The sequence below is a fragment of the Ochotona princeps genome, chromosome 2 (genome assembly GCF_030435755.1).
Source record: "Ochotona princeps isolate mOchPri1 chromosome 2, mOchPri1.hap1, whole genome shotgun sequence".
NCBI classification, from domain to species: Eukaryota; Metazoa; Chordata; class Mammalia; order Lagomorpha; family Ochotonidae; genus Ochotona; species Ochotona princeps.
Window position 1 is genome coordinate 73,769,159 of NC_080833.1, and position 72,089 is coordinate 73,841,247.

The following is a 72,089-nucleotide window of genomic DNA, read 5'->3' on the forward strand; positions in this document are numbered from 1 at the left end:
TTTTTTTCTATGTGCTGGAGCATCAGGGACTGTGTGTCTTCATGTGGGAAAGCTGAAACTTCCAGAGATATCTGTTAACTTGGTGGAATCCATTAACAGAAAGGCAACATAGTGGAGTGGTTCAGAATATAGATCCCAAGGCAGAAAGCCCTGGAGGGAAGTCTTGTTGTGCTTTTTGAAAACTGTGTATTCTTGGTTAAATGTTAAAACTTTTTAAGCTTCATTGTAATCATCTGTAAAATGGAGGATAATCATGGATAATGTGACAATTAAATGAGATAAAGTATGTCAAAGATTTAGAGTGCCTGAACGTTATACTTATTGCAGTTCAGCTTTCTGAATGAGCTCACCAATTTCATTTGCTCATTAATTTAATGTATTCAATCAACAAATAGGTGTGCCAGGTGCTATAGATGTAAGAAGCAAAAGGCAATGCCTGTTGTCTTTATTGGACAAATCTCACAATACCATGATAAACCATACTGCTGGATCTTCAGTGGAATCAAGATGCAAGCTTACATCTCACCTGCGTGATGGCGAGGTGATGTATGGTGGAGAGACAATGACTGGTTCTCTCAGTTCTTCCTGCCCCCTTTCTCTGTGACACAGAATCATACTTTACCTAAACCTATCGAGTGCGTTCCATCTTGCTGTGCTCCAATCTCATCCGTTAACATAATGTCCTGTCCAGTTGTCCACATGCCCTCTGTCTACTCCTAACTGCCGGCAGTGGACCATATTGATTCTTTCTTGCAGAGACTTGTTCATCTTTGTTGTCTCTTTGATTTCTTATCCTAATGAAAGGAGATGACACAATTTCTTTCACACCCCTTGAAATTCATGCATATATTTAAAAAGATCTTTACCCATAGGTTTTTAGGTGCTGAGAAGTCCACTAGGTGTTGGGACACTGAAATATGCAAGACATGCCCCCACCTTTTAGGGACTTCACGGTGCTGTGGTGAATGCTGTGATAGAGATTCTTTTTTTTTTTTAATTATTTTTTAATAATCTTACTTAGTTGATTAGGGAACAAAGTGTCAAGGGCTACAGGGTGTAAGTGGGTAATACCATTGTTTCCACATCAATATCATTTTTCCCTGTATCTGGGGTCAGGGAAAAAAAACAAAGGGAAAAGCCCCACCCAACCTCCCACCCATCCCAGATCCCCAACGGGAGGCTCGCTCCAAGGGTCCTGCTCATACAGTTTTGATAGCTCATCAGTTCTGGATTGCTGCCAGTCTCTCAGTTCCAACCACAATGAATCCTATGCAGAATCCACTGGCTGACAGTCTCTTCATGGTTGGGGTTCTAAGCTCAGCAGTTCAGTTGGAGGGATCTCCAAAGAAACTTCATCTGAGATGATCCCAGGCCTGATTCTTGTGTGAGTTTGCTAGTACAGAGTCCGACACCGTCCGTCACACCAATCAGCTTATGCTCATGCTAGTCGTTGGGATTGCTGGGTTCGTTCTGTTTCCAGCCCTGTCTTCCTTGTGAACCAACGGGTGTTGTAGTCCAGTTCGATCCTGCCCACTTCATACTCGGTCCTCACGCAAACCGGTTGGACCTGCAGCCTGGTTGGGGTGACTCCCCATAACCCCCACCAGTTCTGCCCCCTACCCTGGTTCCCATGCTTGCCAGTACGCACTGCAGGCTTGTCCAGTCATGACAGATTCTTGACACCTAGTGCCATGGTAACAGGATGGGAAGTGAGCAAGAGAGGGTATTTAACTCAGAAAAAAGACAGGCTTCTGGACTTCAACTCTAAAAACTACTTAGGAGTGAATTGAATAGGGATGTAAGGGAAGGAAGGAGCAGGTATTTGGTGTAGTGGTTAAGAAGTCGGCCGAGGCACCTGCATCCCGTGTCTGAGGATTTGAGTTCAAGTCCTGGGTTCACTCCCAATTCTAGCTGCTTGCTAATGAACACTCTGGGAGGCAGCAGATGATGGCTCAAGTACATGGATCCCTACCTCCCATGTGGGAGATGTGGCTTGGGTTCCTGGCTCCTGTCTTTGGCCTGACACAGCCATAGTTCTTGCAGGCACTTGAGGAATGAACCAGCAGATGGGATACTTCTGTGTTGTATATTTCTGTCAACCTTTCAAGTAAAGAAGCAAAGAAAAGAAATTTCAAGTGGAGGAATTGTCATGAGTAGATGGGAAAAGGTAGTTCACTAGAAGGAGGGCCTCTGTGGTAGAGTGGTGGGTGAAGGAGAGAGATGAAGGATCAGGAAGACCTTGTGCCAATAGCAGAATGATGGACTTATGACTGCTTATGAAGGACTATACTGTTGTAATAATATGGGGGAAATCAGTTGAGGGGGGAGTTTAGGGAGGGGATGAGGAAAATCAAAGAGCCTGTGGAATTGTAGCATATCATAAAATTAAAAATAAAATAGAAGTGGGGGTGGAGGGAGGAAAGAAAGATCTTGTGCAAATTAGACTTCATCCTGAAAACCTCAGGACTCATTGTATCAATGTTAGGCAGCCTGTTAATAACCATTGTTTTGTGGCTTGGACGTGGGAAGTGTTCAGTGTCCTCCTCACTGGCTTGTGACCTCTTATTGCATCACCTCCCCTACCTTTCTGGAGAATGCCTTTCCACCAGGACTCCCGTCATCACTGAAGACACACAGCAATGTAAGTGTCCTTTGCTCAAACAACTTTCACTCACTTCCACATGGACAACCTTATTTCCCCAGCTGCGCCTAGAATTGTCCCCCTTTGGAGGAAACCTGCTACAATGACATTCCTGCCTCTCATCCCACCTCCTCCATCCCTCCCACTAAAAAGACAAGCGTCACTTGACCCTGTCTACCTTCCTAGTCCTCATGCTTTTGCTGGACTTTACTTCCCATCCTACATAGGCAGAATCTCACTCTATTTTCACTTCCGAACCTTCTTAATGCTTTTCCAGCCTCTATATTCAACTATTCACTGTCTGAGGAAACTGGAGCAACCTTGGCAATTAATTCCAATTTGTCAATTGTGATGTCCAGTTTAGACTGAGTTCTCAGTATCACCCTTTTCCTAAACTAACAGACCTGCTTTCACACGGCGTAGCGACATACAGTTCTGAGCTGTTACTGTTTGAGGGAAGTTTGGAGGGCCTGTGTCATGCACTCTGGGTAACAACATTCTTCAGTGTGTAACCCATCTGCTGCCCCAACCTTGACACAGCCGTTTGAATAAAGGATGAATACCTGATGCCAGAATCCCAGCGAGATAACCGACTGACTTACCATTGGTCAATCAGTTTCTCTTGACATTTTGTTCTTGTATCATGTAAATAGAGTGTCCTTTATTTCAATGAGTGTCTATTTCTTTTGACCCAAAAACTTTGCCAACATCACACCAGCTCTCAATTATCAAACCTATCCTTGCTCCTCTTACTCCCTGTATTGAATTTTTATAATAAAATACATCTGTCTTGCTAACCAACAGAACCTCAGCTTTTCTGTTTTTTTTTCTCAACTGTATTTCTTAATAGTTCAGCTTAACTTAGAGACTCCTACCTGATTTCTTTCTTAAAATATGTTTATGGAATTTATTTATATTAATTATGATTTATTTATGATACTTTATTTTGTGTTTCCTACCTACTATACTTTTCTTTTCTGTCTAATTTCTGTCTTGCTCTGCATAGGACTGATTGGGCTTCCTTTATTCCTCCCTCTTCTTTATTTGCAAGTTATACTTATTGTTTTGCATCCTTGATTGGCTTTCATTAGTCTTTTAACATGCATATTAAAATTTAAAATTTTCCATATAGCTTAAAGTTAATCGTATCTCTGTCATTTTTAGTGTGAAGCTTTACCTTTAATTGAAGGAACTTACATCAATTTTAAAGATTTATTTTTATTGGGAAGTCAGATATACGGAAAAGAGGAGAGACAGAGAGGAAGATCTTTCCTCTGATGATTCACTCCCCAAGCGGCCACAATAGCCCAAGCTGTGCTGATTCAAAGCCAGGAGCTAGGAGCCTCTTCGATGTCTCCCACATGGGTGCAGGGTCCCAAGGCTTTGGACCGTACTCAACTGCCTCCCAGGTCATAGGCAGAGAGCAGATTGGGAAGTAGGGCCTCCAGGATTAGAACTGGCACTCATATGGGATCCCAGGCGAGGACTTTAGCTGCTAGGCTATGGCGCTGGGGCCACTTACATCAATTTTAAACTGGAATTACCTAGCAGTTGGGTTTTTACTTTACTTCTAATATGAATTATTGTACTATGATTTTTAAATTTACTAACATGTTTATAATTTTCCCCCATGTATTTGCTCCTTTCAAGGTTAACTTTTTCACTTACTAAATACCTACTGTTTTTTGTTTGTTGTGTTTTATTTTGAAAGGAATAAATTTTAATCAATACCTTTTTGATTCTAACCTGTTGACTGGCAAGTTGGGTAGAATTCCAGACTCATAGGTCTTTTTAAAACCATTTTATTTATTTATTTTTTAAACAATTTATTTTTCTTTATTTGAAAGGCAGATTTACAGAGAGTAGGAGAGATAGGGAGATTGTCTATCTGCTGGTTCACTCCCCCACATGACCACAATGGTCAGAGCCGATCTGATCTGAAGCTGGAGACCAGGAGCTTCTTCTGGTCTCTCACATGGATGTGAAGGACCATTCTCCACTATTTCCTAGGTCAGAAGAAGGAAGATGGATTGGAATTAGAGCAGCTTGAACACAAACTGTTGCCCATATGGAATTCCAGCACTGCAGGTAGAGGATTTAACCTGTTCAGCCACCATGCTGTTTCTTCATTTTATCACTTCAAAAACATTATTCCATGGGGATTGCCACGGTAGCTCAGTTTGATAATCCTCTACCTGTGAGTGCTGGCATCACATATGGGTGACAGTTTGTGTCTTTAACTGTTCCACTTCTGACCCATTGCCATTTTATGGCCTGGGAAAGCAGTGCAAGATGACAAAGTTCTTCGGGCCCCGGGGCTCATGTAGGAGACCTGGAAGAAGCTTTTGGCTCCTGGCTTCAGATCAGCTAAGCTCTGGCTGTCACGGAAATTTGGGAAGTGACCCAGTGGATGGAAAATCTTTGTGTTTCTTCTTCTCTCTATAAATCTGCCTTTCCAATAAAAAATTTTTAAAAAATGATTCCACAGACTTCTTATAGTCATTGTTGCTAATGAGAAGTCTGCTGTCAATTTGTCATTCCCTTAAAGATTGTTTTCTTTTCTGTGATTATCTTAAGTTTTAATTTTAATATTGTACAATCCCACTGTGCTGTATCTAGGTGTATATATTTAACATTTTATTCATTTTTGACATCAAATGGACTCTATCTTAGAACTCAATGAGTCTCTTCAGTTCCATAGATTTCTAGTTACTATCTTGCTACACTGGTCCCTCCCACTATTGTACATTGTCTCTAGACTATACTTATGAAATTAACATCAGATAATGTTAGAAGTTCTCTTTCTCTCTCTTTCTCTCATTGGCTCCTTCTTTTCCTTTCCAGATATTTATTTGTTAGTTTATTTTTGGTAGCTTTTGGGATTTCTTGATTCTATCAGTCAACCTGTGTGTGTAGTTTATTTTTAGCAAAGCTATTAGGTTTATTCATTTGATAATACAAAAATTGTTATTGTTAATCTTTTAAAATTGCTCAGAATCCTTATTTTCTTGTATTTAACTTCAGCTACTGCTTTAATGATGCTTTCCCTTGATGCAGAATTTTAAATTGTATTCTGTAATTTTGCTTATGTACTCCTTATTATTATTATTATTTTATTTTTCATGATACAGCTCCATAGACTCAGGGATTCTCCCTTCTACCTTTCCCTTTCCTCCACTGATTTCCCCTACATTATTACAGTAGTATAGTCCTTCAACCATAGTCATAAGTCCATCATTCTTTTATTTAAGTGTATCATGACATTGTATGTGTAGACAATTGTAGAAATTTCAGCATCCTATTGTCAAGATATATTCACAGTTTCATTGGAAATCCATCTTTTATTAGGGAGAAGAGAGGTACGCTGCAATGTATCTTCATGTCTCAGCATGCTAGTCTCCATTATATGGTTCCTCTAGATGAGTATATGCACATACGTGTTTGCCTTTTTATCTACTGATCTTGCATTTTGCATGAAGGTCACCTTATAGCAGAGAGAACATATAATGTTTGTTCTTTTGGGATTGGCTTATTTCACTGAGCTTATGATCTCTAGTTGCGACCATTTTTTTTTAAAAAGATTTATTTATTTTTTATTACAAAGTCAGATATATAGAGAGGAAGAGAGACAGAGAGGAAGATCTTCCATCCGATGATTCACTCCCCAAGTGAGCCACAACGGGCCGATGCGCGCCGGTCCGATTCCAGGAACCAGGAACCTCTTCCGGGTCTCCCACACGGGTGCAGGGTCCCAAGGCATTGGGCCATCCTCGACTGCTTTCCCAGGCCACAAGCAGGGAGCTGGATGGGAAGTGGAGCTGCCGGGATCAGAACCGGCGCCCATATGGGATCCTGGCGCGTTCAAGGCGAGGACTTTAGCTGCTAGGCCACGCTGCTGGGCCCTAGTTGCGACCATTTTGTTTCAAATGGTGGAATTTTATTCTTTTTAATGGTTGAGTAGTATTCCACACAGTAGATATTACCACGATTTCTTTATCCATTTCTCTTATGGTTGGATATTAGACAGTTTCTGTGTCTTCAATATTGTAGATTGTGCTGTTGAAAGTATAGGATTATAGGTCACTTTCTCAAGCAGATTTTGTTTCCTTTGGATATATTTCCAGAAGTGGGATAGCAGGGTCATATGGTAGATCAATTTTCAGTTGTCTTGGTACTCTCAATATTTTCATAATGCCTGTGCTAGCCTGCACTCCTACCAACAGTAGAGTAGGCTACCTTTTCCTCCATATCCACACCAACAGGTGTTGTTAGTAGAGTCCTTATGTTATTTTCATTTTCCTGGGTCTTGATTTTTTTCTTTATGGGAATGGTTTCATGATTTTCAAGTCCCACAGCCTTTTCTGACCAATGACTATAGAAGTGCTGTGGAGGGGCCTGCTACCCTATAAAAATGGTGTAACTCTATGATCTGCCTCCTGAATGAAGTATAGACTGCGATCCTGGTTCAGCATGGAAGCTAAGTGGTCATTGCTCTTTATAGGCATCTGATGTCTTTTTGGCTATAGTCTGATGATGATGGATGGATATGTTTTGGCAAGCATTAATAGCTGTAAAGTACTGTCCTGACTTCCAACTTCATATGGGTTGTTGCATCCATATTGTGCTTTGGATAATGAGCTTTAGTTTTTACTTAATACTCTGGTTTCCCTCCTATTTCTCTTTTTCCAATATCTCTTTAAAGGAGACCTTCATGGTGTTTTGTTTGTTTATGAAGTATGTTTTTGTTTTTGAGTGTAGGTATAATTTGTAAAGATTCTTTCATTACTTGCTCCACTAATAGTGTCTGAGGATTCTTAATATGTCTTTTTTATATGTACTTTGTCCCTTAAAATACACATTCCCCATATTTATAAATTACTCTTTGTTTCCTTCTTTACAATGCCTTAACATTTTTGTGTTTCTATTTTATTCTATAATATAGATGTTTTACTATTATTTTTTACAAAACAGTACATGTGCATTATTTTAAAAGTCAAGTTGTACTAAAAAACATACAATGAACCAGGCTAGTTTTCTTCTGCATTGTTGACTCTTCTGTCCTGGAAAAAGCAATTCATAATTCTTCCAATCTTTCCTCAGATGTTTAACTTCATATTTCTAATAATAGCTGGAATTTCTTACTATGTAGCCATCACTGTTCTCAGTGTGATTCATTTGATTTAAATAATTTGCTTGGGTTCTGGTTGAAATATTTTAGAAATGTTTTATTGTATTTTTTCTGTAATAGATAAAATTTATCTCTTCCATATCTTCTTCTTTTTCCTTCTACATATTTACCTAAACAGACATTTTTAGTTTTTTTTCTGTATACACAGAAATAGTACAAAATAATGAACCAAATAGTACAAATAGTACATTTTCTACATAGATGATTGCTTTTTTAAATATTCCAGTGTATAAACTATACTCCAGTGAAAAATTTTGTCCACGTATTCAAACAGAACAGTTCCAATTTTCCTAGAGAACTTCTCCCAGGAAGTTTCCTTTGCTGCCCCAGTGTAGGGTTTTTTTTCTTTCTTGGATACTGCACAGATATCTTTACATATTGTTTTAATTTTTTTTTCTAAATTCAGTACCTCTTTTTTTCTTGGTATACTTCTTGTTTGGTTGAAGCATACTAATCTTTTAAAACAGTCTCATGGTTTAATTCTTATGTATCTAAAATATCTTTTCAACCTCCATAGAACTGAAGGCTGGAAGTCAAATTCTAGATTAGAAGGGATTTTCACAGTTTTCACAATTACCCACCCCTTTCAGCTACTGGTGTTGCTATTGATGAGTCTGATATCAATTGAATTTTTTTCTTTGGTTGGTTGGTTTTTCCTTCGAAGAATTTTGTTTCTATTTAAAAGTCAGAGTCACAGAGAGAAGCAGAATGAGAGAGAGATTTTTCCATCCATTGGCTCACTCTCCAAATATCCAGGAACCTCGTCTGGGCTTCCCATGCAGGTGCAGGATCCCAAATACTTGGGGCATCATCTACTGCTTTCCCAGGCCATGAGCATAGAGCTGAATCGGGAGTGGAGCAGCCAGGACACAACCAGCATCCTTGTGAGATGTTGGGGCCACAGGAGGGAGGTTTAACCTGTTGCTTTCTTTCCTTCCCAATGTCATAGCTTTAAATTTTCTGAATTCTGGGGACTTTTCATGATTTAGGATATGTATTATCTTTGTGAATATACTATTTGTATTTGAAAACAAGTTGTTAGGGCCAGCATCATAAACCAGTGGATTAAGCGGCCTCTTGTGATACCAGTATTCCATTGAATGTCCATTTGAATACCAGTTGCTCCACTTTCCATCCAGCTCACTGCTAATGTGCCTGGGAAAGCAGTGAAAGACAGTCCAAATAATTGGACCTCTGTATCCATATGGGAGACTCCAGTGGAGTTCATGGTTCCTGGCTTTGCCCTGGTCTAGCCCTGGCTGTTATAGCCATTTGGAGAATAAACCACTAAGTGGAAGATCTCTCTGTTTTACTCTGATTATCTGCCTTTCAAAAGAAATAAAATAAATCCTAAAAAACAAAACAAAAATACCCAAGCTATAAGCATAGCAACAACAAAAAAGGATTTTTTATATGTGAGAGTCTATAAATGTTTATATGTATCAATTAGGTTAGGTTAGTAATTTGTAATCATTTAGAAAAATGTGGTTCTTCTATGAATTGTTGAGAGAGGGGGTGTTTACATTTTTCTACTCCAAGTGTGGAATTGCAGATTTTTCTCTTTAATTCTGTCATTTTTTACTTCATGTATTTTGAGAGTCTGCTATTAGGCACATAAAAATTTATCATTGTAGGCCTTCTTGATAAATTTAATCTTTAATCACTGTGAAATATCAGTGTTCATCTTTCATAATACTCTTTGCTTTGAAGTTGGTTTTATCTGCTATTGATGTAGCCACTCCAGACTTTGTGTACTTATGGTTTGCATTAAACATATTTTTCATCCATTTGCTTTTAACCATGAGTGTCACCTAGTTAAAATATTTCTCTGTAGACAAAATATTATATAATCTTGCATTTAAAACTCATTTCTCCTGAATTTTGTATTTTTATTGGGCCATTTTTGTCTATTAAAATTTGATATGGTTAGTAATATGGTTGGATTTATTTTGTTCTCTCTGAATTTTCTTTTCCTTCCTTCTCTCTCTCTTTCTTTCTTTCTCTGTCTCTCTCATATTGTTTGAGCACTTAACTCATCTATTGGTTGATAGTACTTTGCATTGTTTTAATCTATGTTCCTAAACTGATTATTTCTCTATCAGTCAGGGTCCAGCCAGGAGATAGACGCTGTACCAGGAATTGAACAGAGAGAGAATAATATAAAACTGTGTTACCTAGGTAACTGGAAGAGTAAAACAAGGACTCTAAGGTATCATGAAAGTAGGAAAGATCTATTACCCTTAAGGTTGAAAGAACAAAGGGAAGAGACTAATTATTAAAATTGACAAGTGTAAAGTTGGAGTGCCCGAAAGTGAAAGGCTCTGAAGAGAGGGTTGGCTGGGTCTCAAACTTCTTGTCTCATTAGAAGGAGGCTGGGGACCCTACTCCGAGGAGGTGGCAATGCTGGAATGGGTGTGAGGGGTGGATTTACAAGTGGGAAGCTGCACACTGGATTCAGCAGCTGCTACCAGTGGGCCGGCATCTGGGAGGTAGAGACCCTGCTGAGGGGACTCTTCTGGGAAGCACGTGCCAAGCCCACAGGAGGCAAACAGGCAGCCAGCTCCTTCCTCCGCCAGCCTGCCAGGCCTCTTTGGTGCTGCTCTCCACTAATAGAGCCCGCCAGGGAGCCTGAGGGACGGCTGCAGGACGGGCCCACCCCCGTTCATTGCCATGAAGTGGAGAACAAGAGACCAGCTTGGAGCCCAGGGAGCCCAGTCACGCCCAAGTCCAGGTTTCCCCAGGGACTCGCCTACTGTGGTGGGGGACATCTACGGCTCCATCCTCTCTAACGCCTTCCTTCGCATGGACCTACTTGCTAATCAGTCTTCTCTAAACTTCTTGTCTCTAATCTTTTTATGACTTGTCAGCGGAGAGATAGTGAATGTTCAAAATGTCTGCTGAAGAGGGACGTGGAGGGATGGGCGTTTCTTTTGGTGCTTGACAAACTGGGATGCCCGCTGGCCATGTGAGAGTACCTGCAGTGCAGGTCCAGCTCTGGTCCTGATACCAGCTTCCAGAAAGCAGCTTGGGGCCCTGCCACCCATGTGGGAGACCAGCACTGAATCCCCAGCTCTTGGCTTCAGCCATGGCTTTGTGGTTATTTGGGGAGTGAATTAGCAGATGGAAGATTTCTCTCCTTCCCTGTTTCCCTGCCCTTCAACCACATTTTTTTTTCTGGTTAAAAATTTTTTTTTTTAATTTAAGAAAAGGAAAAATTTCTACTGGACTAATGGCACTATGAGAGACTAAATGACATGTAACAAATGACTGGTACCGACTCTAATGGCCATGGAGTCTCAGGGAAGCAAGAGAGTATGAGGAACTTGGGGTGGCCTCAGAGGCTTCAGAGTTAAGATGGGTTGGAGCTTTAGAAGAGTAAATGGGAAGGATTTAAATCGATGGAGAGAAGGATGAGGCATTTTAGGTGTAGGGCACAGAACAAACAAAGACTTAGACCTAAACACAGACGTGGCTGGAATGGAGACTAGCTTACAGATGGAGGGTCTTTAGCTTCAAGCTAAAGTGTGGGCTCAGAAACAAGCCATTGGGCCATTGTGCTGTAAGGAATGAAGAGCAGGCACCATGGCTTTTTCAGTAGGAGGGGGCCATGATGCAAACAGTGGTAGCAAGAACACTGTGCAGGTGGGGTGGGGTGATGTTTACAGCTTAGGTCTTAAGCATATGTATGTAGCAGACTGCTAAAAGGAAATCAGGAAGTGAAACACATTTTTAAGACATTTTCTAATGATTCTCAAATTTTTACCCTGAATTCAATTTCAGAGTCCATATTTAGAAGGGAACTGTAAGAAGAGACCAACTGAGCCAAATGAGATCCAAGAAGCCAGGAGAACACACAAGGGTTGTAAGAAGTGGAAAGGAGTAATTTCAGGCCAGCAGCACACATTGGTTTGCTTTAGGTAAAACCATATTTGAAATGAGGGCTGGACCAACTGTGTCAGCTGATCGTGCCCAGCAGGCCTCGGCACTACCACTTCCTCTTGGATGAGACCATCACGGTTTTCTTTACTCTTTGAAACAGAACCTTCGCTCTTGCCTTAAATTGTGGCAGAATTAAATTGTATCTATTCACCAGGCTTTTGATGGTTACTTATTTTTAAAAATTCAGTTTGTTCTTGAATTGTGTTAATTCCTCCTGATGTAAATTTTACCAGGAAAAGAGTGCTGTGGACAAGTCCAGGGGGCACTTGTAATGTTCTATTGGAACAAATGAGACCCACTTGGTAACAGAAGAATGGTCCTATTCAAACTGAAGTGTTCCAGTACCCTTTTCCACTGGAGCCTTCACTGCACGTGCATGTGAAAGAGGCTCTGTGTCTGACCTTGATTTGTGAACTTGGCTAAAGCCCTTCTGTTGTGTAGCACTGCCCTCTTGTCTGGAGCCTGGGAAAGCTAGGCTTGTTCTCCTGATGGTAACTTTAGCAAACCGCTTGGGCTGCCAGGCACGTTGGAGATCCTGTGGGTGCTAATCTGTGCAGACCAAGGGCGAGATAATCAGCCTCAGGAGACAATTAATTTTAGTACCAAAGAGGTTAGATGTACTCTATCTCCAATGCCAGTGAGCCAAAAGAGCTAACTATTGTGAAAACAACATGCAGAACCATCAAATACTCTCTGTCCACAGTGACTGTTCTCAGCTGCGACCCATCCCATCATGAGCAAGGGCCCAGGAGTGCTGTGGAGGACATTTTCTGGTTGTCTTTGTGAGAAAGGAGGCTTGAATCCTTCAAGAGTTAGAGAAATGGGTCTGGAGACAGGAAAGAGAATTGCAGAAGAAAAGCAGTCGAGAAAGTGCAGGAGCGTTTTTATAAGAGTATCACACTCATTTGTCATTTCCTTCATCGCCATTATCTTCAGCAAGCATAATGCTAGGACAGGATCCATGTGACTGTGCTGCCTCTTAATCATCCGTCTTCAGCTGCCGCAGGGAGTTCCTCTCCATGGCTCCACTTGCTTAGGAGCAAAGTTCAAGGCACCCTGCGCCAAGCCCAGCTCTTCTTCTCAATGGCACCTTCACTCTCAGAATGGGCTCCGTGGCAGGTGCATTGTTTTCTGCTGCACACTTGAGCAGAGCACGAGGCCTTGTCAAAGGCTATTGCTGTTAGTCTCATGGTTGATTTATTCAGTTGACCCATTTTCTGATTCCTGAGACTCCTACTGCCTCTAATCCCAGGGCTTGGAGGAAGGCCTACGGACAGCAGGATGAGGGCTCAGCTATGGAGGCACAAAGGCCTGGATCCTTGTTTTAACAAAAGACAAGCCTTGGGCCTTTCTGCTCTTTCAAAGGTTGTTATTGGCCAGAATACTTTGGGTCCTGAGTCCTGTCCCCTTTATTCATTCACCCAATCTTCTTTGCAATCTCTACATTGTGTGTATTTTTGTATTAGCATCTTCGCATGTAACACATTTAATTCCTTCATTTTTCCATGTTAGAACAATGGCTTAATTATCTCTGCATTGCCTGTACCTGTACCAGTGACTGGTATGTATACATTGAATAAGTCAATGAAACTGTACTATTCATATTAAGTGCATAGTAATGAAAATGAGAATGAAAGCTGTCTACATCTATCTGTGGCAAATAGAAAGGGAAGCGTTATCAGTTGTGAGAGGAATGTGAGAGGAAATACTTTTAAAAAGCAACATTTTTTTATTGCAGTTAAAGGTGGGAGGGCTCCCCTGTGTTGCTCATGGTTCCTGGCTGGGATTTGTGATGGGAGTGGCAGTTAAATCTGAGCAGTCATATGTCTGTCTAGTGCACGACTTACTTCACAGCTCATTTCCTCTCTGCCTCCAGTGACCCCTCTGCTAGTTCTAGCCTTTCTTAATTGCTCGCATGGGCAGAGATCATAAGGTACTCCACATATCCTCAGTTCAGAATCTGTCCTGCTGTTACACTGAGGACCTAATAGCAGGGTTTGTAACATGCTTGTCTACCTTATTTTTTTGTTTTAAGCAAGTTTGGATTGAGTGACCCATCAACTGGAAGGGGACAGTCATATTTATTTGTTGTAACACATCAGGATGTATTGTCAGATGGAACATCAAATAGCCACAATGGTTGGGAGGAACTTGGTCTTCCCCATATGTCACATATGTCATGATGATCCTTTTCTAGAATGCCCTTGAATTCGGTGGTTACCAGAGCATTGTAACACAGAGCCTTGCTAGGAGTGCTCGCCAAGTGGCGTGTTCATTTGGAGCCTCTTTCAGGCACCCTTGCACTCCCTCTGCCCTGCTCCTTTATGGTTTCAGAGTGGGCAGGCAAGCTAGCATCATGGGGGTAGTTTCCATGTGCAAAGGTCCGCATCCCTCATTCATGTCCTTCAAGGGTTTCGTTCACATTTTCTGATTGTGTTTTTGAGTACACGGTGTCAACAGCTCTCAGGACTGTGAAGTTTTCTATTTATCCTCAGGCCAGGAAAAGGCACAGATCACTGCAGTGTAAAATTACCAGTGGTTTTGACAGTGACCTGAAAGAACTATAGAATGAAGAAATTTAGCCTTGAGAGCTGAGGTTCAGCCCCAGGCCCATCTTAACCAAGAAGTTCTGCTCAATTATACAGGTCATGAGATGTTCTGCTGGTCTTGAAAATATTGAACTCATCAAACTAAAGTTCGGTGTTGTTGACATACCTTGATGAATGGCCAGTTTCAGACACCAAGTACCGTATTTACTTGTTTATTTTTTTCTCTGTTTTGTTCTGACTCAGCTTTAATTTTGTAAGAAAATTTAAGATCTGCTTTTTTATTTCTTTTGCTGGGGTTCCCCAAATCAGAACAAATTCTTCCAAAGTCATGAACAACAAGTTGGAATGATATAAATGACCATATTTGATGGCAATTAATGAAAGGGGTTTTGTTTCTGCCTTTGCCAGTCCATTAGAGAGTATAACACAATGGTTAAGAGCTCAGGCCTTTGAGCTGGAGCATCTGGGCTCAACTCTAGCTGCAGCACTTCCTAGCCATGACTCCTGTGTAAGTTACCCTCCATGTGGATCAGTTTCAGCTTCTGTAAGTGGGGATGCCAGTAATACTTATTTTCCAGGGCTTTGTCAGCAATTAGTTATACAGCAGTTAGAAAAGTGTCAGCCACATGGAAAATTCTAGATCAGTTTTAGCTATTGTCTTAGTTTGAGCTGTCAACAACAAGATACGCTAGATTGGGTGGCTCCACTAGTGAAACATTTTCTCCCAGTTATGGCGCCTCAACCTTGGAGGTCAAGTGCCAGAGAATTGGTGTCACTGAGAGCTCTCTGCCTGGCCTGCAGCTGGCCCCCTTCTCCCATCTTCACATGCAGAGGGAATGAACTCTGTTTCTCTTCTCCTCTGCTTATAAGGCCGTGGAGATTAGGGCCTTGCTTTTATGACATCATTTAACCTCAATTATCTCCTTAAAGTCTTATCTCCAAATAACATCATTGGACACTAGAACTTCTACATACAAATTTTGAGAGGAACATGATTCAGTTCAGTACTATTTTCATGGCAGTTTAGAACAGTTTCAGATGTACTATGAATGTAGACCCACTAAGTTCACTCTAGGAAGTATAGGAATACATACTGAAGAAGGAAATGATGTGAGTACATGAGACACAGTTAGAGATAGCTAGTTTTAATTAAGAGACCATGCTCATGTTAGTCTATCACACCACCTGCTTTGATCTCTTCTAAAAAGATTTTGTACCTTATTCATCAGATTCTTAACTGTATATTTATTTTAAGGTCTCAAGAGCTCTACTGACCTTCATCAGGCATATGGTAGTCACAGAATCCCAGAGGCTCCTTTATAAACTCCTTCTCATACAGTGTATTCTAGTTTCTTCTTCCTGGATTTTTTATATCTTTAATGTGAGTGATGGATTTCAAGGATTATGCAACTTGGCTTCCCTCCCTCCCTCCCTCCTTCCCTTCCTTCCTTCCTTTTCTTCCTTCCTTTCCTTTCTTCCTTCTTTCTTTTCTACATATGGTCTAGCACTTCCTGTAGAATGCAATATCAATTGTATCTTCATGCATCAGTAAAAATTTTGAAATTAATATCCTATTATGTACAAAAATGCATCCATTGTTCTGTGTCATGTTAACCCAGATACAGAATATTGATACACAATAGAATTGGAGGTAGATGAGGAAGGATATTGTCCCTTGTTGAGTTTAGGCAATTTGTCCAAGCCTCACAGTTAGGAAATAGCAGAATCAGAATTGTCCTCCCATTGTGCATGCTCTATAATACAGTCCCATTTTATAAATGACAAAGTACCTACACAAATCTCAAGAAAATACTTCTTGAAACTGCATTTCTTAAAATTTTTGATATATTCATCAGTTTTCTAAAGTGCAGTTAAGTATTTTTAGTTTTTGTTAAATCAAGGAAAATATAAGAAATTTGGTATTCTCTTTCCTTGTCATCTAGCTTTTTTCTATGTGATGAGTGAGGTATGGATAACTTTCACACTCAGCCTTTGAAGATCTTTTCATCTTAAACTCTAAAGTTAGTGGCTTTTCCAATGTCCTAGGAGAATCTGTTTATTCATTTGGTTATAACCATCTGAATGCTACACTCGGAAGTCAGTTTTCAATGGCTCAGTCAGGTATAGTAGATTAGCCTATTGCTTGCAATGCTGACATCCCATATCAGAATGCTGGCTCAAGTCCAAGCTGCTCTTCTTCAGATTTGACTCCCTTCTAGTGTACACATTGTTGAGCCCATGCTACCCACAGGGGGATTTGGATGGACTTCTGGACTCCTAGCTTGAACCTCGGTCAGGTGCAGCCATTATGATAATTTGAGAAGTAAACCAGAAGATGGGAGTTATCTTTCTCTTTCTATCTTTCCCATTTTCTCTGTCATTTTACCTTTTAAATAAATAAAATAAATGTTTTTAAAAGTTGATTTACCAGATAAGAGAAAATCATGTTTGTGTGTCTCTATGATTTATTACTTTTCTAGTATCACAATGAGTGTCAGAACCAAAACATGGGTCCTACTTGCTAACTATTGATAGAGAAGAGACAGAGAAGCAGATGTGCTATTAAAATTCATTAAAAGCAGATTCTGTGCATTCCTAGACATATATTTAGGGCATTTTAGAGTATCAGGGAAATAGCAAGAATTTTGTTTAAAAAACCAGGTTATCGTCTGGATTAAAATATCTTTTGACTTCTCATCAGCAGCATTGGATGCTAGAAGACAATGGAACACTGCTTTCCACATTTTGAAGGAAAATCATTTTGACACTGAAATTGTACACCCAAGCAAACAGCTAGTCAAGTGGAGGGAATAAGCATGTAAAATGTGAAATAAATTATGCTTTATGTTTTTGAGAAGATAGTTGAGGATGAACTTTGGTAAAATGGGAAATATTATTTAAAAGGAAGGCATTGGCTACAAAAAAGAATAGCTGTAACCAGGCTCAGTGTAGTAGCCTAGTGGCTAAACTCCTTGCCTTGAATGCATTGGGATTTCATATGGGCACCAGTTCTTATCCCAACGGCCCTGCTTCCCATCCAGCTCCCTGCTTGTGGCCTGGGAAAGTAGTCGAGGGTGGCCCAAAGCCTTGGGACCCTGCACCCATATGGAAGACCCGAAAGAGGATCCTGGCTCCTGACTTCGGATTTGCTCAGATCTGGCCATTGCAGCCACTTGGGCAGTGAATCATCAGCTGGAAGATCTTCCTCCCTGTGTCTCCTCCTCTCTGTGTATCTGACTTTCCAATAAAAATAAATCTTTTAAAAAAACAATAGCTGTAACCTAGAAGATTAAAGAAGAAACTCTTTGGATGGTAGCTGGGAAGCAGGTATGAAGCAAGTTATGTGCTAGATAGCAGAGGCTGGGACCCACCTGAGAGCGTGTTGCTGGAGGGAAAGAGATTGGAACACAAGTGAAGGTGTGAGTCATCATTATATGAACTCTGATTTTAGGTTTGCAGGTTACTCATTGCTAGAGTCAATCTTCAGAGAAACCCATGGAAAACTTAATTGTCATTATAGAAAGGAATATAAATGTTACCAATTAAAGCAATGTAAATGTATAAACAGAGTTGACAGATACCAGGATATGAATGGAGATGAGGAGGAAGATTGAAAGATAAGGAGAATAATATCCTTATCCCACATGTAAGTATGTAAATTTGCTGAAATAAGAGATGGAATTGGATATGTTGCTTAACATTATAAATGTTAAAAAGAAACCCATAAGTAAAACATAGTAGTAACTGGGAAGAGGAAAGTGGATGAAGAGGAAGGAGGAAGTGTAGGGAATTAAATATCATTTATGGCAGGGAGTATGTAGTCATTGTTTACAGTTGATAGAAATAGAGATACAATTCTATAATTTTAAAGTCAACAAGAATATAAGAAAATAGATAAAATTATTATTATTTCAAAAGTCTTATTTATTTATTTGAAAGGCTGAGTTACAGAGAGAGGACACAAGGAGATAGTCCACCAGCTGATTCACTGCCCAAATGGCCTCAATGGCCAAGGGCAGGCCAGGCATAAGCTAGAAGCCAGCAGTTTTTATAAATCTCTGATGTGAATGCAGGGTTCTACCTACTCTGGCCATCTTCTGCCATTTTCCCGAAGTACATTGGCAGAGAGCTTGGTCAGAAGTAGAGCAGCCGGGACTTGAACCAGTGCCAATATGAATGCCAGCATCACAGGTGGCATCTTTACTCAGCAGCCTTAAACTGGCCCCATAAATAAAATTTATTACCAGTGCATAGAAAGACTTGGATGGAGAAGAAAGAGGTAGGAGACTCTGACATTTTATTATAGGCCCTCATTACATTGTGTTTTTGTAATATACATATAGTTATTTGTCATATATGAGGAGGATACTTAAAAAGTGTACATAGATGGAATTAAAAGATAAGTTTATTTTGATGCAAGAAATATGGAAATTCATGCATGTTTTGTCTTAGTACTTATTTTCATGATCTTTCTGAAGATCCCTCAAAAGGGTGTGTGTGTATATTTGAAAGGCGGGGCGTTGCACACACAAAAACATACAAAAAGTTGGGGTGGGGAGGCAGGGGAGGGTGTTGTGTATGGAGGGAGAGAGCTTCTATTAGCTGGTTCACTCCTCAAAGGCCCACAGTAGTCAGCACTGGATTGTGCTGAAATTAGATGCTAGGAATTCAGTTCAGATTTTACATTTGATCGCTTCTCGGCCTTTTGGCTAAGATCAAGTGTAGATTTTACATTTGAGTGGTGGGGATGCAACTGCTTGAGTCTCCCGTGATGTGCATTAGCAGGAAGCTGAAGAGTCATGGCTAGGTATTAAACTCAGGTACTCTAACCTGTGGTGTAGGTATCCTAACCAGCATCTGGACTTCTAGGCAGGCTGTCTGCCTCTTTGTATTTTTATTTTATTTTTTTAAAAATTATTATTTTATGATACAGTTCCATGGACTCTGGGATTCTCCCTCCCCAAATCCCTTTCCCCAACCCCCCACCCAATAATTTCCCCTATATTATTTCAATGGCATAGTCCTTTAAAAACAGTCCTAAATGCATCATTCTGCTATTTAAGTATATCCTGACATTGTAGGTAGGGATAGTGGCAGTAAGTCCAGCATCTTATTGTTAAGATAAATTTAACAGTTTAATTGAGAGTCCATCTCTGATTTGGAAGTAGAGATGCCTACTGCATTGTGTCTTCACATCTGGATATGATAATCTCTATTACACAATTACTACACATCCCCTTAAAAGAAAAGTCATAAAACAAAGTAAAAAACAGGAAGGAAAATGGAGAATATACAACATGAAATTAAATAACATGCTACTGAATTACCAATGTGTCACTGAGGAAATGATAAAGAAAATCAAGAACCTTCTTGAAGAAAATGATGCTGTTTGATCTATGTGTCACTGAAGAAATTAATAAAACTTTTGGAGAAATGAAAATAAAAACAAAAATATCAAAACCCATGGGATACAGCTATAGCAGTATTGACAGGGACATTTATAACATCAGATGCTTATGCAATATCGAAGTATCTCAAATAAATATAATAATGTATGTCAAGGACTTATCAAAAAAGAAAAAATGAACAGAAAGGAAGAATTGATAAAAATTGTAGCAAAAATAAATGGAATTGAAAGTGAAAAAACTATAAATTGCAAGAAGAAAGAGCCATTTTTTAAGAAGATGAGCAAAACAAACTTTGGCCAGATTAGCAAAGAAAAGCAAGAGAAAAAAACAAGTGAAATTAGAGATGAAAGAGAAAGCATTATTAGAAACCAGTAGGGTGATCTCTTCTTGCGGAATGGACCCTTTGTTCATTATGTGGCGTCCTTCATCTCTTCAAGAGTTATTCACGTCAAAGTCCGTATTATCTGATATGAGAATGGTTGCATCAACCCATTTTTCCTTTCCATTAGCCTGGAATATCTTTTCCATCCTTTCACTTTCAGTTTCCTCATATCTTTGCTAGTGAGATGTCTCCTGTAGGCAACGGATAGATGGGTTTTGTTTTTTGATCCAGCCCCCTTTGCATTTTTTAAACAATCCTTGTGAAACCATCTTGGCCTGTTAGTTAGTCAGTGGTTTCGGTCTATGCTGGTCGTGGTGGGGATGTGAATTATAATCAAAGCAAACTGGGTTGTCCCTCCGGCAGCTGTGGATGGACAGCAATGTGGTGGGAAGGGTGCGGTCATCAGATAGGCCTTCTCAGCTGGGAATCAGAAAAGAGTGCATTTTCTAGGGCCATATTCTATGTATTAAGGACATGCAAAATAGCTTTTCTGCCAATTAAAAGTACCACGAAAGTTCAAAGAGGCAAAATCCTGAGCAGCAGTTGTACAAGAAGGGGAGCAGCTTGGAGCAAACCAGGGGCTAATTAAAAGATTGCCTGTTGTTATCACAGAGATGAGAAGCCTTAAATGCCACCAAATGTGGGCCAGGCTAGACGGGAAATAACTGGGTTAATCTTCTCAATTAGAATCCAGGCAATGGGGCAATAGATACTTTCATGTCTCTAACTCTGAACTTTGAATTTTCCTGTGTCATTTCCATTTTGTTTTCTCACACTGTATGCTGTTTTTATCAGTTACTTTTGCAACTGACTTTGCTGCTAGAAGAAACTTCTGGAATGTTAGAGACTGAAACAACTTAGGGCAGACAGTTGCCTCATGTTGGGTGACACCATTGCAGTCAGGTAGTGGGAGAGGCAAGCGGGGTGACTGCATCAGAGTTCAGAGAAGACCCTGGCCCCTGGCTGGGAAGCATCCCCTCTTCATTCTTTTCCATTCATTTCTGGTAACAAATTAAAAAAAAAGATTTATTTACTGATTTGAGCCTGGCACAATGAATCAGTTGACTAATCCTCCCCTTGCAAGTGTTGACATCCCATAGGAGCGCTGGGTCATGTCCCAGTGGCTCTACTTCCTATCTGGTTCCTTGCTTATGGCCTGGGAAAGCAGTGGAGGGTGGCCCAGAGCTTTGGGACCCTGCACACAAATGAGAGATCCAGAAGAGGCTCCTGGCTCCTGGCTTCAGATTTCTCAACTCCGGCTGTTGTGGCCATTTGGAGAGTGAATGAGTGGACTGAGCTCTTTTCCTTCTGTTTTTCCTTCTCTCAGTAAATCAGTCTTTCCAATAACAATAAATAAATCTTTAGAAAAAGAGAGATTCATTTACTGATTTGAAAGGTAGAGTTACAAAGATAGGGGAGGGAGAGAAAGAGAGAAAATTCATCCTCAGGTTTATTGCTCAAATTGCCATGATGACCACGTTGAGCTGGACTGAAGTCGGAGCTTCATCCAGGCCTCTCATGTCAGTGCAGGAGACCAAGAATTTGGCTCACTGCTGCTTTCTCAGATGCATTAGCAGAGAGCTGGATCAGCAGTGGAACAACTCAGACCTGAGCTAGTGTCTCCCTGGGATCTGGCTTAACTTGCTGCCTCCACAGGACCAACTCCTGGTGAGAGATTTCTAAGTATGCTAGCAGAACGTTTTGGCCTGATGACTGTTACATGCATTTGTGTTTGTGTGTGTGAAAAGTGAAAGCAATACCAAGAACTACAGGAATTTACAGTATTTAGTGGTTGTTTAAACCTTTTTTTTTTTTTTAAAAAAAGGATTTATTTATTTTTATTGGAAAGTCAGATACACAGAGAGGAGGAGAGACGGAGAGGAAGACCTTCCGTCTGCTGATTCATTCCCCAAGTGTCCACAAAAGCCGGAGCTATGCTGATCCGAAGCCAGAAGCCAGGAGCTTCATCCAGGGTTCTCACATGCGGGTGCAGGGCCCAAGGCTTTGGGCCGTCCTCGACTGCTTTCCCAGGCTACAAGCAGGATGCTGGATGGGAAGCAGGGCTGCTGGGATTAGAACCGGCGCCCATATGGGATCCCAGTGATGCAGGGCGAGGACTTTAGCTGCTAGGCTACTGTGCTTGGCCATGGTTATTTAAATCTTTTTAAAGAAAGATTCAAGTGTGTAATGTTTGGGGTTGGCTAGGACACAGAGCGTGAAGCGTTTTGAGGGACAGCAGAGTGGGAGTTTCCAAGTTAACCTGGAGTTTTTGAATTCCTTCAGGCCATCAGAGACTTTCCTTGTGAGAACATGTGGTTCCTGTAAACATGCATGTGTTTTGTTGCTTGCAGGCATGGTTGCAATTCTACATTGAGAATGGAATTTGGGTTTCTAGAAAGGATACAGAGGACATCAGTGGATTCATTCATCCAAGGCTAATCAATGAGAAATTTGTCCTATGGTCTGTTTGGTTTGGTAGTAAAAGGAACTGTATGCCTCCAATCTGTCAAGTTCCTGGGTCACAGCAAACTCTGAGGTCCTCAAAGGACATACTCAAGGCTACCTGGTGGAGAGGGCTGCCAACACAGCATCTTCTTGTCAGCAACCTGGGGCACTCTTCGGAGTCTTCATTTAAGGGCTTTGGAAACCATTTCAGTACATGTCACCATTTCTCCTAAACACTGAAGAATTTTCTTTGATTCTGAGGGGTTGGGGGAGTGACAGTTGAAGACAGGCCAAGAACCACTACTGCTCTTCATTGTAACACGTGCTTTTCTGAGGGCTCTGCCTTCATTTCCTCTCGCTTTCCTTTTTATTACATTGTGGGTAGCTCATCTAGAGATCCTTCTGTGTCCTTCTGTAGACTTGGCATCCAGAAAGACGGAAGGTTTTGAGTTTTCCAGCGGCAAGGACCTGGAGCTGTCCCTGGGGAAGTTGCACCTGGCCTGGACCCACTTGTATGGATGCCACTGGGTCCCGCACTATTGGTGCAGCCCTAAAAATAGCTCTCAATTAACATTGCATTTCAAGAATTGGAAAATTTCCCAGAAGTCCATTCTTTTTTCCTTTCTGATTTCATTACATTTTGCAGTAATAATACACAAGCCTGCAGAAAACATGACGGGTAATGAAAAAATGTAATTAATATAAGCAGTGTAAAGCATGTTTTTTTCTTTGTTGTCCTTGCAGAAAATTGCTGCTTTAACCCAAGCAGGATATGAAAATGCACCCCCCAGTCTGCTTGGTTTGTAAATATGTTATGCAAAACAGTTAAGTCAACTGTTAGATGTTTTAAAATCATTAAGTCACATACTCTTACAAAAAATCTTTTTCTTCCGCAGGACAAAGTGATCAAGATATGAGTTTGTTGAGATGGGGAGGAATGGCAGTGTTGGTGAGGGTTTCAACAATAAGCCCCAAAGCAAGCAGGTCCTGCTGTTTGGAGCAGTTCTCTCCATTGGCTCCATCCAAATGGCATTAAATGTGTGACCTTGCAGTGCCCGCTCTTTGAATAAGGGAGTGTCCTTGCTATTATTGCTCACCTTCACAGCCCACCCCCACTCATTGAAATGCAGTCTTTACAAAGCCAGGAGGCTGTGGTATATATGCCAGCACCTTGGAGACCAGCTCTGTTAAAAAACTCTGCACCACTAGTCATTATTGGGACATATTTGACTAGAAAGTCAAAGTTGAAGCTTAAAATATGATGAATTCCCCAAACATCTCCTGGGTTCAATGATTATGATTTGTTTTTATTTGTTCCTTGCCCTGTTTATATAGCACATATTTTAAATTTAGCACATATTTTTAAATTAACATGTATTGAGTATTGCTTATTTCTACCTTTTTGTGGGCACTAAAGATTTCTCCATGGCATGTGCATGCATGTGTGTGTGTGTGTGTACTTCCAGCTTTTGCTCTGTAGCACGTGACCTCATCCCTTCTGTCTGACAGGGCTCCCTGGTGAAGGTGGGCACCCTAACTGAAAGGCAGTGCCACTTGCCTGTAGCATTCTGGGCAGTCCTGTGGAATCCAGGATGTAGGGCATGAAGTAATGCATGCTCACACAGTGAGCACAGTGCCCAACTGGCACCCAGGAACCCTAGGAGGTAGTAGCATCCAGGGTTAAGCTCCCGTGGTTGCAACATTTCACAAGTTTGGTGACAATCTGCTGGAGGGGAAGGATTTTGGGCAATAGTTTTTCACTCTCTTCCCTTTCTGCCTGATTTTCTCTCTCTCTCTCTCTCTCCCCCCCCCTCTCCCCCCCCTCTCTCTCTCTCACACACACACACACACACACACACACACACACAGCCTTAGCCCTTTTTAAACATAGAGGCCATGAGGAAAACAAAAGCAAAGCCAAAAATGATCCATCCTTGAAAGGTAGCATTTTTTCCTCCTGAAGGATGAAAGAGAAATTTCCACTAACAGCCAAATCCCTCCCCACCACCCCTCCAACCCCGACCCTGCACTCTAGGGCCCACAGGTGATGGCATGAAATGGGTGTGCACTGCCCTTGGCCAGCTCTGCTTGTCTAAGGCCCATGGCCCTGGATGTCAGCAAAGGAGTGGCTAGAGGGACTCTTCATAAGTCATTCAATACTGTACTACTTCCTGGTCCTAGAGGCAGGTGCACAGGAGAGGCTAATAAATGGCCTTAACACATTATTCTAATATCCTTTTAAGTGGCTTGCACCAAAGTTGGATTAGTAGGAGCCCAGGTGTTGATCAGAGTGCAAAAGGGTGGCTGTTCCTCAAAATGCTGGCTGCTGGAGTGATTCAACCCCAAGTTATAACCAAAGAGCTAGGACAGATATGGGGTAAGGGGTGACTGTTAACACCAGCGCTCCATGCAATCCATGGTTTTGGCATCATTTAAGGACACACATTTCTACAAGTGTGGTACCCAAGGACATGAGTGACACTCCTAAAGTTTCAGATCATTCTGGAAATTGTGAAGAAGTCCAATGACTACGACGGACTAAAATGGAAGACTGGTTAAGTTGTGAAATGATTCGGATTATACTCACATTAAAGTGAGAAAAAAAGTATCATCTTAGACATTTCGCTTGATGTTGTTCCAAACTATAATAAAAAGCATCAGGCTCAGTTACCCTTCCCCAGGATCCCATGCAGCATTCCCACAGATCCAGCCTCCCAGGGACGCATTTTCAAGGCAGCAAGGGTTTTTGGCTTCAAAGTGGGCAGCAGTCATTTTAACACAGGCTGGGTCCATCTGTAGCCCCTGCCCACCAGAGGACACCCTGGGAATTGAGGTGTCTGGGAGATGTCCATGTGGAGGTGTCGAGGTTCCTGGACTTGCAATTGTTCCTTCGAGAGCCACACACACCTATCAGGCATTACTCCTGCCCTTCCAGCCACTGGTGGCTGCTTGTTTGCAAAGCCACAGTACCAAGTGTGCAGCACAATGTGATGTTTGTAAATATGATCAACCACTACAATATTACAGCTTTTCATTTGGAAAGCCGTTTAGGCAAGAAATGATTACTGACCCATGTTATGTAAATGATGGAAATGCAGAAATTAGTATTTGGGTCAACTCATGTATTTTTCAACCATGAAATGAAAATCTCAGTGCTCATATTCCAATTCATACATGAAAACATCACGGTGCTATGAGTTAACTATTGTGTTAATTTATTATTGTCTTAGTTAATGTTTTCAGAGCTGCCACCAAGTTCCATTTCTACTTTCAACACACAGCTGTTGCCAGTGAAGGCAGCGAGGTGGTGCATGCAGGGGGGTGTTTTTCCTCTGGGTCTGTGGGTTTCCTGGGGCTTAGAATTCTGCTGTAGCTGAGCGGAAAGGAAATAAGTCTGAAGGGGTAGCTAGGGAATCCCCTCCCAGAGCAGTTCAAATATAGAGTCAGTCTATCACCTGCCTTTCTTGTGACTTCATAAAAACCACAAAAATGTGTTGGGCGATTATACTCTTAGAAGTTCCCAAGTGCCAAAGGAATAAAGAAGAAAAGACTCGTTTTTAAGATTAAAGCCATAGACATGGGGAGAATGATGCAAGAACTCAAGGGGCGGGAGCCTTGAGGAAGCCTCCCTGGAGGAGGAGAGATATTGAAGCTGGTTCTGAAGGGCTGTTAAGATGTTCAAGGGTGGAAGGCAGGAGAACTGTCTTTGCAGATTGCAGCAGGAGGACAGGTGTAGAGGACCTGGTTGGCTCCAGGGAGCCCTTGGGTCCTTTGCACCATGCTACTGGGTACTACTGGAACTTGTAACCTCATTACAGCTTCAAGACTGAGTAATGCCAAGATCTTTGACTTTGTTAGAGCTTGACCCATGGACTTTGGATGTGTCAAAACCTTGAAGACCCCCCACTCAGTCATTCTGCTTATTTAGGGTCTCATGGTCAGAGGAGAGGAGAGGGGTTCTACAGGCAGGGCAACTGTGAAAGGGTAAGACCAATAGCTCTCAACAGAGGTTACACTGCCTCCTAGGGAGGGCTGTGAGAATTCCTGGAAGCATTTTTAAAGCATCACAAAATTGGGTGGGAGCCAGGGTGCTAGACATCTCTCGTTCGCAGGGCAGTCCCACAAAAGCAGATTCTGATGCATCCCATGTGACTTTGGCATAGCCTGCCAGCACTCATGGAGATAAACGTGTTTATAATTATCTAAGCTTACAGCCTAACTCCAATTTATGTATTTTTTAACACACACTCAATTTTCTGTAAGTTTACAACTACCATGTAAATTAAGGGAAGATGATATTTTGTTATTGTCAGAACTGTGCCAAGAATTGGACACTGGGAAAATCACATCATCATCAAAGCAGCACTCCTGCTCTGATATTTGAGTGGTGTTTGTGGCTGTGTGCAGGCAGATGTAAGCATTTGACTACCTCCCCGTGCCTTCCCAAGGTACACATGTAGTTATTACCTGTTTACATTACAAGACAGAAACAGATCTTCCATGCACTGCTTTAGTCCCCAAATTCCTGCAAAAGCTCAGGCTGGGCCATGCCAAAGCTGAAAGGTAAGGACTCATTCTGGGTCTCCCCTGTGGTAGTATTTAGTTATCACCTACTGTTTCCCAAGGTGTGCATTTGTGGGGATCAAAAGCAAAGCAGGAACTCAAACCTGGGTCCTTTGTTATGGAATGTGAGTGTTCCAACAGGCAATGTAGCGGCTATAAAATGACCCCAAATGTACATCCCCCAGCTATCAACTCAATTTCTTATTTCTTCTCCATGTTATATTTAAAACAACATGTTAATGTTTTTACAGTACCTTATGCTGTGTGTAAGATCTATTCTTATTGTACTAGTCAGGTCTGGCCTGCAGGTCGCAGCTTGCTGACCCCTGGTGTATGTCTACGTTGTACTACTGTTCAGAGATCAGTAAAGCATTCAAGTGCACTGGCGGATGATAATAAGTACTGTTTATTGTATGTAACATTGGCAGAATACTAAACATTGTCCAATGTTTTAAATATCTGCATTATCTCACTTGCTCCTCCAAATGTTGAATTGGAGTAGGCAAGCTATATCCTATAGTTGCTCCTCATTTCATAGATAAATAGATTGAAGCTCAGAAAATTTCAGTCACAGAAATCAGAGGGATATTGGATCCCAGAACAGTGATTCCAGAGCTCAGCCTCGACTGAAAGCTACTTTGAACAAGCCGTGCCATCAAATTATTCACAACTTTCACGGAAGGTTATAGTTTTCTGCACGATTTGTTTGTTTATTTGAAAGGCAGACTGACAGGGGTAGAAGAGGAGGCAGAATTGAAGAGAGAGAGAGAGAGAGAGAGAGAGAGAGAGAGAGAGAGAGAGAGAGAGAGAGAGAGTATTTCCATCCACTTGTTCACTCCCCAAATAGCTGCAATGGCCAGGGCTGGGTCAGTGCAAAGCTAGACACTGGGAGCTCAATCCAAGTTTCCCACATGGTTGGCAGGGCTTATATACCCGGAAACTGAATCTAGAAGTAAATTAGCTGGAACTCGAACCAGTACTATGATATGGAATGTAGGCATACCAACGCAAAACTGAATCCTGGGGGGAATCCCAGAGCCTATGAAACTGCGTCATAAAAACAAACAAACAAACAAACAAACAAAAAAACTGAACCCTGGGCTTCACAATATGCATCACAGAATGCTTTAGTATTGAGAGGGAATTTGTTTTGAAAATAAAAGCTTACAAGAAAGGAACATACACTGGCTATGGTATGCTTGTCAGTGTTAGAAGGAGGGGAGACCTGGGTAGACTATCCCATATCTAGGCTCTACTCTAAGTGATAGGAACCCTTCACAAAATGAATTCCTGCTCTCATCAATAGCTTCTAAGCCAGTGAAAGCCACAGCAAGAATATTGACATGGTAATAAGAGGAGTAGAAGTTACCCAAATTCCGTGTATTGTTGGGAATTATACATGTTTGATCACTAGTCCTCAAATTAGAGCTGTTGAGTGGGTTTTACTTCCCCCTTTCTATGAATACATTACTACCAACAGCCAACATATGGAACATGCTGTCTGTTAGGGAAGAATCACTCAGTGGATATGGAACAGATAAGTAGCCAAGTAGGATTTGGATTCAGTTCATACTTGCTTTTGGTCAAAGGAAAATCCAGGGCCATGCTGAAATAGTTGTCATATGGGTTAGTATTTCATGCACAGTCCCTCAGCCACAGATGCATATTGAGGGCAAATATTGTTGATAGGCAGTTGGACAGTTCTGAGGGGTGGGCATCTCCTTATGGCCTCAGAGGACACAGAGATTAATTTACAAAAGAAAAGGAGGATGAGGGTGCTATTCTGGTGGCTTCCTTTGGCATACTCATTACTTTCTTCTTTACTTGTTGTATTCACACTAAGGCCATCAAAACTATTTGCAGAGTACTATTGACATTATTATTATTATTATTTAATGTGCATGAACCCAGCAAAATTGGAGGTTCAGGACCCAGGAGCTTCGCTGAACCCCTCAGTTTATGCCATGGGTGCACAAGGATTTTTTTTTTTTTTAAGATTTATTCATTTTATTACAGCCAGATATACAGAGAGGAGGAGAGACAGAGAGGAAGATCTTCCATCCGATGATTCACTCCCCAAGTGAGCTGCAACGGGCCAGTGCGTACCGATCCGAAGCCGGGAACCAGGAACCTCTTCCGGGTCTCCCACGCGGGTCCAGGGTCCCAAAGCTTTGGGCCGTCCTCGACTGCTTTCCCAGGCCACAAGCAGGGAGCTGGATGGGAAGTGGAGCTGCCGGGATTAGAACCGGTGCCCATATGGGATCCCGGGGCGTTGAAGGCGAGGACTTTAGCCGCTAGGCCACGCTGCCGGGCCCACAAGGATGGTTTTGAAGGACGCCTTTTTGTTCTCTTGGTCACTGGGAAATGATGGGAGCTGAAGTACGGAAGGGACCTTAGCAGCCTGAATTTTAATTTTCCATACTTTCTGTGATTGAGACTTGGGCAGAAAGTGGATTTTTTTTTGCAATAAAAAGGAATACTGAATAATGGGTAAGTGGTTTTCCCTATAAATACATTTATCTAAATATCTTCATTATTGCATAAATTACCTCTTCAAAGTTAATTTCTTTTTTTTTAAGGAGATGAAGCTCATGTTATCAGTGTGCCATTAGGAAAGCTCAGTGATCACATATAATAACAATGGATTAAAAGCTGTACAGAAAAGAACCATTTTTAAAGGCCCATAACTCAACAGACTCAAAAAATGACAGACTAGCCATTCATGCAAATTAGCTAACTCACATTTATCAGAGAAAATATTTCATAGCATTAACAACACTGTCATTTAAGAAAAATTAAATGGGGCTCAGAAACACACATTTATTTTTACTGCATTCATTATTCACTTGCCTGTTTCTTTCCTCTTTTTCTTTTAGAAAAGCATGCAAGTTTTGAATTCTAAGTTCAGTAGAGGAAGCAGCAGATGATTTTCCCATTTTAGTGACCCTGTGGTTAGCAGCAATAAAGCAACAGGAACAAATCTGGCTTGAAATGTGTCCAAACCCACATCTCCCAGTGTGCACAAAAGGGAAAAAAGTAAGATGTGCAGCGGATATTAACATGAGTAATCTTGGAAATCTAAATATTAAACATATGTCAAAGATTATCAAATACACATCCACATGTCTTATAGAGATGTCTTTCATCTGATGAGCTCCAACCCATTTCAATGTGCATCGACCGGTTTTCTGCCCTGAAGGTCTCATCAAAGCTTGGCGTATCTAGCGCCTGCAGCAGTGCTTTTCAAATGGGGGCCTGTGAACTAATAACTCCTCGGCCCCCACAGCCTCCTGAAACGCAGCCTTGTTACTCTCACTCTACCTGGGGGTGCCATTGAAATCCAACTTGATCCAGTCATTTGCACAGCCCCTTGCACACTTGTGGACATTCCTGGGATCTGTGATGTGGGTTGCGGTGCTGTGGTTGCTACAACCATCTTCAACTCCGTCTGTAGGTTTCGACCTTGGTTATTGTGGGAAGAATGTCCCACAAAAGACAGAGAAATAGTACTGTCTTGTGGGCATTGTGTGAAAGTAGGGACCTAGATTTCTCTTGTCCATCAGTAATGGATACTCATATTTGGCTTTTGCTTCTCCCTAACCTTTTTGGGGGTCAACTGAAATTCTCTTTTGGAGATACTCTTTTTTTTTTTTTTTAAAGATTTTATTATTATTGGAAAGCCGGATATACAGAGAGGAGGAGAGACAGAGAGGAAGATCTTCCATCCGAAGTTTCACTCCCTAAGTGAGCTGCAACAGCTGGTGCGCACTGATCCGATGTTGGGAACCAGGAACCTCTTCCGGGTCTCCCACGCAGGTCCAGAGTCCCAAAGCTTTGGGCCGTCCTCTCCTGCTTTCCCAGGCCACAAGCAGGGAGCTGGATGGGAAGTGGAGCTGCCGGGATTAGAACCGGCACCCACATGGGATCCCAGGGCGTTCAAGGTGAGGACTTTAGCCGCTAGGCCACGCCGCCGGGCCCTGGAGATACTCTTGAAAGTGGGCAGTATTATTATGATAGGCAACCAGTCATGTATGAAAAAAAATACATGTTGGACATTGAACAACATTATTGAATAAAATCTAGTAGAGTGTGACCTTTCTTTTTCTTAGCCTCAGTTTTCTCATCTGTAAATTTTAACTGAACAGTTGACTCTCCATGTTACAAAATGAAAGCTTGTATATGGGGAGATGCTATAAACACCACAGCTTACACAATGGTTGTGAAGATACATTTTCCAGAATAAGCCCCTCATGTGATCATTGGTCTAAGGAATTCCTATTGTATTTCCACATCCATTCATCTTTGGAGAATGCCACAACTTGGTGCAATTGGCAGTTTCTGTTGAGTGCTGTGTGGCTGTGTACAGGCAAGCTATATGAAGCCAAGGCCAGATTCTGGCCTTGGTGCTGTTGGCCTCTCAGGCAATCTGGCATGTAATAAGAGTTTAACAAGCACACACTGGTTGAAGGGAACAGCATGGAAAATGGAAGGACTCAAGTGAAGGGGGCATGAGAAAAGGAGTGAGTGAACGCTAGAGACTGTGCTCTCTGGTTCTCCTTTGTTTTTAAGACTGATTTTTTTTCAAGATTTTACTTGAAAGTCAAAGTTCGAGAGAAAGATAGTGATTTTCCATTCACTGGTGTACTACCTGAATGGTCACAATGTCCACAATGTCACCATGGTCAGAGTTGGATCATTCTGAAGCTGGGAGCCAGGCAGAAGCTTCCTTTGGGCTTCCCACTCAGATGCAGGGGCCCAAGGCGTTTGGCCATCCTCCCCTGCTTTGCCAGGCCATTAGCAGGGGAAATGAATAGGAAGTGGAGCAGCTGTAACTTGAACAGGTGCCCATATGAGATGCTGGTGCTGGAGGTAGAAGATTAGCTTGCTATGCCACTGCACCATCCCCTCTCTGGCTGTCCCTGACACAGGTCACTTGAGGACCAGAGGGAGGGGCCAGCTATTGCCCACAGTGAGGGCATTGTGGAGAGCCACTGTAGTGGACTGGGGATTGCCATCTGGCCCCTCTCCCTCCTGAAGCCCAAGAGAGCCAGACTGAGTTGATCTGTGCATACTCTGGCCTTCTCTTCCCTTCTCTTACCTTCCTTTCCATTTTGTACTATCTGGAAGGAGGTCACATGCTGAACCTTTTATTATCTGTTGCTTAAAGTGTTTTCTCCTGTGTGGCAGAGAAGTTTAGCTTCTCTTGGGAAAGCATAAATCCTCCAACTCCGTTCTGTAGGGAATTTGCAGGTTCTATAAACGACAGCCTATAGACTTTGTTGCACAGTAAGGATTGGGAGGAGGGAAGAGCTAGCATTTTAGAAAAAAATTCCCCTGAAATATGTTCTCACATACTTTGCAGAGTCAGATTTGGTTACTGATTTTTGTTCTATCTGCTTTGGCCATTAAAATAAAACATCTTGGATGATAAAAAAATAATTGCTCTGTTAGTTTGCTTCTTCTGACCTAGTATATCCTCTGAGATCTAATTTTGAGAAATAATCAGGAAAAATGTATCTCCAATCATTTCACTGACTCCGTCCAGTCCATGTGTTCCTAAATAATGTGACTTGATTCTCCCAAACACATGTGATTACCCATCCCTCTACTTCCACCCCCTGGAGTAAAAACTCCTCTTATTTCTTAAAGAATTTCAAAACCGAACAAGGTGTGGTTTCCTTGCTGGCTTTCTTCTGAGTCAGGATGCTTATAGTTGTTCCTGCAACTTATCTTCTTCCCTCCATCTTTATCTGTAACCTATATCTCCTAAGCTGAGCATGCAGGACTATCAGTCTGTCAAGACCTTCTACCCTGGATACAGCCACAAACAGATCTGGGACTGCAGTTATTGCCAGAACCTTCTCCCTCTGGATTATAAAGGAAATGCATTCTGCAAGGAAAGCCTAAATGGAAAAATTGCATTGGAGCTGCTCTGTAATAGCTTTCTTTCATCCTTCCCCCACCCCCTACCACTTTTCACAATGGCCTAGTAAGGTTTGGTTTGGGTTCTAAGGCACAAGGAACTGAAGAAAAACGAAAAGCCCTGCAGAGGATTTGGGGTCACTGAGGCAGAGAATCGTAGTTCAGCAGATTTGGGTGAGACTATCCAAAACATGATGGAAGTTGCTGAATGGGAAGGCATGAGTACACTCAACCCTTGTGTGCTTTCTCACCTCTACTTCAAAAGAAAAGCAAGAATGTCTGAAACGAAGCTTTAGTGATTTCATGTGAAAATGTTCACATTTCAGAGAATACGGTTTGTTTAAATGGAAGTATTTGTAAAATATTGATTTGAATGCATCACATTCAACTCTTAGCTCATGGAAGCCTCAAAGTCTGTTTATGCTTGAGTAGCTCTTTACTGAGAACGATTCACTTTTCATCGCATGTATGTGTACATATATTTACTGGAGTCAGCCAAAATAGTAAACTGCAGCCAAATGGAAAGTCAACATGTTCATTGCTATTTAGTTTATATAAAAAATGTGTTTAAATCTTTAGAGATACCATATGAAGACTAGCATGGAAAGCTACAGGTGTCCATATTTTTGTTTGGGAGCTTGATTGCTGTAATTGAAGCACTTTAAAACCGCAATTCACACAATGAGCAGTTATGGTTGGATTAGATCTTCAGAATCTTACATGTTGGACAGCAAATTAGACATACTAATGATAGTAATTCCTGATTTTTTTTTATTCCTATTGACTCAGAATTTCTAGGGCTGGTTACTCGAAACAAATTGCATTGGTTTAAGCTGTGTGGTGCTTTTGTCATCAAGGAAACTCCAAACACACCTAGTTTACTGATTCCCAAGCCTGTCTACACAGTGCATCAGAGGTGCTTGTAAAGGGGATTCAGCATGTGGATGACTGAGTAGTGGACACAGGGCCCTTACACTTTGATTCCATCATAGGTATCTATGTTTTAATAAGCTGCACAGGCAATGCCCGAGCAGGTTTGGGAACTAGGCATCTAGTCTGATTTCCTGCAAGTTGGAAATCTCTTCCAGAATATACCATGTGAACATTGACTCAAAGGTCAGCCTATTTTCTGGTTGGGGCCTCTTGAACTTAGAGATTACTTCCAGCCATTGGGCTAAATGATGACTGCTTGTCCCCTCTATTCTTGGATCCTAATACACCCCCAGTGCAACAGAATAGTGCTTTCCAACGTGCAGTTTGCAGGTGGTGCTCAGTAAATGCCAGCTACGATTCCCATTCCCACATATCATTTCTCCAACTCAACAGACCCCTTAATTGACCTATTCCTTCACGTGTAATGGCCCTATTAATAGTCTCTTTCCTACAAAATGCTTTCACTTTTAACCAAATAACTGGTCTCAGTGTGATGGCTCAACTGGCTAATCCCATGGCTTGCAAACATTGGGATCCAATGTGGGCACTAGTTTGTGTCCTGGCTGCTCCACATTCCATCCAGCTCCCTGCTTATGGACTGAGTAAACAGCAGAGGATGGCCCAAAGTCTTGGGACTCTTCATCTGTGTGGAATACCCAGATGTTCCTGACTCCTGGCTTCTGATCGGCTCAGCTCCGGCTATTGTGGCCACTTCGGGAGTGAACCAGCAGAGAGAAGATCTTTCTGTCTCTCTTTCCTCTCTATACAACTGTTTTTAATAAAAATAATAAATAAATAAAACCAGTTACCTGTGGTTTCTATATTCTTAGAACCCGTAATTTTTTTTTAAAGATTTATTTATTACAAAGTCAGATATACAGAGAGGAGGAGAGACAGAGAGGAAGATCTTCCATCCGATGATTCACTCCCCAAGTGAGCCGCAACGGGCCAGTGCGTACCGATCGGAAGCCGGGAACCAGGAACCTCTTCCAGGTCTCCCACGCGGGTCCAGGGTCCCAAAGCCTTGGGCCGTCCTCGACTGCCTTCCCAGGCCACAAGCAGGGAGCTGGATGGGAAGTGGAGCTGCCGGGATTAGAACCGGTGCCCATATGGGATCCCGGGGCATTCAAGGCAAGCACTTTAGCCGCTAGGCCACGCTGCCGGGCCCGAACCCATATTTTTTAATATCAGACATATATTATATTAAAATTAACAAAATTATTACCCAGCATCCACTATACATCAAAGTCTGCTTTAGATAAGAGGCCACCACAATGGCTAGAAGTGGATCCAGGACAGATTCTCAGTGAATCTGTTGGGAATTAAGTTCTCATGTTATTGTTCTCATGTGACAGCCAATGCTGTGTTGGTTATTTTCAAAACCATGTCATGCTATTAGTTTATTTTGGGTTAGAATTTAACTAAAACAGGATTTGACGTATGTTACTGTTGCAAGTGTTGTAGACTCTTGGATTCTGACATATGATTTACAAAGTCCTTTGTACTTCTCCAATTCTCACAGTATCTCTATAAACTCGTGTCATTATTTTAAATTTATGGATGATGTCTTATTCAGTTTGGGATGCGACCACAACTGGATGGCTTATAAATACTAGCTTTTTATTTTTCACAGTTTTTGAGGCTGAAAATCCAGGATCAGGGTGTCAGCATCATGGGATTCTGGTAAAGGCACCTTTTCAGCTTGTCAACTTCTGGTGTCCTCCCATGGAAGAAAGAGAGTAAGCAAGCTCCCTGCCTCTTTTTTCTGGGGCACTAATACCATTCATTGGCGCTCCAGCCTCATGATCTATTCACCTCCCCAAAGCTCTATCTCCTAATAGTATACTCACATTGCTGAGTACAATTGGGGAGACACAAATGTTCAATCCACTAAGTTGGGATACTGAGGGTTATTGAAGTTCAAGGTAATGCTTAAAATCATATGTATTCAGCTATATTATATTGCTGAGAGAAAAAATAGTCAATAGTTGGTGAACATTCTGGGCCTGGTTAATGTCAAATCTGTATTAACTATACCAGTATGCCAGCATAGTTGCCTATTTTTTCTATTTTAAAAATGTGCAGGGAAGGTGGTAGCCATGGGACCATGATATACTACCCATTCCTCAGGCATGCTACATGCCACTGGACAGTGGGAGTTCTGCAATTTGCCTGGGGAAGAGCATCCAGGGATAAGTTGAAGTGGGGGTTATTGAAGGCATGTTTGAAGGGGAGGAGTGATTCCCAGAGGCTTCCATGGAGTGGGCGACTAAACTCGCAGGAACTAAGGCTGGGAAGTTTAGAGGGGGGACATTGGCACCCAGCCACGTGGGAGATCTAAGTTGGGCTAAGTAGCATCACCTGCTCCCTGCTGGCCACATGCAAAAGCTGGGGCTGGGAGGGTATGTCTTTCAGGACTAAGCCATGGTACCCATCTGTAAATGTTGGGGCAGGAGGTGGGCCAAGTCAGGCTAGGCTGCAATACCCACCAGAATGTAAGAGAACTGGATTAGGGTAGGGGGCCAATTCTGCAGGAGAATTGTGGACTCGCCTCTGTGGGACTGGAGCACCTGCAGAATTGTGCAAAAATCAGGGGTGAGGACAGATTGAGCCAGGATGGGCTGTGAAACTCAAAGACACTTGTAGCAGCTGGGGTTGGAAGAAAGCCAGGCTCGGCCAGACTGTAGTACCTGCCAGCACATAGAGGCCAAAACTGAGGGTGGACTTATACAAGCATAGCTGTAGCACTCAGCAGCACACGTGAGACCCGATTTGGAAACAGGCCTGGTAGGGAACTCGGGAAACTCCCCTGCTAGTTTATAGCTTTCACGGGGGAGCACGAGAGCCAGGACTGGGGGCTGGCCAGGCCAGGCAAAACTGCAGCACTCAGCATGTGTCTGGGCTGGTTCTATGGGAAGGCCAGTCTGGGCCAGGCTGCAGCTCCGACTGGCGCGTGTGAGAGCTAGTTTGGGATGTGAGCTGTACTGTGCTGGGTTGAGCTGCAACACCTGATGGCAAGAGCTGAGACTGGGAGCATGCCATGTCAAGCTGGTTCAAATCACTCACTAGCACATGTAAGATCTGGGGCCAGACATGAGCCTTGTACAGGAAATGAGAGGACACCCCTGCTATGCTGTAGCTCCCACTGGTGAGCATGAGAGCTGGAGCTGGGGTAGGACCAGGCTGGGCAAGCATGCAGCACCAGTTGGCATGTATGTGGACTGAGTCTGGTATAGGAAAAACTGGGATAAGCCCCAGAAGCTGCTGACACTTGTGAGAGAATGGGTGTGGGATAGGCTAGGCTAGGCTGAAGTACCTGCTGGATCACACATGAGCTGGGTCTGGGAGCAGACAAGGCTGGTGTAGGTTGCCATACCCACTGGCACTCATGAGAGCCAGAATTGGCTGGGCTAGGTTGCAACACCTGCTGGCAAGTGCCAGAACTGGGTTGTGGCATTTCAGGTTGGATCGCAGTACCCCTGCCAGGTGCCATATCTGGAACTGGGAGCAGGCCTGGTAGGGTAACTATGGGCATGCTTTTGCTAAGCCACAGCTTCCACTGGTGAGCATGGGAGCCAGGACCCGGTGTGGACCATGATGGACAAGGCAGTAGCATCCATTGACATATGTATGGGCCAGGTCTCAGGGGCAGGAGGGCTGAGGTAAGCCATAGCACCCATGGGTGGGGTGTGGGCCAGGCCAGACTGGATCATAGCGTATGCTGGCACATGTAAAAACCAGTGATGAGAGATGGGACAGGGTGTGGAACTGATCAGGCAGTTGCAGCTACCAGTATGCATGTTTGCTGGTACAGGTGACAGATCGCACCTGACTCTGCACTTGCTGGCACACACAATAGTTAAGTCTGAATCAGGTCCTTAACTAGATCGTTGGACTTAAACCTCAGTAACAAGGAAAAGCACAAAATACGAGGTCCAACCTTGGAGTGCATGTATTGGGACTGGGCCTCCTCAGTTGCTGAGGCCTACACAGTGGACATCTTGCCCAGATGCACATAGAGGATGTGAGACCCTGTTCATTTAGACCAGTAGAGTATGTGGAAGTGCATCATCAGATGATGGATAGCAAAAAAGGATGTTCAAATCTCCTGGCTAAGGATTGAAGCAAGTGTATGGGACAGGGAATGCCTAAGGTGGACTTGGGTCAGTCAATAGACCTTGGAAATATTTCTCAAGCCAACGTCTTGGAGCTATCAAAACCACTCAAGTAACAGCTTAAGAACATTCTCCCCCACCTTGTGGTCTCTAAGGCATGATCAGATGATTGCCCCCATCTCTGGATGTTGATGTAGTTTGACAGGAAGGAGTGGCTCCCCCCCATCCATCCCTGCAGATACAGGGGGGGAAAAAAAAGAAGAAAAAAAGGAACTGAAACATTTGTCCCACCCACCTTCTTCCAAACTTCTACCTTCCTTACCCTAATCAGAGGCCCAATGGGCATGCATCCCTCTCAACTATGTAAACAATATTAAAAAGAAAAAAATATATATTTAAATTAAAAATATTAATAAAAATCATACATATTCAGCTTTTCATTCTAAATCCAAAGCATTTTCAATTGTCCCAGAATGCATGTACTTTTACAAGTGGGACAAATTTGGACAGGATGTTGTTTTTTACTAATTACTTATATGTGACCTTTTATTCCAGCCTCTTGTGATCTTCACAAATCCTTGATTGTTTGGTCAGTGTGTTGGCTTGCTTTCTCCTCAATTTGTGTAATTTACAAATTGAGGAAGTTTCTATATCCTTATCCAAGTGTTAAAAATTCTGAACAGGACACAGCCAATGAGAGAACTCAATGGTGTGTCAGTAGGAGATTTTCTGAGTTAACATGAGCACAGTACTGAATACATTGGAGACCAATTTTCAAGTGGCTGGAACAGTACGTACCTGTGCCATTGTTCTTTTCATATGCCCCAGTCTTGACATTCAAAGGGATCATGGAAACCTCATTTAAATGTCTTGCTATAGTCCTGAAATGTATCTACAGAATTTCGTCTGATCCATCTTAAGAGAAAATGATTACCTTTTAATTGAGTGGATTATTTTAACAATGCCACCAATCACATCACTCATTTAAAGAAAAACATTCAAGGTGCTCTTTTGAATCTTGGAAAGTCCCTGTGAGAGTCCATTCTTCAATATTTGAACATCCTGAGGGCAAAAACTGCATACTGTTCACCTTGAAATCTCCCATAATATACTAGAGAAGGATTAGTATATATAGAAGATTCACAATAAGTATTTGCTGAACAAATGAATGATGAATGCATGTGAGATTGAATCCACATTTGAGTGAGATAGAAAACTCTCAAGATAAGGTTTTCATTAGATGAAGAACAATAGAAAGAACCCTGTAATTTCAATAGAACTTTGACATGTCCTATCGAGGATACACAGGAACAATGGACAAAATGAGGAAAGAGGTCCAACATTTGTTCACTCTCTGATAGAGAATCAATCCTTTGTCCCTCTAGAGCAGTTGTAGTTTTAAGATTAATCTTAACTCTGTCTGTAGCCTATAAAACAAAACTAATTGCAGAATTCAAAGCTTTAGAGCATTTTTAGGTGGCTTGATGGGAAAGCATTGAAATAAATACAAACATTTAGATAAAACAACCATTTTAATAGTATTAACTCTGCCAATTAATGATAATGGAAGAGCCGTCCAATTAGCTAAATAGCTAATAGTTTTATCAAGCAGAGGTTGGTAATTTAAAGCAAACAAATTCTAATTTTATCCACTTGCACACCAAGATATTTAAAGGATAACTGGGGATTCAATAAAGAGTATTGCTCAAAAAGAGCTATATTTAAATCTGTTAATGGCTATAACATGGAGTTACCCCAATTAGTCAGAAAATCCAGCCAGTCAGTAAATTCTTTCAAGTCTCCATAATTTGAGGTAAAAATAAATGAGATACAACAAAGGTTCTGTTTGCAGTCATTAGTGTTATTGTTGAGTTATATTTGGAAGATGGAGAGTGCTCTGAGACAGTCAGGGGTATAAACTTCACTCATCTAGTCCAGCAACAGTGAGCATCCTCTACAGTCTGCTTTACTTTGGAACAGCTCTGAAGCAGTATTCATGGAGGTCAGGCTCAGCAACCCCTCTTGATGTGGAAGGGCAGGGGAAAGTTGGTGTGTGCCAAAACTCATACTTTCTGGTGCAGACCTTCACTGAAGATGCAGGCACATGACTGGAGAATTCAGAAAATCCTCTTAGGACCTGAAAGTTTTATCTTTCTTAAGAAAATAGCCTTTCCAAAACATCTGGTTTATATGGGTACATAACTTCATCAACAGAGATCTGGTCAGATGAAGATAAACAGCAGATGATAAACTAACACGGGTGTTGTAGTATACCTTTCACTTGGCACTAGATCACCTTGTAGCAATGCTGTTTATTCCACATTGGGCATTGTGACCAAACCCTGTAATGAGCAGGCAAGGCTTTAAAGGAAAAGCAGGGAGCACCCCAAAGTGTATTCCCTGCCCATGTGACCCAGCAGGTGTATTTTTGGCTACAATAATGGCCATCATTTACTATGAGGCAAGCACTGTTGTTCATATATTTATATTCATTATTTCATTAAGCTTCTGATTATAAAGTAGGCTTTTACCCTGCTGAATAGCATAGTTTGCTGAGGCTTATGGGGTAAGTAGCTTGCCTGTAGCTATTAGTTTTGGAAGCAATAGTCAGGTGTCGAGTTCTTTACCTGCAAGGACCTTTGTATCCTTCCATCCTGGTTGCACAGGTTAATGTGTTGTCAGTGCTCAGGGTATGTCACAGAGGATGATGTTCTCCATGTGTTCCAGGGTACTGAAAAAAAATATCCTGTGGATAGCCCTGTGGGGTAAATACAGAAAGAAGGGGCCCAGCTGGGCATTTGCATCATAGTGCCTAAACAAAACTCCCAGCTGCTCTGGCAGAATGCCCAGGCACTGCCCTGGAGCCCAAATGAAATGCTCGTTGAGATGCCTCTGGTTTTCATTTTCTAAACCTTGCTACGCACAACAAGTGTGTCTGGGGCTGGCCCCAAAGTCCCAATCCTGCCACAGTTCTTGTTGGGGGGGTGGGGGAGAGGGTTGGGATGGGGGATACAGAAAAGGAAAGGAATTAGTGGTACTAATATCTTGGTGTCAGGAACTCATTTTTCTCCAAGCTGTTCAAGAACTTGTTGGATAAGTTGGTAGAACCAAATCTCAGCTAGGATCTCCAGGTATAAGTTGTTAGTGATATAAGCCACATGGAACTTGTGTTCACCAAGAAATAAGAGTAAAGGTGAGCTGGAAGTCTTTCATGAAATTCAGCTTCAGGGCTGAAAAGAACTCTTGGTAACCAAATGCCTGAGGACCCAGGGCAGCTTGAACAAGCCCTGATCTATTTAGGGAGCAGGCACAATTTCTCTACCTTGATGTTCTCTATTGTTTGGGTTAGACACTTTTAAACATGGCTGCTTCAAAATTTTCACTGAAAATACAATTAAAACATATTTATATTTGTACAGTGTTTCATAATAGCTAACATTTCGCACCAAAAATGTCTCTATTTTTACAATGAGCTTCTTGATTTGTTTCACTCTTATAGAGGCAATGGTGCTGGTACAGTAATATGTAACCTTGGATTCGAACAATAATTCTGCCACTTAGTAGCTATAAGGGTGAGCTCTATGAGGTCATTTCACCACCTTCAAGCGTAGATCTTAAAAAAAAAAAAAAAACCCCAAAAAACATAAACAAACAAGCAAAAAGCTCCACAACCTATTTGGCAGGTCAGAAATATTCAATGAGCAGATTTTTCTTTCTAATTCTATGTCTCTTCATTACTTGCAGTGATGGGGGAGATCCATCTTCACTAGAATTGGTTCTTTGGTTTGAAAAAGAATTGGAAAGACAACAAAACAGAAAAAGAATTAACAAGTACCAGAAGCCATCTGTTTGGATTTTCGGCTTCAGAGAGTTTCACTGCAAGCTCTGTGCATCTTTAGCATGGTGTTGTGGGGAACTCTGGACCAGGAGTCAGTGTCTGTGGGCTTGTATCCACCTTGGTCATTGTGATAAGTCGGTTTTCTGAGAGTCAGACTCTAACAGGGAGATGTTGTGCAGAAGCTGTGATGGAGAGTACTCACAGAGACACACATTGAGGGACTGACTGACAGAAATACAGTAGAACAGAATAAGATGGACTGTGATGTTGCGGTAACAAAGGCCTCAGCTGACTCAGAGATTTGAGCTGCAGTTGCCCTTCATGCCAGTCTTGGTTGGAGTAACTGGGGCTGGGTCCTTGAAATGTTGCATAGGCTCAGTCAATACACATGGGCTGCCCCTGGGGAAGTGACATAAACCTAGGCATGGCTGATTCTCTTTCTGAGGGATTGCCAGAGGGCTCAGCCGTGAACCAGCAGCAGGCAGCACTTGTCATTGCTGGGGACACGAGTGCTTTTCTTCTGCAGGGAGAAGGGCTGTGCATAACAGCATCTACTGTAATGACCAAATGGATAAGTCACCTCACATCTGTGATTTTCACTGTGTTTAAATGAAACAACAAATGTTTATGATCACCTGATATAGGTATATTGTTTCTTTTGCATGGAGTGTTCTTTGTCAGAACTCATTAAGTTATGACGTAAAAGTTCTGACAAAATATCAGCTTCCTTAAGGAGCTGCCTTTCACTAGCATACATAATTATACATAATTAATACACTACCTTCTGTATCTGTACCATTAAAATATTCACACACACTTTTCTAAGGACTCATGCCCCTGCTTTAAAGATGGGGAATCCTATCATTTACATACATACATTTTTATTTTCTCCCTCAATGTAAAATTTTGGTGACAAAGTCATGACTTGAAATCTAGTTTGATATTAACCAGTGTAATCATACCTTTCTCTTTTTGATTAGTTTTAAAAATATTTTTTATTTGCTTCACTTGCAATTTTTTTGTATTGTTACATTTTAGGTATATGACACTTAATGCAGTTTTTAAATTATCTACCTAACAATCTTTATATATTAGCTTTAGCATTTATGTCATTTATACTTAATGTAATTATGAATGTTCTTAGATTAACAAATACACCATCTCATTTTATTCTTTAAAAAAGCTTTGGGCATGGGAGTTTGGCATAGCAGTTAAGATGTTACCTGAGATGACTGCCTCTTATATCATAGAGTATGTGTGAGTGTAAGTCCAAGCTCCAGTCTACATTGCAGTTTCCTGCTAGTTTGCACCCTGGGATGCAGCCAGTGATGGTTCCATTACTTGGGTCCCAGACACACCTGTGGGAGAGTTCTGGGCTCCTGTCTTTACTCCGGCACAGTCCTGATTGCTGCAGACATTTAGACATTAATTGGTGGAGAGGAGATTTGTGTCTGTCTACCTTCCAGTCTGTCTTTCAAATAAATAACAAGTAAATAAACACTTTGACGTAATTATATGTATGTACAGGGCACATGTTTGTGATGCTTCAACACATATTTATGTGTGTAATGATCAGTGCAACAAACATTTATCTTTTGTAGTAAGGACATTCAAATACCCCTCTTCTAGCTATACTGAATACACATCATTGTTAATTGTTGCGATCTGACTGTGCTCTAGAACAGGAGAACATGCTCCTCCTTTCTGACACTGTAGCCATTGTCTAATCTTACCTCACCCTCTGGAACCCATTATTCTACTCTCAACTGCTATGAAATGAGAAGTCAACACACAGTTGCATGTGCTATTAGTCTTTTTGTGTCTGGCTTATTCTTTCTCACGGAAAGGTTCATTAATGCTGTTGTAAATCATGGAATTTCAACATTTTTGTGGTGAAATAGTATTTCATTATGTATACATACATTTTCTTTTTTAAAAAATAACTTTTTTCTTAAAAGATTTATTTATTTTTATTGGAAAGGCAATTTTTAGAGAGAAGCAGAGGCAGAAAAATCTTCTGTCTACTGGTTCAATCTCATGTGGCCACAACAGCAGGAGCTGAGCTAATCTGAAGCCAGGAGCTTCTTCCAGGTCTCCCACGCTGGTGCAGAGTCCCAAGGCTTTGGGCCGTCCTCTACTGCTTTTTCAGGCCACAAGCAGGGAGCTGGATGGGAAGCAAGGCTGCTGGGATTAGAACTGGTGACCATATGGGATCCCAGTGCATGCAAGCTGAGGACCTTAGCCGCTAGGTCATCATGTCGGGCCCCACCAGTAATTTTTTTCCTTTAAAAGATTTACTTTATTTTTATTGGAAAGGCAGATTCACAGAGAGAGAAGGAGAGACAGAGAGAAAGATCTTGCATCTGCTGGTTCACTCCTCAAATGGGCACAATGCTGAAGCTGGATTCCATCTGAAGTCAAAACCAGGAGCTTCTTCCAGTTCTCTCATGCAGATGCAGGGTCCCAAGGAAATGGGTCATCCTCTACTGCTCTTCCAAGCCACAAGCAGGGAGCTGGATAGGAAGTGGAACCGATAGGACATGAAGTGGCCCCTAAATGGGATACCGATGCTTTAAGGTGGACGATTAGCCATAGCACTGGCTCCTTACTAATGAATTCTACAAAGTGTTTATAACATTTACAGAAAAACTATGCGCACACTAACAATGTTCTTCATGATATCCAAACCTAATGAGTACAAGAAAAATGTTTACAGAACTTATATCCTAATTAATACAGGTGAAAATACATTTAACGAAATGTATAGCATATCAAATCAAGCAGAAATTAAAAATAAAACGTGGGTCATAAGACTTTTCTTCTCTCTCTTGTGGATCACCTCTTCTGTTGAGATTTAGCTATTACCTTTTGTCTTCTACTGTATGAATCCCTAAGTCTTTTTGTAAGACCAGTTTGGTGGTAATGAAATCTCTTCAGTTTTTACTTGTCATAAAAAAGTCTTCATTCTCCCTTTATTTCTGAAGGATATGTTTGGTGCAGATAGTATTCTTGGTTGGCAACTTTTTTTCACCTCTTTGAATATTTCATCCCGATCATTCCTGGCTCTAAAGGTGGGTGTAATGCAGTGCAGCATGTCTAGTACTGGGATGGGGTATCTTTCGGAGTCTGAGGACCACATGTGTGCCAACTTACACTGGTGTGCCCATTCAGATACCTGTCAGATACCTGAGGGATGCATACGCAAGATCTCAGGGACTCTGCAGGCCATGCCTTGAAGGAGGGTCTGGAAAGTTGTTTCCTAGGGCCAAAGGTGGTATGGGTAGAGTAGAGAAAAGAGCTTCTCAGAGCCTCAGTGGGCTGAGCCACTGAGAAGGGGTTGCTCAACTGGTTGTTGGGTCAGTAGGAAGGTGAGTTGGGCCAGGTTATTCAAGAAAATGTGCATAGTTGCTTTCTGGGATTGTGAGTGGGTGGGGCCTCTCACCTGTTTCTCCGTCTCTTTGTGGGCTGAACTGAGCTGGTAATCCGGTTGCTTCTCCAGGCTTAGTACATGATTGGGGACTTTTGGTTGCTTCCAAGGCAGCAAAAGGATGAATGGGGCTGCCTAACTACTTGCTTGGAGCTGGTGCAGGTCCAACCACTCTCTGTGTGCCACCAGGGTCTGCCTAAAGTAATGTGGGTGTGAATAGAACCTCTTGGTTGGTTCACAGCATGAGTCTGCATAATTTTCTTGGAACAGGTGTTTCAGAGACTCCAGCTGGTTGGGATATAAAGTTGGCTTTGTGTGCCAAGGACTTTAGTGGGGAAGGGTACCATATGGGCTGGGCTTTTCCTTGAGGCAGTATATCAGTGTGATAACTTGAAATTCCCCAGAATTGGGCTCAGGGACTATGTGGACTGAATGTTTTTTCCAGGGATAAATACCTAAGGGGTCAGTGGTTTGAATAGGGGCTGTAGGTAGCCTTCTAGCTACCCCTTTGCTACCAAGCCAAGTCCCTTTTGGTGCAGGATTGATTTTGAAGGTCAGAATGGTAGATGCTGCCTGCTTAATTCCCTTTTTTATAAACCCACCATGTATCTCTTTGCTATACATGTCTAGTCCTGTGCTCACTTTTCTGTTCCACTCTAGTGGGCAGGGACTTCCTCCTTTCTCTGTGGCACAATGTTCAAGGAAGGATGGTGGGAGCAATCCCTTGGCAACCCACTTATACCATTGTACAGATTCATTCTAACAGTCCTAGCCTAAGGGCAAAGATCATAGAGTTCTACCCAGCCCTGTGTTTCACCAGTGTGGTACTGGTACTAAGATTCAAACGGTATTATTTCTTTTTCCTCCAAGCTGGAGGCATTTCTCCTCATGTTGTCCTGTTTGGAGTCAGAGGAGGAGGAGTGACTCAGGCAACACTTCCCTTACTGCCTTGTTTGATGATTCTTTCCTCATTACTATGGTAAAGCCAGGTGCCGTGGTCCATCACCTGACTCCCTCAGCCCTAGTAAACACAGACAGGTACCTGAACAGTTGTTTAGATTAGGGTCTCTATAAAGAGAGGTCTGTTTGGTGCAGCATCTTAGCTGCCATCGTGCTCTGCTCAACTCTGCATTTGAGCCTCCAGGACTGTGCTATCTTCCCCTCACATTTCTTCACTTGTTTTGGGCTGACTTTTTGTTTTAGTCATCTTTTTTTTTTTTTTTTTTCTATTGGCTTGGAAGTTACATATGCTTTTCTGTTCCTTTAGTGGCCACCACAGAAACTGTAACATGCTGCCATTGCTTAGCAAAGTCTAATGCTAATCAACACTTATATTCTTTTCCTGGAAAAAAAAAATATAAGAGCCTTGAAATAATTTAACTAAATCCCTCCAACTTATAGTTGTCAGCATGAAGTTGCCATGAATTTCAATTCTATAAATTTTAAAACACTGACATTCGTCTCATAATCTTTGAAGTCAATGTGTATGTTTAACCACATATTTACTTTATATGTTCTTCCCCACATGTCTTATTTGTTAGCCTAGTTTGTACATTGTGAATTGTGTGTTTTTGTTTGTCTGAAAATGTTTGTATTTTTCATGCTTGAAGGATATTTTGCTGGGTATAAAATTCCATTGACAGTTTCAGTTTTCTTTGCAAACATGGAAAATATATTCCCATTTTGCTTTGGTTTTTATGTTTGTGTTTTAGAAATGTAACTATTGCTCCTTTGGGGGGGAAACTCTTGTTTTCTCCTGCTGCTTTTGGATTTTTCACATTAGTTTGCTGTAACATCATGATCTAAATCTGGATGTGGACTCCCCCCTTTTATCCTCCTAAATATTAATTATGAGTTTTATTTTACTTCTTTAAAATTTTTGTAAGCTTCGATTCGCACATAAAATTTCACATTTGTGGAATGCAGTGTAGTGCTTCAATACATGTATGTTTAATTTGAATCAGGAAAATGTTCATACCTTTATTATTTCTGGGTGACAAAATAGTAAAAACCGTTCCCTTAGCTTTGTGAAATATACAGTTCATGCTCATGCTTCGTAGCCACCTTCCTGTGCAATGACACTCCGGGACTTACTTCTCCTGACTGGAACTTAATACAGCTCCATCATCCCCCACCACACATACCTCTACATTCTGCCAGTCACGAGCGTATCCTCAACTCCTAGGAAATCTTTTTTAGATTTTACAAAATCTAAGGTGAGCTCATGTGTTATTTACTTTTCTGGGTCTGTCTTATTAGACCTGATGTAATGGCCTCTAGTTCCAGACACGTTCTCACAAGTGATGGGATTTCATCTTTTTGGTGGCTGAATACTATTCGATTGTGTATATATGTATTTTCTCTTTTTTTAGCCTTTTTCATCAGCTGATGAACATTAAGGTTGCATTGTGGGTAATACTGTGGTAAACACAGGGGTGCAAGTGTCTCAGACTTACGGATTCCATTTCCTTTGGATAGGGACTCAGTATTGGGATTGTTGGCTCAAATAGTGGTTCTTTTTTAATTTTTAAAAGAACCTGCTTTTTCTTGGCTAAACTATTTTATTCTGCATCCTCTTTAGCATGTGTTAGCTTTTGTCTTTGAGATGACAGCTATTCCAACTTATTGAGGTTGTGATTCCTGTAATGGTTAATGATGCTGAGCATTTTTTTTCACCTAATTGTTGGCTATTTTTGTGTATTCTTTTGAGAAATTTATGTCTTAAAAATATTAGTTATTTTTGAAAGGCAAAGAAATGAGGAGGGAAAACAGAGAGAGGAGAGTCAGTGAAACAGACTACAGAGATTTTATATCTGCTGATCCATCCCCACAGTATGCCACAACAGCGAGGGCTGGGCCAGGCAGAGGCTGCAGTCTGCAGTTCAATTCAGGTTTTCCACCTGGGTGACAGGGAAGCCATGCTTCAACCATTACCTGCCCCTTCCAGAGTGTGCATTAGCAGTAAGCTGGATTGGAAATGAAGTAGCTGAAACTTAAATTCTACACTAGAATACGGGCTAGGGACTTAACCATTGTGTCAAATATCCATTTTAAAACATTTTTGTTTTGTTTTGCTATTGAGTTATTTGAGAGTCTTGTATCTTCTGGATATTAATTCCTTGATGTACAAGAACAATTCAGAAATATTTTCTTTCATGTGTAGATGGCTTCTTATAGTCTGTTGGTTGTTTTCCTTTGCTATGCAGAAACTGTCCTTGCCATACCATTTCCCTGCTTTTACTTTTGTTTGTTTTCTATGCTTTTGGGGACCTATTAAAAAACAAACCCAAAACCTTATCCATTCCAATGTACAGAAGCAGTTTACCTACACTTTATTCCAGGATTTTCATAACTTTAGGTGTTATATTTATCTGTAATGAATTATGACTTGACTTTTTGTTTATTTGTTTGTTTTTACTGCTTGGAGTACTTATTTATTTGTCAAGAGATACTATTCCCTATCCCACATAGTGCATGTTCCATAGTTTAGAAACACAAGTCAGTGACAAACTTCTATAGAAATCAATCCAAAGAAAAACTTTACATTATAAGTCACTTTACACTCTGAAAGATATCAGCATTCTTTGTCTCCTCACAGTCTTTCATGCACTCGTATTTTCTGTGAAAATATGAATATGTGCTCTTTCTTGGTTTAGTCACTGCAAACTTCTTTAGAGCTGCAGCTCTGATGGAAACAGCAAAGGCTCCAACAGTACAAAATCCACAGATGTATGGTCAGAAGGCTCAGCCAAAGCACTGGGCCCTGTGGTAGTTGCTGTCAACAATATTTGTTTTGTTTTTACTTGTTGTTCTTGAGTTGATTTTTGAAATAGTGAGACATAAGGGTCTAATTTCACTATGTGGTTACCCGTTTTTCCTAGACTCATTTATTGAAGAGACTTTCCTTCTTTCAGTGTGTGTTAAGTGCCTTTGTCAAAGATCAGTTGGCTGTGGATACATGTATTTACTTCTAGACTCTGTGTTCTGTTCCATTGATTTATGTTTCTGTCTGTCTTCATACTGTTTTGATTACTATAATTTTGTGATATATTTGAAATCAGATAGTACAATGCCTTCTGTTTTATTCTTTTTGCTCAAGATTATTTTAAAACTTGTTTGTGGCTACATTTGAATTTTAGGTTTTATTTTTCTAATTTTCTGAAGAATTTCATTGGTGTATTATTAGGAATTGCTTTGATTCTGTAAATCACTTTGAATAATATGGATGCTTTATATATACACACACATCTTCTAATCCATGGTGATGGGATTTTTTTATTTTTTGTGTTCTCTTCCATTTTTTTTATCAATGCTTTATTTTTTTTAATGTAGTTATCTTTCATTTCCTTTGTTAATTTTTTTGTTGCTATTATAAACAAAATTGCTTTGTTTTTTAAAATCCAAAAGCACTTTGAAGATTTGCTTATTAATTGCAATCAGAGCTGCATAAGGGGGGGAGAGAGAGAGAGAGAGAGAGAGAAAGAGAGAAAGAGAATTTTCCATACACTGTTCCACTGATCACTTCTCAAATACCCACAATAGCCAGGGGTGGGCTTGATCACCGCCAGGAGCTGGAACTCCAACCTGGTATCCCACAGGGACCAAATATTTGGACCATCTTCACTGCCTTCCTAGGAGCATTAGCAGGAAGACGAATTGGAAGCTGAGTAGCCGAGACTTGAATTGGCACTCTAATGTGGGACGCTGACCTCACAAACAGCAGCTCAGCCTGCCGTGCTGTAACACTGGTTCTTAAAATTGTCTTTTTGATTTCTTAATCAGATAACTCTCTGTTGACATTTGTGTGTTTATTTTGTATCCTGCAAGCTGATGCAAAGCTGGAGTCTTCTGTGCTTTTGTTTCTTATCCTGCTGACTCTAAGGTATCAGACCAGTCCAGCCCTGGTCATTTCTGTGGTAAACCAGGAAATAGAAGGGCTCTCTGTCTCTCTCTCTCTGTAACTCTACATTTGAAATGAATAAATATATTCTTAAAAAAGATAATTTCACTGATAATTTGATTTTCTCCTTTAATGATTTGGGTGCCCCCTGTCTCTCTGGTTAGCTTGCTCTAAATAGGATTTCCTTCTCTCCTCTATGCTACATTATCTACATACTTTTCTCTTTATGTGAAATTGTGGTAACTTTATTGTGCCCAACTGTCCTGTTCACCAATTAATTAATTTTTAGTTTTTTATTATACTTTTCTCTTTTTTTCTACTCAGACATATTTTTTTAAATTTTCGTTTTATGATACAGTTCCATAGAACCTGGGAGTTCTCTTATCCCCTCCCCAATTCCCGATTGCCTCACAGAATTTCCCTGTATCATTACTAATGTATAGTTCTTCATTCATAGTCATATGTCCATCATTGCAGGCATGGACAATGGCAGAGAGCCCAGCGTCCTATTGTCAAGATATAGTGAACAGTTTTATTGGGAGTCCATCTTTGTCTAGAAGTAGAGATACATACTGAACTGTATCCTCACATCTGGATATGATAGTCTCCATTTCACAGTTACTGTACATCCCCTTAAATGAAAAGCCACAAAACAAACTCAACAACAGGAAGAAAAAAAAGAAATTAAAAACACCATGGAGTTAAATTATATGCTATTGAATGACTAATGTGTCGTTGAAGAAATGAGAAAGAAAATCAAGAACCTTCTTGAAGAAAATGATGTTACTGTGTGATCTATGAGGTATTGAGAGATTTAATCAGAAGAAAATGTTTTGAATAGATGAAACTAACGCAAAAAATCAAAATCCAAGATACAGTTTCCAGTGATCTTTGTTGGTGAAATGTGTCTCTTCTAGGCAGCAAATAGATGGGTTTTGTTTTTTAATCCAGTCTAATAATCTATGACGTTTGATTGATGAGTTTAAGCGTTTACATTCAGGGTTAATACTAATAGATGGTAATTTGGTCCTGTCATTTTAGCAATGGGTTGTTCATTGATTTAGTCTTCTGTTGCTATTTTACAGGAATGTTCTTCGTAGTTGCCTTTGGTTTTGGCGGGTGCTATTCCTTTTCTCTGTATCCTTTGTAAGAGGCAAATTCTTTTAACTTTTCTTTACTGTGTAAGAATTTTATTTCATTTTCAAAAACAAAGGAAAGTTTTGCTGGGCATGTTATCCTGAGTTGAATTTTTTTTTTTTTTTTTTTTTTTTTTTTTGCTTTTAGAATCTGAAATATTTTGCTCCATTCTCTTCTGGCATATAGAATTTCCTGTGAGAGGTCTCCTATGAGTTTAATGGGCATTCCTTTATATGTCACTTGATTTTTTTCATGTGTGCATTTCAGGATCTTTTCCTTATGTTTGATTGAAGAGAGCTTGATTATCATGCGTCATGGTGAAGATTGCTTTTGGTCAAGCCTGCTAGGAGTTCTGTGCCGCTCCTGGATGTTGTTTTCCAATTTTTTAAAAAGATTTATTTATTTTTGTTGCAAAGTCAGATACACAGAGAGGAGGAGAGATAGGAAGATCTTCCATCTGATGATTTACTCCCCAGGTGACAGCAATGGCTGGTGCTGTGCCGATCCAAAGCCAGGAGCCAGGAACTTCATTGTGCCTGTGTCTCTTCTTTTACTCTTGGTCATTGTACTTCTGGTTAGCAGATTCTTCTCCTTGGGGCAGGTTTCTAAGCTGTGTCACCCACAGGCCTACACTTCTATTTTGCTTATTGCAGTTGGGACACGTCTCTTTGTTTGCAGTCAGTTGTGCCACTCCCTCCAGCGAGTTCCAAGTCTGGGTTCTTATGTTAGATTTTCACCATGGTTTCAGTAGCCCCAGCTCCTGGCTCACCACTCTCCACCTCCTGTAATACCGTGCTTAGGCTGCACTGTTGTCTGTACAACCTTTTTCCCACTTCCTGTTTGAGTAGGTCCCAGGATTAGGGAGACACCTGGTGTCCTATATAGCTGGGTTGTTGGTGGTGCTGATCTTGCCAGAACTTGTTGGCCATTAGGTCTGAGGGCCACACGGACCAATTTTGACCCATAAAAGTGCCATAGTCAGTATTATTTTTCCTGTGGGATCAGTGCTATGCACTGAGCTCAGTGAGTTCTTGCTGAGCTCAGAGCATGTGCAGCTCACTGTTGTCCCCTGCAATCTTAAATTCTTTGCCACACTCTACAAAATGGTACCTGATGTGCCCCTACTAGAGTTCTTGATCTGCTGGCCATCAGGTCTGAGGGCTACCCAGACCTGTCTTGGGTGAAATCTGTAGGATGCCATGCTGTAGCAGTTCACTGAGTCAGCAATAATTTCAGTCCCATCACAGTGCATGCACAGTCCTGCCCCAAAGCCCTTGCCTCCTTAAATAAAATAGTGCTTGATTCGGCTCTAGCAGGCAGACTGGGCTGCGAAATCCACCCTGTTCTTGCACTGCCCATCTGGGACCTGCTGCTCTGTCTCTGCTCCTGATCAAATGAAAGAGACCAGCAGTACGAGCAGTTCTTTGGGTTCTGCTCCTGGGCTCCCAGTAAATGTCCCTTTCCACCTTGTTTCTGGTGGAGTTCCGGCTGCTGCTGCAATTCAGATCACCACTCGCTGAATGCCGCTGAGGTATCAGTCACTGCAACAACACACCTTTGTTTTTGCTGCTTTCCTGAGTCTGTCAGTCTCCAGGTACCCATCTGCTATTGTTCTGTCCTCTCCTGTTTCCTGGAATGTGCCCTCTCTGCTTCACACTTTTCTGCCTGTTTAAAAGTGTCCTTACCCTATTCCACCATCTTGATTCTCATCTATACTTTTCTTTTTTAAATCTGTCTCCTCTCTTCCTCTAGATAGTCCTGAGATTTTCAGGCTTAGTTTTTTTTTTCTTCTTTGATTTGATAGACATCATTGTTTTCCAGTCATGATCTTTTAATTCCAATATATGAAGCACATATTGTTCTATTTCTACTGTCTTGTTTTGAATGGTTTTTGCTCTTGGTATTTTGTTTGTTTATGTTTAATTTTCTTTGTATGTTGCACAAGGTATTCAGTAAGTTATTTTAGAGGCATACACTAACAACGGTATCTCTTCCATGATGGTATTTTAATTTGTTTCTACCATGGATATGGAGATGCTACCAGTGCTGGTTGACCTTAATCCAATTTCAAGGTTTTATAAATGAGTAGATTATGAGAAGTTGAAGTGCAATCTTCTGGAAGGCTTACTTACTCTTGGTTAACTGTTACCCCTCAAGGATGAGTCTGCTGGCTTCTGTGAATGTGGCAGGTGGATTAGCTGAGTTCTGAACTTACATGGACTCTGACTCTTGAGTCTTTTTTGTTCCTGCAACTCTGGAAAAGTAAAAAAAAAAAAAAAAAAAAAAGGAAAGAGTTTTGGTGGTTTGATTGTTCTTCCTCTCAAACAAATGTTAGTAACACAGAATAAATTTGAATACAGGGCTTTCATTTTCTCCCAGGTTTTGGGCAATTTTTGGTTCTTTGATTCACTTTTTTTTTGCTTTTTGTACAGCACAAGATTGATTCGTTTTAAAGATTTGTTTATATATTTATTTGAAAGCAGGCAGGGTGTGAGGAAGATCTTTCAGCCACAGATTCATCCTTAAATGTCCACAACAGCCACATCTGGGCCGTAGTGAGGAGCCAGGCATTTTGTTTGTGTCTGCCACATTGGTGGCAGGATCAAAGCATTTGGCCCATCATCTGCTGTCTCTCTGGGCACATTCATAGGAAGTAGAGCAGCTGGAACCCAAGCTGGCACTGCAATATGGGATTTTGGTGTCATAAGTAGTGTCTTAACGCAGTATGCCATGATGCCAGCTCCAAGGTACAGATCTTTACAGAGGTATATTTTCTGATTCAATTTTATTTTATTTTAATCAGTAGAATTGATAATCAGAGGTAATTGGTGTACCATTATAGGAAATAGAACTCTGTGTTTTGTATTTCAGTGTTTAGCACATTATTGATTATTCAGTATTTGTAGAAGGAAAAGCTGAGTGTCTTAAGCAGTCAAATTGTGTCGGTTGTGGGTTCTGTCTTCAAGAAACTTATTTTTCACCAGGTGAAAAAAATACCAAAATTGGTTTTAAAAACACTATTTTTAATGTAATTTAAAGTAATTACTAGGCTTTTCAATTTTTAGTAGAAGTGTAATTTTAAAAACTATTTCCTTATTTTTATTGGAAAGGAAGATTTACAGAGAGAAGGAAAGACAGAAAGATTTTCCATCTGCTGGTTTATTCCCCAAATGGCTGCAATGGCTGGAACTGAACCAAACTGAAGCCAGCAGCCAGGAACTTATTCAGGGTCTCCCATGTGGGTGCAGGGTACCAAGGCCTTGGGACATCCTCAACTGCTTTCCCAGGCCACAATCAGGGAGCTGGATGGGAGCTGGAGCAGCTGGGACAAGAACTGGCATCCATATGAGATCTGTTGCTTGCAAGGGGAGGTTTTGCCAGGTGAGCCATCTCACTGGGCCCAAGGTGTATTTATTTTGTTGCTTTGAAGGGTATGGAGAAAGAGAGAAAGGGAGACAGAAAAATCACTCCCTAAATGGCCACAACAGCCTGAATTGGGCCAGGCTGAGTCCAGGAGTTTTGTCTGGGTCTCCATTGTGGATGGTAGTAATTCAAGAACTTAAGCCATCAGCATCAGCTTCCTGATTGTATTAGCAGTGAGCTGGGAAGGAAAAAAAAATAGCTGGGACTCAAATCAGCACTTGGTGGCTTAACCCACTGTGCTGTAATAGGTACTCTGGAAATAGAAATTAATGCATCTTTTTGGAGAAGAATTAGGTGATGTTCACCAAAATGTGTTGATACTATTTGGTTAAATAAGTTTGTGTGTGTGAATGTGCACTCATGAAAACTGGGTTGCATAAGTGCTCAAACCTGTGGATATGTGAATTTTCATTGATACCAGAATGACTGGAAGCAGTCTAGTATCTATCAGTGGGGCCCCAATGGGATAAATTGTGATGTATTATGCTATGAAATACTATATGGCTATTAAAAAGAATGGAGAAGAGTTATACATACTGATATGTGATAAATTATATGATATATTCAAGTGAAAACAACGAAAGGGAATTTTGTTGGTCTATACGTGTGATGTGCTGCCCATATGTACACACTGTATCCATACATTTTTTTAGCATAGCTTGGATAGACTACTGAAGGTTCTGCCAAAAGTGATTCTACCTGTGGAGAAGAACTGGGACTTGAAGTACAAGCATTGGGAGGAAACTTTCACTGGGAATGCTTGCATCCTGTGTTTTATATTACATTTATTTTTCCTACTGTGTGCTTGTTCTTTCGAAACTGCTCGTTTAAAGCACAAGAAGAGCCAGGGTAGTAGCATATGATATGGCACATCACAATGGTGGGGCAGTTGGCCTGAGCCATAGTTGGTTTCATCCGGGGACTTCTCTAGAACTTAGTGTCCTCCTTCTGTGCAATGAGGACATTGACCTGGATTATGGCCAAGGTCTCTTTCAACCTGCAATGTTCCCTGATTCCGGCAACTGCTACAGAGGTCCTTTTGTTGCAGAAGTGCTTGGGCCAGGCTGTATTTTTGAAGATAATTTGGCAAGTGAAAGTGTTAGTATTAGAAGCAAATACTGACTGCTGAGATCATTGAGCCTCCTTCTGGTTCTCCTTCAAATATTACATTGTGCTGTTCTTAAGACAATAACCTAACGTATTACTTGGCTTCACAGTTTGAGATTGTGATTTTTAATATAACCTCACAATTGAAATATTTTGTGCCTGTTTTTCCTTAGGATCAGTGAGGCTTAAATCTCTGACAGACCAGCTCGCATTACCTCCTGTTTGCTGTACAACGAAAGCTTGTTTCCTAAGTGTTTCCACATTTTATGCTCTCAGAGATCCAAGTGGCCAAAGCATTCAATTAAATGGACTATTCATGCAATCTCATTTCCTGGCTGGTCATCTGTGTCAGTGATAACAGTGGCACAGCCCCATGCCTATGATTCTGAATCTTTGAGAAAGAAACATAGAGATGAGCATGACAGAGAATATTTAAATCTAAAGCGTGCTCAAACTAATGATTGCAAGTATTTTTAAATCATAAAAGTAATTCTTTACTTTCAAACAATAGAGCTGTAGATGAGCATTTTGGTACAGTGGGTGGGATGCTGCTTGAAATGCCTGCATCTTCACTTGAGAGTGTCTGGGTTCAAATACCAGTTCTCCTGTTTCTGGTCCAGCTTCCTGCTGATGCATGGGCTGGGAGATGGCAGGTAACAGATCAAGTACTTGGAGATCGGGCTTATTTCTATATCCCACCTTTTGCATGATCCAGCCTTGTTTTGGAGGGTGGGGTGAATGTTTTTCTAAAATTGAGATTCTAAACTGAATAGTATTTCCCATATGCCAGGCCCCACAGTAGACAAAATGTAAATATCATTCCCACAGCAACCCCAAAAGGTATAGGTACTATTATTACCTCCATTTTGCTGCTGATAAACTTTGCCTTAAAGAGTTTACGTAACTTGCTGAGGCCTCATGGATGTAGGAGGGAGGGCCATGACTGGAAGCCAAGCTTTCTAAGTTTGGTCTGTGCCTAACTCATGTACACTTTGCTACCTCTTGGGGTGGACATAGTTGGACTTTGATCGCTAACTACCAAATTGTTCTCTGAAAAGACTGTGTCAATTTATACATTCATGAACTTCATGAGATTTCACCCATTTTTCCACTTCCTTTCAAAGGCTTATATTCTCATCTTCCTGCCTCCTACCACCACGACTTTCAGTTGGAAAATAGTATTGCATCATTGTACAATGAATACATTCTTAAGGTGTAGTATTTAACTTTCATAAGATGTAATAGCAATACAATACAGAAGAATTCATCATATTTCCGAATCATCATCCGAGAGCAAGGGAACCCACACAGGGCTTTGCAGGCAATATGTCTACAGTGGCTCCAAAGTTTGTTCTTCATATGTTGCTGTTGGTAAACTTCTCACAGACGACCCGGGTGAACAGAAATGCTTTTTCAAATTAGAATCCCTACTTTGATTGAGCAATCCAGGAGTTCATTTATAATGCAACCTCAGATTCATACCACATAGCTTGTGAGGGGGTGTGCCGCAGCAGTTAGACAAGAAGCAATTTGACACTGAAGAATGTAGCTAGAAGATCTGACCCAACAAGTAAAGTGTCTTTTAAAAGTTCAATCAAGTTTATTCACATCACATTCCTGTGAAATGCCCAACAGGCACAGGCTTTGTCAATGAAAATTGTTTTCAATCTCATTGATGTTTGTTTGGCAAGAATCCTTCCTTTGAACAAGTCCTTATTAATCGTCTACAATTTTTCATTTCTGACAATGTTATCACCCATGCTTTCAGTAATTTCTCATTTATAAAAGAGCCAAAGTTGGACCTGTATTCAGTATTAATCTGCCTCTTGGGAATGCAATTTGAAGGAAAAAATTCAATCTACTTGCATCCAAATTTTAGATCTTTAATATTACAGAATAAGAAATATGAACATGATAAATTCTTTTGTCATTCTAATTTCATGAAACTGAATTACTGTAGACCCACCTTTCCAGTCAGTTCATATTGACTTTCTCTATATCTTTGTGCTTGCAGTTTTTTATTTTCAGGGGTGTGTTCTTCCTTGGGGGTAATGCAAACAGCAATGACAATATTCAGTGTCTTGTTGGGGGTCTTATCTCTCCAACCAATATTTTACTGAGGCTATAAGACTGTGTGTTTCTGAAGGCACTGACTAACACCATTTCGGCTTAACTGCCTTCTACATGGAAGTAATAAGAAATGGTCTGGCTTGGTTGGAGGTGTGTAGCACCTGTTTCCTTCCATACTGGGAGCAGCGTTGGTTCGTGCTGCTTCCTGAGCTATAAGTAGCTTGCAGATCTCCTGGGAGCATTTCACTGGGCCCCCACTTAAACATTATTTATACACAGTCATTGATTTCCTATGCTAAGAGCTGCCAATCCAATGGAATTAGCCATACCTGCCAAGCATCTCTGCCTGTCTCAACTAGGTGGCAAGCACAGGTGCTGGACTAGGTGTGGGAGGAGAAATAGTTTTTCTGAGGATTTGGTGCAGTGGTGTTACTTGGAGACCTGATAGAAATGAAAATCCTTGGTATTAGGTGGCTTGGATGCAAATCAAAGAGCTTTAAATTAATATACCCTTTTAATATACTTACTTTTTTACTTCTATATTTTTACATTCTTCTTCACTCCTGCCATTTTCTTTTTGTTTATTTAAGTGTCTAAAACTTAAAGGGCTACTTAGGGACGGGGGTTCATCTGGGCTAGTGATGTGCTGATAAGGGTTTAACAACAGACTCATGTGGACAGTGACATGATGTGACACCTGTTACAATTTCCATGATATAAAAGCTCCTTCCATTATCAAATTTGAGCAACTCCTGTGATACAAAGAAAACAGAGCTGGGAAGAGATGCATGTAACTGAAGTGACAGGGATTTCTAGTATCCTCCAGAGAAACAGCAATAGTTCTGTAAATATTGGCTCAAACTTAACTCATTGGGGATTAGGATGGGTTGAGTCATTGTTTGCAGGCCTGTTATTAAATCATTGAATACTTGCTAAGAGGAGTGAAATATTCAGTTAATATACTTTCAAAACTGAACATATTTGAAATCAGTTTAAAGTGGCATTTTGGAAATGCCACAAATGTAATAGATTCAAGCCTACATCCAAGGGTGGGCATTTAGCCTGTTAGTTACGCTGTCCCTAGGGATGCCCAGATCACACATCTGAGCAGCTGGTTGTACCACTCAGTTCCACTCCTTGCTACAACTTCTCGCTACCATAAACCTGGGAGATTGGAGCCAGAGTTTCCGCAATAAGCTTCCTGCGCCTTCCGCAGGAGGCCTGAACTGAGTTCTAGATCCTGGTGCTTCTGGAAAATGAACCAGGGAAGGGAGCGTAGTCTCTCTCCTCTTTCTCTCTGTTCTTCTGTCTCTTTGCTTTCCAAATAAATAAAATAAGTAAACAAAACAAAACAAAAACAAAACAAAAACCCTTGAAAGCTGACCTCTATTTTTTGGTGCCTTTCTATGAACACTCTGTCAAAATTACTTTTTCAGAGCATGAAAGTCTGGAAACAACTTCGATTTTCTTTCACTCACCATTCTATTTTCAGGACTTGCACCTGGAACTGTTGAAAAGTGAATGTTGAATGAACAGATTAATACTTTGCTCTTTTGTGACTTATTGGTTTGTTTGGGCTAGCATAACAATACACCACACATACACACACACACAGGGTGCTTTGAACAACAGGCTTATTTCCTCCCAGTTCCGGAGGCCTGAGATTCAGGTCTGCAGGCATGTTGTCTTCTTAGGCTTCCCAAGTGTGTCTTACTGCATAATGCTTCTTCCCATTCAAGGGTATTGCTGAAAGGCCTTCTATGGGTCCTGTTCATTTCTCTCCTCTGGGTTGGCAGGTGGCAACCTTCCCGCTGTGGCCTCCATAGTCATCCCTCTACCTGTTGTCTCTCCAAGTTTCCTTTTGTTATAAAGACTTCACTAATTTTGGATCAAGGCTTTCTCTAATACCTTGTCCGAACTTGTTACCTCTTAAGACTTTATCTCTTGATATTCTGAGATGTTAAGACTTCAACATCTGAGTTGGTTGGGACATAATTGAGCCTATTATAATAACAATTAAAGTTTCCAAATTGTAAGGCTCTAGTAACACAACAGATAATAAAACATCAAACATGGATTTGGAATTTATTCTATTTATTTTGCCTTGATGTGATAAATTGTGTGGGTTATCAGCTCAAAATTAATCTCATCTAAAAATGACAATTTATTATTATCTTATTAATGACAAAGAAAGTCTTTTCTACTTATCCTTTTGTCTCATACTGCCCTGTTGTTGGTACAGTGGTTCAGTTCCTGCCAAAGGAGCAGAAAAAGTAGGACAGATGGAAATGTGATGAGCCTGCATGCGCAGAACTGGTTATTGGAATGTGTGTGTATGCTGTGCTTTAACAATAAGGTGTGGGGGGCCCGGCGGCGTGGCCTAGCGGCTAAAGTCCTCGCCTTGAAAGCCCCGGGATCCCATATGGGCGCCGGTTCTGATCCCGGCAGCTCCACTTCCCATCCAGCTCCCTGCTGTGGCCTGGGAAAGCAGTCGAGGACGACCCAAAGATTTGGGACCCTGCACCCGTGTGGGAGACCCGGAAGAGGTTCCTGGTTCCCGGCATCAGATTGGCGCGCACCAGCCCGTTGCGGCTCACTTGGGGAGTGAATCATCGGACGGAAGATCTTCCTCTCTGTCTCTTCTCCTCTCTCTATATCTGACTTTGTAATAAAAATAAATCTTTAATAACAATAAGGTGTGGGAACTTTATCTGGCATATACTTTCCCTAAAGCAAGCAGTACTGAGGGGGTTCAATTGCCAAAAAGTCTCCCTCTTCCATGTTTCAGGAATTGTTTTTGTATTATATATGTGTTCCAGAGCAACAGGAAGAAGGCCAAAGCGTAGAAAGTTGAAAAATCCTCTGGATTTTCTCTTTGTGAGCGGTGTGCAGGCTCCAAAGGTGCTGCAGCTTTCTCAGCTGAGGGATGATGCCACATTAGCCTGAATGATAGCCAACTAACACAGTGTAGCATGGCCCCAGATGTCTGAATTCTGTACCTTTACTTAGTGGCATTCTGTCATCTTAAGTTCTGTGGCGACTTGAATGAATGGTAAACTGACACTTAGCCATACACAATTTTTGTTAGGCTAGGTGTAATTTTTCTGTTACCTTTTGGATCACTATTAGAATTACAGAAGTTATTTTGATTAGTCAGCTTTCCTTTGGAAATCCTCAGGATAATTTCAACATACTTGAGGGCATATGTCCCTGTAATATAATAGCCTGACTAGGTGGTTATTGGCGACTGGCCTGGTGAGGCATGCTGCTATTACACAATTACACATATCCTGGTGTGTGTCTTATTACGTAATTGCTCTTCTCATTCAAAGATGCTGCTGAAAGCAATTACGTACGTCCTGTTCATTTCACGAGAATCTGAAGGATAGATGGGAAACAGAGCTAAGTGTGCAGGAACTGATGCCCATCGACATGCAGGAGAGCTGAATGGGATGTGGGACAGACTGGACCAGTCTGCTGTACATACTGGCAGGCATGGGAACCAGGCAGGGGGCAGTCCTGGTGATGGGTTATCTGGAGTTGCCCTGATTAGGCTGCTCCACTGGTTTGTGTGAGGGCTGAGTGTGTGGTGGGCAGAATCAGGCTGGACTGCAACACTCATTGGTTCATGTGAAAGATAGGGCTGGAAACAGAACTGACCCAGTAATTGCAACCACCAGCATATGCATAAGCTGATTGGGGCAACGGACTCTGCTGGACCCTGTACTGGCATGTACACACAGGAATCAGGTTTGGGATCACTTCAGATGAAGTTCCTTTGGGGATTCCTCCAACTGAACTGCTGATCTCAGAACCCCAACCATAAAGAGAAGTGCAGATTCCATGGTCTCACCATGGAGTGCAAGTGTCAAAGCTGAGCTTCCTCAGGGACTCTGACGGAACAGTAGACAGCAAATCCAAGTGCACATGGAGGATATGGCAGTCTATTGGAACCTGCAGAGGACACCTGTTACCACAATAGGATGGAGGACAGAACAAACTGATATCTACCACAGCCATGTGTTGGCAGTGAAAATCTGGGCTAATGGAGACTCTAAGGTAGACTGGGTCAGCCAGTGGATTCTGGAGAGATTTCATCGTGCTTGGAATGGCAAGATTGGCAGCAATTCAGACCTGTTAGACCATCAAAACCACTTGAGCAGTCTCCTTGGAGCATGTCCCATGTACGGGACCTGGGATTGGTGGGAGGGTGGGTGGGACTTCTCCCTTTATCTCTCCCCTTACCCCAGATCTAGAAAAAAATATAATAATAATGTGGAAACAATGGTTTTACCCACTTTTCTGTCGCCCTTGACCCTTTGTGCCCTAATCAACTATGTAAAGATTATCAAAATAAAATAATAAATAATTAAAAAAACAGGGCCCAGCGGCATGACCTAGCAGCTAAAGTCCTCATCTTGAACGCACCGGGATCCCATATGGGCACTGGTTCTAATCCCGGCAGCTCTGCTTCCCATCCAGTTCCCTGCCTGTGGCCTGGGAAAACAGTTGAGGACGGCCCAAAGCCTTGGGACCCTGGACCCACGTGGGAGACCCAGAAGAGGTTCCAGGTTCCAGGCTTCAGATTGGCGCAGCACTGGCCGTTGTGCTCACCGATTCACTCCCCAAGTGAGCACAACGGCCAGTGCTGCGCCAATCCGAAGCCTGGAACCTGGAACCTCTTCTGGGTCTCCCACGTGGGTCCAGTGTCCCAAGGCTTTGGGCCGTCCTCAACTGTTTTCCCAGGCCACAAGCATGGAGCTGGGTGGGAAGTGGGGCTGCTGGGATTAGAACCTGCCCCCATATGGGATCCTGTCACATTCAAGGCGAGGACTTTAGCTGATAGGCTATCGCACCAGGTCAGTTACATAGCAAATTTGAGAACTTTTTTTTTCTAAGGGGGCGGTTAGGATATAGGGAGGCACTGTTGGGAGAGACAGAAAGTGTCTTTTATTTCCTCATTTACTCTCCTAATGCCTGAGTGAGTCAAGGGCAGGTGGAATTTGGGATTGAGTAACCTGATCAAGGTCTCAGTGTGAGTGGCCAGGACCCAACCGCTCAATCCATTAGCTGCTGCCTGTCAAAGTGTGAATTAGCGGTAATCTGAAATCAAGAGCAAAGCCAAGAGTCAAACCCAGACACTGATATGCCAGTGTCCCAACCAGTGTCTTAACTGCTAAGCCAAATGTCCAACTCCCCTCTTTTTTAGCCAGTAAGCAATGGCAGCATCATTTATATTTTATAGCTTTACATTTATCTTTGAAGGTTTTTAAAGAAAGATTTGTTTATGTTATATGAATGGCAGAATTTACTCAGAGAGAAGGAGAAACAGAGAGATCTTTCATCTGCTGGTCCATACCCCAAGTGGCCGTAATGGTCACAGCTGAGCTGGAGCTGGTAGCCAGCAGCTCTTTCCCAGTCTCCCACATGGGTGCAGGGGTCCAAGGTCTTGAGCCATCCTCCTCTGTGTTCCCAGACTGTAAACACAGGGCTGGATTGGAATTGGAGCAGCCTTGACACGAATAGGTTCCCACATACAAAACTGGCACTAGGAGGTGCAGGATTGACCTGTATGCTATCATGCCGGTTCTTACTGTCAAAGTTTTAAGTCAAGCATAATTTAGTGGCACAGGGTACTTCAAAGTTTTACTGGCTGTTTGCCTAGGAGTGTGACATATCCTGAGTTAGTCAAATGAGGCCACTCTTACCAAGAAGAATCCTGAAGATAAGGACTGGAGAGTTGCGCCTGCTATGTAGTAGAATGCTCATTGCTGGAGATGGGGGCACAGCTGGTTACACAAATGGTATTTCCCTGGGGAAAGACTTCCTGAAAGGTATCATTCAGATGGAGAATTTGGGGCCATTATACACTTAAGTGGAGAAGTAATGCATTTTAAACTGCCTTATGGGGTGCAGAATATTGTCTGCACACATTTGTGTGACTACTACTGAAATATATCAGGAAGCCACAACACAGGGTCAATGCTTTTTTTCCTTTAATGAATAAATGAATGAATGGCTTATTAATGACACAGCAACCTTCTTTCTCTTTTTTTCCAGTTTCTCCTCAAATCCCAGGGGTACTTCCAACATCATTGAATTACTTGGCAGCTTAATATCAGGTCAAAATGACAAGAATTTGGTTTGGAAACTGCATCTGTCTTCCTCAGTGATAAGGAGTCCCAAGATACACTTTCCCCTGAGATTGCAGCTTAGAGCACACCTACCAGTGTGTCTCTCTGCAGAAGCTAGCTTGAATGACTGAAAAGACAAAGGAAAAGGTGGAGCCTTTCAGTAGAACCCTGCAACAGTGTTATGAAAATTTGGTGCCCCTAGTGGTAGACCAGAAGCTCCTGGAGGCCAAGGACTGTATTGTTCACTTTACATCATCAAGGTCAAACTCAGGACTTGATAAATTGGAGATACTTAAATATAATGTCATTCTTGTCTGTGATGGCTAATGTTACATGCCAGCTTGGCTAGACCATTGTACCTATCTGGTCGTATATGTATGAATGTTGCTATAAGGGTTTCTATTTAAGATTTATTTTAATTTTACTGGAAAGGCAGATTTTACAAAGCAGAGAGAAAGAGAGAGAGAAAATCTTTAACCAACTGATTCACTTCCAAAATGGCGATGGCCAGAACTGAGCTGATCTGAAACCATGAGCTTCTTCTGGGTCACTCACATAGCTGCAGGAACTCAAGAACGTGGGCCATACTCTGTTGCTTTCCCAGGTCATAAGCAGAAAACTGAATGGGAAGAGGAGAGGCCAGGATACAAACCACCACCCATAGAGGATGCTGATGCTGCAGGTGGAAAATTAGCCTTATAAGCCACAAATCAGCCCATAGGATAGTTTTTGAAGATGAGATTAACATTGAAACCAGTTGACTTTGAGTAAAGCAGATCTTCTGTGGCTTGATTTTGTGTGCTATAATGTTGGTGGGAATCATCCAGTCTGTTGAAGGCCTTAAGGAAAGGTCTGACCTTGCCCAATGAAGGGGTAACACAGCCAGCAGACTGCCTTTGACCTTGAATTGCAACCTCAACTCATCCCTAGTCGCTAGACTACTGACCTACCTTTCAGATTTGGATCTTGCCAGCATCCCTGGATGGATTGAATGGATACCGTCAGCATCTTCGCTTTAGTCTGATGGTCTCTCTTACTTCCCCAGTTCCAAGGGCATGGAGCAGACAACTGCTAAGCCCAAACTTTGGGCCTCACCCTGAAATCCCACATGGTCTTCCCTTTAAGCAGACAAGGAAAGCCCAATTTTGCCTGAGACAGAGGAATGGCTGGTAGTGAGTGGTGGGAGAGAAGAATCTACCACCTCCTTGACTTCACATGGACCATTCCCACCCAGCACGCCACTGGCATGATGTGAATGCCTTTGCTGGGTCCCAGAGCCCCACAGGTGTTGCTATCCCCAGCAGCAGCTCACCCCACTGAGGGCTAGTGAGTCTGAGGACCACTTTTCAGCCTGATGTGATTTCTAACAGCTGAAATATTAAAACACTGAAAAACGGGGTTTATAATGGAAATGCTGACAGACTATTAACTATAGCAGCCCTGCTCTAATAAATGGAATGGCCTGTCATAATCTCTAGTTCATAAATATGCAAATACAAGACCGGGGATTTGCTCCAAAGGATGTCTCTATAATTTTAAGTGACCTTTCCTGATACCAAAATGAGCCTGTTGCTTCTGTTTTTGTACATTGGATATAAAGCACAGGAAATCCAGCTGCTTGTCGGCCTGAAGTATATAAAGTTTAAACTGCCAGCTACTAAACTCTAGGCTCACATTCCATTTCTCTTCACACTCACACTCTTTATTGACATTTTCATTTTTTTTCTCCCAGGGGGTGGAAGCTGAGTGGGGGTGAACTCAAGCATCGTTCATCCCCTTTCTCTCCCTCTCCCCCCCATTATTTCCACATGTCACAGCGGCTGCCCAGCCAAAATTCATGGATTGCCTCAAGGACAAACAGGCCATCTACACTGAATTATAAATTTGAGTTTTATCCAGTCTTCTGCTTTTGGACCAAATGGGCAGCAAATCCAGTGACTTCATATTTAATAACCTAGATGTCATTTGTCCTGTGTCTTTCGGCACAGAGTAAAGAGTTGGATGGCTAGCAGTTTTGCAGATTTTTCCCCCTAATTATTTTAAGCTATTCAGCCTGGTATCCGAACTATTGATGCAGAGCCAAATCGCCAGCAGGGGAGAGATCTGTCCAATCCAGGAGCTAAATGAGTCACTGAGAGTCAATCTGTTTTTCCCTTGCTGCTGGGGTTTCCACGGGCCCTGACCTCTCTCTCTCTCTCTCTCTCTCTCGCTCTCTTTCTTTCTACCCCTCCCTCTTTTTCTCTCTCTCTCCATCTCTCTGTGTCAGCTGCAGTCACACAGAGTTGCAGGCCCTGTGCTTTGGCTCTGTTTATGGCAGTCAATTGGCTGGCCGAGGATGCCCAGGGCCTCAGCCATGCTGTGGGTGGGACCTGCCTTCCTAAGAAAATGAAGACATCTTGACCTAGTTGTATCTGCTTTTCCAGCACTCCAGGGAAAAGTCAGGAAAGGTCACCAAAAGACGGACTGAAACGATTGGTGTATTTTGGTGTGAGAACTGGTTTTTAAACCCACACATAGTATTTTTACAATGTACATTTTCTGTGAACCTTCTATATAAGCCTTACATGCATGGAGACTTTTGGTTCCAAAGGAAACATTTTTCTTTAATTGCAAAGATTCATTTATTTATTTGAAAACCAGAGTGGGCCCGGAGGCGTGGCCTAGCAGCTAAAGTCCTCGCCTTGAAAGCCCCGGGATCCCATATGGGCGCCGGTTCTCATCCCGGCAGCTCCACTTCCCATCCAGCTCCCTGCTTGTGGCCTGGGAAAGCAGTAGAGGACGGCCCAATGCTTTGGGACCCTGGACCCGCATGGGAGACCCGGAAGAGGTTCCTGGTTCCCGGCCCGTTGCGGCTCACTTGGGGAGTGAAACATCGGATGGAAGATCTTCCTCTCTGTCTCTCCTCCTCTCTGTATATCAGGCTTTCCAATAATAATAAATCTTTGAAAAAACAAAACAAAACAGAGTGATGGCGTAGATGGTGGAAGAGAGACTCAGAGGTAGAGACAGGGAGATCTTCCACACACCAGTTCATTCCCCAAAGGCTGAAATGGAGTGAGGAATTCCATGAGTGTCAGGGGCTCAAGTACTTGGACCACTATCTGTCGGAATCCTAGGGCACTAGTAGGAAGTTAGATCACAAGTGGAACAGCTGATGTGGGAACCAGAGCTCCAGTGCTGGTGTTGTAGGCTGAAGTTTAACCTGTATCTTAAGTTTACCTTTTAGTTCCATTGAAGTTGAACTTTTTGAAGTTCCTTTATACATCAGGTATCTGGACAGTGAAGGAAAAAACCAGAAACAGAATGGGATGGTGGGGTGCAGTGCTAGCTGGCTAGTTCTTAATCCTAGTCTCTAAGGAATGACCCATCCCTAGCTAACGTATGCAAATAGAAATTTCTCCTAGCTCCTGATTTGGACCTGGTCCAGCCATGGCTATTGCAGCTGTCTTGTGAGTGAACCAGCAGATGGAAGATTGATCTTGTTTCCTCAAATTCTGACTTTCAAGTAAAATAAATATTGGGAGAGCGAGGGAGGCCTCAAAACCGACCAGGACATTTGATTACAAATGCACAATAACGGTGCATGGGAGGGGATGTGTGGGCCCCCAGGGCAACGCAGGGAGGGTGGTCCCTGGTGTGAACTGGAGGTCTCTGTAGTGAGAAGCTCTTCTAGCACAGCAGAGCAAGCTCACAGATTCCTTTCCCAGGGGAAACGTGTCTTTTCTAACAATATTTACTAAAAATCCCAGTCCTGGGATTTGTTCTTGCAGGATCAGTATTTAATTACACAAAACTGAAGACTAGGAGAACTGGTATGTCGTGGAGAATGACTAAATTAACTGACAGGATCCTATCCTGAACTTGGCAGTGGGGACTGACAGGCGTGTGCGAGCCACGCTGAAGACTGGGGGTGATCTCAACTGGTGGGAGAATCTTTTGGAAGTCAAATGGCATCAATGGGCAGTGTTGTGCACACAAAACAGGGCAGTTGGGGAAATTGGAGAACAACCACAAACATTCCTGTTCAGGTTCCTGTGAGTGGGGTGGGAGTCGAAGGGAGAGAAGGACAGACTATATTTTTCAGATGGAACTATATGGGGGGAAAGGACGTGGAACCGTCAGAGCCACATTGCTTTCACAGTGAAGGCTCAGAGGAGTGAAAACTGTTCCCTACGGGCAGCTGGTGCTATTTTTGTAGTTCCGACACACCTTGTCCTTTTACATATTCATGCCGGTGTTTGGTATCCCTCTTCCAAGCTAGCAAAGTGGCAAGGGCAAGACAAAAGTCGGGCTTCTGAAACACAGAAAAATGTCTTGCTGGGATCGGCGTGTAAAGCGGTGGCTCTTCTTGCTTTCTTGTGGCCACCCCAGCTTCCCTCCCGTGTGGATTTTGTAGAAGGGATTCCAGGAATTTTGCAGGGTCCTGAGGGAGTGCTCTCTTCATTTCACTCACGAGTCCTTAATAAAATAAAATAAAGGCCTTGCTTTCCTTTTTCACTTTCTGAGCTACAGATCCCCTAACAAGGAGCAGCTGTATTGGGGTCCTTAGTGCAAAGCATCTTCTGCAGGAGACTTTGGGAAGTTGCTTCAATAGCACACAGCTCTTATCAACTCCTGTAAGTCTCATTGTTGAACTTTTGCAAATTTGGCACAAAGGGGTTTGATAGTGACTTTAAAAAAAGATTTATTTTGTTTGAAAGGTAGAGTTATAGGGTAATGAGAGGAGAGAGAGAGATCTTTCATCCTCAAATTCATTCTCCAAATGGCTGCAACAAACAGAGCAGAGGGGATCTGAAGCCAGGAGCCAGGAGTTTCCTCCAGGTATAACACTTGGGTATAGGGGCCCAAGGAATTCTCTGTTACTTTTCTAGACCATTAGCAGGAGCTGGATTGGAAGTGGAACAGCTGGGACACATGGAATACTGGTGCTGTATTCAGAGGCTTAACCTACTATGCCATGATGCCAGCCAAGTAGTGTTGAAAAAAAAATCAGATCTCTATTGCTACTTCTAAAGAATTTCCTGGCACTTAATTTTTAAAATGTATACCATGTAGGGCTGTTTTCAGGGTTTTCTCTTCTTCCTTAAGCTTCAGAGCTTTCTATTAGAAATGATTCCACGCTTTCTGATCCAAAACTCAGAGGATGCGGATCACTCATTTCTGGTTAAAACAAATGAAAGTAACAACTGTGCCTTAGATACTTTTAGCATCAGTCAGTAGCCTTTCCCAGGAGTAGCATTTGGGACTCCCTGGGGATGTCTACCCCCTCAGTGCTCCCCTAGCACAAGGTGAAGCTCTGAAAGTCTCAGTTCATAGCCATTGCCTCTGAACTCCCCAGCACGTAGAGTATTACCACAAGTTCCAACCATGGGTCGCCTATTGCAAGAATCTGATTTCTATGGAAAGACATTCAAGGGATGCATGAGGAACAGGGTGTTAGGCCAAACGTTGTGACATTCCCCTTTAATTTTTGGTTTCGTTAAATTCTTTTCCATTTACTACCTAGTGACTGATTTTGCTGCCCTCTGTCCCTGTTTTCTGCTTTTTGTCCTCATTCAATGCGGAAGATGATCAAAGCAGGGGGTTTCTTCTGCCCCAGAAGTCGACATTTCTTGTAGGCAAGAATAAGCGAGATTTCAAGCACCAGTCTTTGAACATGAGAAATTATTTTCACGATCATGCTGTATGATATAGTCTTTCAAATTCGACCCTTTGAGTTTCAGTTCTGGCAGTGACTAACGTTGACACTCTGGGCAAGTCATTTGCAGTTTTGTAAACCTCAGGAGCCTCTTTGGAGAAGGAGAGTAATCATGGCAAGCGTCCTGTCCTGTTAATTTAAAAAAGGAAACTGTGTAACTGCTGCATGTTCACTTCCAAATTTTGAAGAGACTTACTCTTTTTTTTTTAAATAGAATTAAAAGATAATTTCATTCTAGTGAAAATTGTTTTTGAATTCCCTGCATCATACATGGAATCCTCTAGAACTTTATGAAAAATGTGTATCTGCTTATGAAATCCATGCATAATTTTTAAATAATACACATTTTCCTTGGACTTTTGGAACACATTATATATAGGTGTATGTTTGCTTATTTAATTAATTTATTTGCTTTTTAGAATATTTGTTTTTATTTGAAAGTCAGATTTTACAGAGAGAAGGAGATACAGAGAGAAAAATTTCTATCCGTTGGTTCATTCCCCACCTGGCCACAATGACCAGAGCTGGGCTGATTCAAAGCCAGGAGCTTCTCCTGGGTCTCTCTCCTGGGTGCAGGATCCCAAGGCTGCCATGTCTGGGATACTCTAAAGCCAGGAACTTGTTGTTCCATATGGATGGCAGGGGCCCAAGCATTTAGGCCGTCATCCATCACCTTCCCAGGTGCATTAGCAGGAACTAGATCAGCAGCAGGGTGCCCGGGACTAGAACTGAATTCTGATATGGGATGCAGTGTTGTTAAGCAGTGACTTAACCTACCTCAAGTGTCTGTATTTATTTTATACAGGTATCATTGTACCATAAGGCATGTAAATAATAAATGACACAAAATGGAATTGAAATAATGAAATGATGCTATAAATAGAAATATTTTAGCACTTTCTTGCATCATGACTTATTCCAGAGAATAGTCATACAAGATACATGCTTACTGCCTTGCCTGCTATGAAGTAGTACAGCATGTGTATTAGGTATAGCTTATCTCCAAGTCTAAGGAACAATCTTAGTGAGCCTCTAACCAGTCTTGCAATGGAGAGCAGTCAGTCTTATTTTGAATTTTTTTTAACATGGATTTGCCCTTGCTTAAGTACCAAAGAATGACTGAGTTATCAGTCATGGTTTTCCAAGACAGAGGAGTATCAGTGTATGATTCTGGTCATCATTTTTGCTTGTTAAGAGAACAGTACTGCACAGTTATGTTCTTTTCCACAAGGTCTTGTGGTCTAAGGAAGGTTGGTGGTCTCTCCTTATTCATCAGTCGTGAACGTAGCAAAGTTGTGTGCCCTTGCCTAAGAAGAAAGTTATGTCCTTGAAGTCTAGAAATCTGTATAAATTCTGCTGGTATAGCTGCTTCTAGTGTCATATTCATTCATTTGTTATACCTAAGCAGTAGAATTCACACTTAAATACATGCATGCCTGGATACTGTTTTGAACATCTGTGTGGTTTTCTCCTCCTCCTCTTTCTTATTCCTCCTCCTCCTCCTCTTCTTCTCCTCCTCCTTCCCCTCTCCCTCCTACTTCTTCTTTTTCTCCTTCTGCTCCTCTTTTTAAAAGATTCATTTCTGTTTCTTAGAAAGGCAGAATAGCCACAATGGCTGGAGCTGAGTTGATCCGAAGCCAGGAGTCAGGAGTCTCTTCTGGGTCTCTCACATAGATGTAGGAGCCCAAGGACTTGGGCCATCTTCTACTGTTTTCCCAGGGCATAAGCAGGGAGCTGTATGGGAAGTGGAGCATACTGAACATGAACTTGTGTTCATATGGGATGCCAGAACTTACAGGCGAGGATTAGCCAATTGAGCCATTGTGCTCATTAATGTATTTTCTGAAAAAGCAGAAGCAAGCCCAAAGGACAAATCAGAACAAGAAAACTAAAGAGCTCGAATTTTCACTCAGGAAGTTAGGGTTTGTTAGGGAATTTGATGTGAATCAAGTGGTAATTGACCTCACAGTTATTTATTTATTATCTTTGAAAGATTGATTGACTTGAAACGTAGGGTGTCAGAGAGAGAGCTTTCATCTGTTGGTTTGCTTCATGAATGCCTGCAACAGCTAGGTCTAGGCCAGGCTGAAGCCAGGAGTTTTCTCTGGGTTTCCCATGTAGGTGTCAGTGGTCCAAGCACTTCAGCCATCATCCATTGTCTTCCCAGATGCTTTAACAGGAAGCTGGATCTAAAGTGGAGCAGCCTGGACTTGAATTGCTCTCTGATATATTGTGCCAGTGTTGCAACTGACTTGGTTAACCCATTGTGC